Genomic DNA, 72,089 nt, shown 5'->3' with positions numbered 1-72,089 from the left:
ACAATTCCAAGATCTTGGTTCGCATAGTAGGGGGTATGTATAATTTATCGTTGTAATAGAGGAAGCCTTCTGCGTCAGTAGTTAGTTGTGGTGGAGGTGAGTCCAGTCCTATGCTGTGCAAAATCTCTTCCTTCAGGGAGCGAATGACACCGATAATACGTTCAAGTGGTATTATAGGAACTGAGGGAACCTCGGTAGAATCTTTCTCGGCTAGTCGTGAAAGTGCATCCGCTTTTTTATTTTTGTCTGCGGGCGTATAAGTCACTAAAAAATTAAACCTCAGAAAGAATAACGACCACCGAACCTGCCGGTGGGAAAGAGTTCTATTAGTCTGAAGGTATTGAAGGTTTTTGTGATCAGTATATATCAGGATTGGCAATTGAGTGCCCTCAAGTAGATGTCGCCAATTCTCTAATGCCAGTTTTATGGCTAATAACTCCTTCTCTCCTACTGGGTAGTTCACCTCGGGGCTGCTTAATGACTTTGAGAAGAAAGCAACTGGGTGAAGAGGTGAGGTGTTTGTTGGTCGTTGTGAGAGAACTGCTCCTACTGCCATATTTGACGCATCTACCTCCAAGATGTATTGAAGGGATGGGTCTGGATGGCATAGTATGGGGGCAGTAGTGAAGCTTGATTTCAGCAGACAGAATGCTCCATCTGCTTCTTTTGACCAATTAAATGGTTTCTTCGTGCTTGTGAGTTGTGTGAGAGGTTTCACAATCGCAGAGAAGTTCTTAATAAATTTCCTATAGTAGTTAGAGAATCCTAGGAACCTTTGCAATGCTTTGCGAGTGGTTGGCACAGGCCAATCTAGAATGCAGGATATTTTGCTCATGTCCATCTTGATTCCATTTTTTGATATAATATATCCTAGGAATAGTACTTCCTCTTTATGAAACAAACATTTTTTTGATTTAACATATAAGTTATGTGCAAGTAGTCTTGACAACACAAGTCTCACATGTTTTATGTGCTCAGGTAAGGAATGAGAATAGATAAGTATATCGTCCAAATATACTACAACACAAACGTCAAGCAAGTCTCTGAATATCTCATTTATAAACCGTTGGAAGGCTGCGGGAGCATTACATAGCCCAAATGGCATTACAAGGTACTCAAACAGTCCGTATCTGGTTCTGAATGCCGTCTTCCATTCATCCCCTTTACGGATTCGAATTAAATTGTATGCCCCTTTTAGGTCCAATTTTGAAAAGAGAGAAGCTCCACGCACCTGTTCGATAAGTTCAGGAATAAGAGGTAAAGGATAACGATCCTTTATTGTAATGGCATTTAATTGTCTGAAATCAATGATAGGCCTAAGGCTAGAATCCTTATTGCGGACAAAGAAGAGTCCAGCAGCAGTGGAGGAAGTAGAAGGTCGGATGAATCCTTTTGCCAAGTTCTCATCCAGATACTCCTTAAGATGAGAGAGTTCATCCTGTGAGAGAGGATAAACATGTCCGAAGGGCAACTTGCTATTAGGGAGTAGATCGATACAACAATCATAGTCCCTATGGGGAGGTAGCATTTGAGCGTTTTTCTCAAGGAAAACCTCCGATAAGTCCTGATAACACTTGGGTATAATGTCATCCGGCACTACAGACAGGATCCTATCATATGTGGGGAGATTACACGTCGTTTCACAATAGTGAGAAGAGAAAGCTAGCGTTCTTGTTTTCCAATCGATGATTGGTTGATGTATGTGTAACCAGGGAAGTCCCAAAATGATTGGGAAATGTGGTGATGTTAACACATCAAAGGTGGTGGTCTCCACATGAGACTCGTCAGCAGTTACAAGGAGTGCCTGTGTCTGACTGGTGATAGGACCAGAGGATAGGGGGGGTACCGTTAATAAAACTAACGGAGACAGGTTTGGGTTTTGAAACAATAGGTATTTTATTAAGGGAGACAAAACAAATGTCAATGTAGTTTCCACAAGTTCCTGTGTCGATCATAGCCTTGGTGGTGATCCTAGTTTGGTCCCACTGCAATGTTAAATGAACAAAAAGATAAGGATTAGAAAAGGAAGTTGTGAGTCCGCCTAGCAAGACATTTGAATATTCACCCTCTTTTCTGCGGACAAGGGGACAGCCGCTTATCAAATGATTCGGAGATGCGCAGTACATGCAGAGATGTTCGGTCTTCCTTCTGGCACGTTCAGAAAGGGTCAGAAGTGGGCGTATCATTCCTACTTCCATAGGAGTAGGGTCAGCAGGCAACATCCGAGAAGGACTGGAAAATGGTGAGCCCATCTTCTCAGCCTTTCTTTCTTGTAGTCGTCTGTCAATATTGATACTGGTCTGTATCAGTCCCTCCAGAGTGCCAGGTAAATCCGCTCGGGCGAGCTCGTCTTTAACGGCCTCAGATAGGCCGAGTCTAAACTGCGTTCTCAAAGATGTGTCGTTCCACCCTGAATCAGGGGACCATCTTTTAAAATTTGCCACGAAATCTTCAACGGGTCTCCTTCCTTGTTTCAAGGCCCGTAACTGGGTATCAGCGGTACTCTGCTTATTGGGATCTTCATATAAACTAGCGAGTTGTGCTAGGAATAGAGGGTAAGAATTAAGGAGTGGATCATCCTTTTCAAAGAGAGCGTCTGCCCAGGCCCGGGGTTCACCCGTTAAATAGGAGATGATGGTACAAACTTTAATTTGGTCCATGGTGTAGGTTAGAGGTTTTAACAAAAAAAACAAACGACATTCGTTTTTAAATTCACGAAATTTGCTCCGATCACCAGAAAACACTAGAGGAGGGTTTATCTTAGGCTCACGGGGCTGAGCAGCAGAAAGCTGTGTGAGACGGCCAACCTGCTGTCTCAAGGTCTGATTTTCGTTTTGTACCTCTGTAAGCGCAAGGATCAATGCATCTACTTGCTGTTTTAATTGTAGTACATGAGTGGGTAATTCTGCTGAATCCATATTTTTTTTAAGGCTCGTTCAATCTGTAACGTTCATGCGTTTTTGTTAATGGATGGATTTTCAGCTGCAGAATTATCACACTCAGTAGCCTTGTAGAGATACTGTTGAATAAACCTATCCAACTCTCAGGACTTCATCACGGTGTACAGCCTGTTATGCAATATACATATATCAATCAGATGTTTTAGTGGAGGGATAGAACATATGAGAATGTATAGATGAGAGACAGGTTGTATGGTGATTACTAGGAGTAATATTAGGAGAGTTGCAGGTGATGGTAAAGCAGATAGGTTCTGATGTCTAGTATAGTGCAGATGGTAAGAGGACACAGATGGAGTATACTTAGACAGAGTAACCTAGTGCAAGGATAGTTGAAGGTAGTCCCAAGAGCTAACAGTCTATGCAGATGGTATGGAATAGATAGATAGATAGTCCTGGTAATTGCAGTAGATGACAGTAGGAGATTGGTTAGTAAGGAATCCCCTGTGGGGTACTTATCACTTAGATAGGTTAGTAGTAACAATGTCCATAGATAGAGAGGTGATCCCGTAGCGAGATACGGATCAGCGGCGAGGTTCCGGCGTCAGTTCAGCAAAGGAAATGTCAGCAGCTCCGACTTCACAGGAGAAGGTGCGGTGAACATGTGGTTTGAACGAGCGATGAGTGAGAGAAAGCCGGCGATTGAAATAGCCGCTCATAGCGGCGCTCGGCAATGATGTCATCCGGTCTTAAAGGTATATGCGTCTCTTGTTACACAAGATGGGACGCAATTAGCAAAGGAGAAATATGGAACAAGGGTACCAGAGGTACCAGAACATTACACTGGATTTGCCACTTTTTACGTCCTTGGAGAAGTGTGAGGTATTCCCTCCTCCATCTGTCCCAGAAACAATCTGCAAGGAGTTGAGCGTATCTCCATTGACGTTTATATATGTCCTTTTCATCAAAGATGCTCTTTGGCGCTGGGATCTGTCCAATTTTCCGGCTCAATAATGCAGCTGGAGTTAAAACAGTCGGACATTCTGGGTCTGTGGATACAGCGGTCAACGGTCTTGAGTTGATTATTGCAGCGACCTCAGCAAGGAATGTAGTAAGTACTTCATGGGTAAGACGTGAAGAACTCACATCAAGCAACATAGAATCCAGTATGCGCCTCGCCATCCCAATCATACGTTCCCATGCTCCGCCCATGTGTGAAGCGTGTGGTGGGTTGAATTTCCACATGCAGCCTAGATCACTCAAATAATTTCCAACTTGTTGTCGGTCGATCTGTAACTCTTTGCAAGCACCAATAAAGTTAGTTCCACAATCTGATCTCAACATCTTCACGGGACCTCTTAGAGCAAGAAATCTCCTTAGAGCATTGATAAAGCTTGAAGTGTCCATTGACTCGATTACTTCGATATGCACAGCTCTTACAGTTAAGCAAGTGAACATTACAGCCCATCTTTTGCTGTTGACTTGACCACCACGACTTCTTCTAGCCGTTACTGTCCATGGTCCAAACACATCGATTCCGACATATGCAAAGGGTGTATCTTCACTCAGTCTGTCTGCAGGTAGGTCAGCCATCTGTTGAAACTGCTGTCTACCCCGTAACTTCTGACATATAACACAGTTGTGAATGATCGTGGCTATTTGTCTTTTCACTCCAACTATCCAGAACCCTGCAATTCTGACTGCACCTTCTGTGTAGTGTCTTCCTTGATGTTTGACTCTCTCATGGTAATGCTGTATAATCAATGTTCCCAAATGGTGGTTTCTTGGTATTATCAAGGGGTTCTGTTCTTTCCCTAGCAGGTTTGACCTTTTCAGTCGACCACCGACTTGAAGCATGCCCTAGTTGTCGATCACTGGGTTCAGTGTGAATAGTGGGCTACATTTTGGGACTGGTCCATTGCCTCTTAAGCACTTAATCTCTTCCACAAAGACTTCTTCTTGCACACGACGTATGATAAACAGCTCAGCCCTCTCATACTCTAATGCATTGGATGACTCCTTACAGGTGTGCCATCCATGGCAAGACGATGTCTGATTCGATTTGCGGAAAATCTGTGCAATATGACTCAATCTTGCTATAGTCTTCACCAACCTTTTCCAAGAGGAGAAACGTTCAAAACGCCATACCTCCAAGTTTCTTCTTGAGCAGATGTTGGAACTCAATGCTACAACTTCAGGTCGGATTTCCGGATCAGTATCTGGACCCTCCAGGTGGAAATCGATATCTTCTTCTGAGTTTGTAGAAGACTGGTCCATTAAAAACTTGGGTCTGTTGGAATTGTCCTTGAAGAACTCTTCATCCATAATCTTGATTAACTCCTTGTCTTCGACTGAAGGGGCAATCTTGTTGTCATCACAAGTAGTCTGGTACACTGAATCACCAAAGTCCTTGATATGGAACTTCGTTTTTAAAATCAAGTCTTTCCTTCACATAATAGTGCAATGGACATTTCATCAATCGATAGGTAACATTAGTTTTGTAGGAAGCTACATCCAAGAGCTTGTGAGATTGATCTAAACAGACTTCTCCTATTATCACCCATCCAAGATCAAGTTTCTGGGCCTGAGGAGCATCATCTGGCCCGTTACATAACTCTCTTATTTTATGAACTCTAGGAATGTCTCTCCCTAGTAGAATTAAAATCTTAACATCCTTGTTAAGTGGTGGAATGTAGTTAGCAATGTGGCTCAGGGTGATGACGTGCAACCTCTGGTGTTGGGATTTCTTCTCTGTTGTTCGGTAGCTGATCACATTCGATTAGAGTTGGAAGAGGAAACTCTGTGTCCTCATATTCTGATGCAACTATTAAGCCATGGGCTCTTCTTCCAGAAGTATTGATCTTTCCTGCACATGTCTGCAAGGTATAGGACCAGGTCTCTCCTTGAATGTTGAATAGGTCAAAGAATTCTGTACTGGCCAATGAGCGATTGCTCTGATCATCGAGTATGGCATACATTTTTAAGGAATTTTGTGGACATCCTTCAGGAAAAACCCTTACAAGACATATCTTGCTACAAGACTTGCTATGAAGCCCTTCTCCACATACCTCTGTACACCTTGTGGTTACGGGGTTGGCATATTGCTCAGTTCTCTCCCCGCCATCATCTGATGTAGTCTTGGGGTTGCTGCCGGGTGAAGGTTTCCTTTTGAACAGGTCTGAATGAAGAGCGTCCACATGTTTGTGTCAGGTCACCTGTGGCCAGGTGACAACTGCACCCTGTTGGAGGCAGGGGCGCAGCGCAAGGTAGTGAACCCAATAGCAGGCTGCTGCGGATGGACCGAAATGTGAACCCAAGATTCCCCAGGGCGCGGAGTCTAAGACCCAGCAGGTGTTCACCAGGGCCTCTAGTGGTGAGGATGGACTTCGCTGCAGCTGGGCCCAGGTCGCGGCCCCTGGGGTCCCCCAGGTCACGCTCCATAGGGAGAGAAGGGAAGCAGCCACTCAGGACACACAGAATGGTGATGGGTAAGCCGAGGTCAGGGTAACAGGCAGACAAGGGTAGTCAAGGGACAGGCCAAAGGTCAGGGTAACAGGCAAATAGGAATGGTCGGAGACAAGCCAAAGTCGGTACACAGAAGAGTAGTTCAAGCACACGGCACACAGAAAACAGGAAACTAATACTGTTGAACAGCAAGGCAGGCCTGCAGTGCGCTGGTTAATATAGGCTTCCTGTGATGACCTGGGCGGGCCAGGAACAGGAAGTAGAGGTGATAAAAGCAGCCAGAAGGAAGAGTCTGGCCCTTAATGCAGACATGAGGAACAGGTAAGCTACCAGACATTATTGCATATCCATGACAGTACCCTCCCTCTTACGAGGCCTCCCCCTTCCCCGCCCGGACCCGGGTTTAGAGGGAAACTTCAGATGAAATCTTTTTAACAGACGAGATGCAAAGACCTCCGATGCAGGGACCCAAGATCTCTCCTCAGGACCAAAGCCTTTCCAATGAACAAGGTACTGAAGAATGCCTCTACAGAGTTGGGAATCCAGAACTTGACTGACCTCATATTCCTGGTTATCCTTTAGAGACCGGTGCCATGGTAGGGAAAGGACGAGAAAACGTATTGAGTACTAAAGGCTTCAGAAGGGAAACATGGAAGGAGTTAGCAATTCTGAGGCTTTTGGGGATCTGAAGTTTGAAACAAATTATGGTATATGGACCAATGAATCTTGGAGCAAACTTCAGGGAAGGCACTCGAAGCTTGATGTTCCTGGTGGAGAGCCAAACTTTGTCCCCTGGCTGAAGAGAAGGTGGTGTATGCCTGCGGCGGTCAGCAAAGCCTTTGAATTTGTCGGCAGCTGCCCGGAATCATGAACGTCACTCCAGATAGAATTGAAGGACTCCTGAGCTGAAGCCAACGCTGGGATATCCGGAGAACAGGCCATGGGAAGCGGAAGTTGAGGATGTCTTCCATAAACTGCGAAGAAGGGTGTTTTCTGCGAACTGGTATTTACATGATTGTTATGTGAAAATTCCGCCCACGGAAGTAGAGAGGACCAATCGTCATAATGAGTGGAGACCAAAGTGCGAAGAAAAACCTCTAACTCCTGATTAACCCTCTCCGTCTGCCCATTCGATTGAGGATGGTAAGAAGAGGAAAAATCCAAGGCAATATTGAGGGATTTGCAAAAGGCTCTCCAGAAACGAGACGTAAATTGAACGCCCCTGTCAGAAACAATGTGCGAAGGAACCCCATGGAGGCGGAAAATTTCTCGAATAAAAATGGGAACCAAGGCAGGAGCAGAAGGAAGACCAGGAAGGGGAACAAAATGAGCCATCTTGGAAAACCAGGGTGGTAGAATGGGCAATAATACATGAAGTGGGGATGATCGGCTCAGGTTCAGGAGTGGACTCCTCGTCCAAAGTGTCAAAGGACCTAGAAAGTGCATCAGCCCGACCATTACAGGAACCAGGTTTGTACGTAATCGTGAAATTAAAACGGGAAAAGAAAAGACTCCACCTGGCCTGTCTGGGATTCAAACGTTTAGCATTCTGTAGGTACTGTAAATTCTTGTGATCGGTGAAGATCGTTATGGGGTGAGGAGAACCTTCCAAAAGATGACGCCACTCTTCCAGCGCCAATTTGATTGCAAGAAATTCCCGGTCGCCAGTGGCATAATTTCTCTCTGCCTTTTTGGAAAAGAACGCACATGGTTGACGTTTCTTCTCAAAGTGTTGAAGAAGAACAGCTCCCACCCCCACTGAAGAAGCGTCCACTTCAATAAAGAATGCATCCCCAGGATTAGGTCTCCTCAAGAGAGGCCCGGAGACAAAGGCCCGTTTCAGATCATGAAACGCAGCGACAGCTTCGGGGGGCCAGACTTTGGCATTAGCACCCTTCTTGGTCAAGGCGATAATAAGTGCAGCGATGGAAGAGTAATTCCTTATGAACTGCCTATAGTAATTTGTGAAGCCAAGAAAGCGCTGTGTGGCCTTAAGACTAGCAGGAAGGGGCCAGTTGGTAATGGCTACGACCTTCCCAGGATCCATACGAAGGCCCAAACTTGAGACAAAGCATCCTAGAAATAGGACCTCAGAACATTCAAAGGAACATTTCTCCAGCTTGGCATAGAGATTATTCTCACGAAGGCGCTGGAGTACAGTGCGGACATGGTTTCTATGGACATGCAGATTTTCCGAAAAGATCAGAATGTCATCCAGATAGATGACAACAAACTGGTACAGCAGATCCCGGAAGATCTCATTGACAAAGTTTTGAAACACAGCTGGGGCATTACACAGCCCAAAATGCATGACCAGGTATTCATAGTGACCGTCCTGAGTGTTAAACGCCGTCTTCCATTCATCACCTTCACGAATTCGAATGAGGTTGTACGCCCCTCTGAGATCCAACTTGGTGAAAATGGAGGCATCCTTCAACCTATCGAATAGTTCAGATATTAAGGGTAAGGGGTATTGGTTTTTAATAGTAACAGCGTTTAAACCTCGATAATCAATGCAGGGTCTCAAGGTACCATCCTTCTTGGCGACAAAAAAGAACCCTGCTCCTGCAGGCGATGAGGATTTCCGGATGAAACCTTTCTCAAGATTCTCTGCGACATACTCAGACATGGCCTGGGTCTCAGGGATGGACAATGGGTAGGTACAACCCCTGGGCAGAGTTGCCCCGGGAACAAGGTCAATGGCGCAGTCAAAAGACCTGTGGGGAGGAAGCACTTCAGCTGATTTCTTACAGAACACATCCTGGTAATCACTGTATGCAGCGGGAAGGTCAGAAGATACCGATGTGGTAGCAACCGGAAGTCTCTCCTTAGAGGTCAACTTGGAAAGACATGACGAGAAACATGACGGGCCCCAAGCCAGGATCTGCCCAGAGACCCAGTCCAGATGGGGAGAGTGGAGCTGTAGCCAAGGAAGGCCCAATATAATGGGAGTAGAGGCTTTGGGCAGGATGAGAAAGGATATCCACTCCTGGTGGAGAATCCCTACTTACATCCTTATGGGTAGTGTCTGGAAGCGAATAGGGCCCCCTGGAAGAACAGTGCCATCAAAAGCCGAGACTACCAACGGCGTAGAAAGGGGTGAAAGGGTGAGCTTCATAGAAGAAGCAGTTTTGCAGTCCATAAAGTTGCCGGCAGCCCCGGAATCCAGATATGCAAGGGTTGATTGGGGAGAAGTGCTTACATGAAGGGTCACTGGAAGAAGAAGACGGGAAGGTGATGTTTCTGGGTCCAATACTCCACCTTCCAAATGTATTAGACCCGAGCGTTTCCCGGAAGAAGCGAACAGGAGTCACGAAAATGGCCCTTGCCTCCACAATAGAGGCACAAGCCCAAAGTTCTGCACCTAGCACGTTCCTCGGGGGTTAGTCTGGTCCGGCCCAGCTGCATGGGTTCCTCAGGCAGAGGATGCTCCACGGAATGAAGAGAGGGGAGCTCAGACTGGCTAGGTCCCAGGGTGTGTTGGCGTTTTCTTTCTATGGACCTCTCCTGAAAACGAATATCGATCTGATTACATAAGGTGATGACCTCGTCCAGACCGACGGGGATGGTTCTTCCCGCTAATTCGTCCTTCACTCATTCAGATAGACCCTGCAAAAATGTAGCGACCAGGGCCTCATTGTTCCAGCTCAACTCAGCTGAGAGGATACGGAACTGAAGGGCATATTGTCCCACTGAACGGGATTCTTGGCGGAGACGTAAAAGAGCACTAGCCGCTGAAGAAACCCGAGCCGGCTCCTCGAAGATATTACGAAAGAGCTTCAGGAAGTCAGACAGAATGGAAACTACCGGATCATTCCTCTTCCATATGGGGCCAGCCCAGGCTAGAGCCTCACCGGAAAGGAGGGAAATAATATAGGCTACCTTTGCCCGATCAGACCGGAAGTTTTGCGGCTGAAGCTCAAAATGGATGGTGCATTGGCTAAGAAACCCCCTGCAGGCCTTGGAGTCTCCAGAAAAACGGATTGGAGGAGGTAGATTCAGTGAATGTGAATCTGTGACTGGCGCGACAGGCCCAGCCACTGGTTGCTCTTGGTGTTGCGGATTTGAGGTTCCCAACGAGGTCTGAAGCTGTTCAAAGTGGGAAGACAGCTCCTGCAGGAATCGCATCACCTGAGTCTGATTAGCTTCTTGCGTCTTGAGTCTGCAAACTAAGCCCTGTAATGGATCATCTGAAGGGAGCGGCACGTCGGCCGGGTTCATGGCTGTTCAAACTGTCAGGTCACCTGTGGCCAGGTGACAACTGCACCCTGTTGGAGGCAGGGGCGCAGCGCAAGGTAGTGAACCCAATAGCAGACTGCTGCGGATGGACCGAAACGTGAACCCAAGATTCCCAAGGGCGCGGAGTCTAAGACCCAGCAGGTGTTCACCAGGGCCTCTAGTGATGAGGATGGACTTCGCTGCAGCTGGGCCCAGGTCGCGGCCCCTGGGGTCCCCCAGGTCACGCTCCGTAGGGAGAGAAGGGAAGCAGCCACTCAGGACACACAGAATGGTGATGGGTAAGCCGAGGTCAGGGTAACAGGCAGACAAGGGTAGTCAAGGGACAGGCCAAAGGTCAGGGTAACAGGCAAACAGGAATGGTCGGAGACAAGCCAAAGTGGGTACACAGAAGAGTAGTTCAAGCACACGGCACACAGGAAACAGGAAACTAATACTGTTGAACAGCAAGGCAGGCCTGCAGTGCGCTGGTTAATATAGGCTTCCCGTGATGACCTGGGCGGGCCAGGAACAGGAAGTAGAGGTGATAAAAGCAGCCAGAAGGAAGAGTCTGGCCCTTAATGCAGACATGAGGAACAGGTAAGCTACCAGACATTATTGCATATCCATGACACTATTACAGAGAGAACATCTGATGGCGATCTTACAGTCTCTAGCTAAATGATCGGAGGATGCACAACACTTAAAACAGATATTATGCTCTTTGAGAAATGACTTGCGTTCTTCAATAGGCTTGTCCTTAAATGCATGACATTTGGAGAGAGAGTGTGGCGCATTATGAATAGGACACTGTTGACTAAGATTGCTAGCTTTAATGTCTGTAGCTAAGACGTTGGATGCTATCGCGGTCTTCCTCACGGCAATAGGATGCCTTAAATCCTTGAATTTACTGTTGGTGGCAATACCCCCTGAAGTAGTTAAAGGAATGGTGGTTGTATCTGGATAGAAGAAGCTTGGGTCATTCCTGGATCTTGCAACCTTCCGCACGAACTCTGCTAAATAAGAAAAGGGAGGGAAGGAAACATGATGTTCATACTTATACTTTGATCCTACACTAGTCCACTTTCCCTGAAGATAACTAGGCAACTTTGCTACAATAGGATTTACGCCCTGAGCAGTGTATAAATAGCTAAGACCTGGTAAACTAGGATCTAACATAGCAATTTCAAGTTCATGAAGGAGGTCACCTAACTCTCTAAGCTTATGATTGTCCTTAACAGAGATTTTAGGAAAGTCGTTTAGTCTCTGGAATAAGGCAGATTCAATGACTTCGGAGCTCCCATAGTCTTGTTCTAGATGTTCCCAGGCAGCATCAAGGCCTGCTTTAAAGTTATAAATGTAGACAGATTTAAGTCTCTTTACTTGTTCTGAAGATTGACGCCCCAACCACTTTATTAGTAAGTCAAGTTCTGCTTGAGGTTCAATGTCCAAGTTCTTGGTTACCGCCTTAAATGTAGATCTCCAACTCCTGTAGTTCTCTGGGCGGTCATCAAATCTAGACAGTCCAGTTGTAATCAACTCTCGTCGGATCATATACTTGCTGAACTCTGCAATGTCAGTGCTTTCAGTTTTTATAGCCACAGGGGGTACTGATGGTGCGCCGTCTTGGACCATGGTTGGTATATGATTTTGGCTGGTAGGTAGAGAGAAAGGTGTTGCAGATGGGTTTAATCTAGGTAAGGGTCTGTCGTCTGAAGGTCTCTGAGCATTTGAAGTTAAAGAGAGCTGTATCAAAGGGGGTATAGAGTTCATTCTGTAGTCTTCTGCTGTGCCCTTGTAATCTCTATGCACATAGGGTCGTGGTGGCACATGAGCTGCGTAGGTTGATTCACTTGATTTTGTGACATGCGGTAGTTGTGGAGGGTCTCTGTTAGTAGGTGTGTCTAGTTGACCAGCTTGCTTTGGCAACACATTGCCTTCTGATCCACTTGCTGGATGATTATGAGAAGAATCTCCAACTGTAGGTGGGACTGTATTGTCGTGGTTCTGAGTTAAGACAAACTGTAGGGTCCTTTCAACAGGGTCTTGACAAGCAGCCAAGCTGGTACAAGCTGCTCCTTCTTCTTCCAATAGGGCTTGTTCCAAGACAGATAACTCTGCTAAAGCTACTTCCTTTTCTCGATTCTTCTGAAGAATTTCTAGCTGAGCCTCTGTTTCTGCTTGTATTCTTGCTTAAAGGGGTTTAGCTTCTGCTTCCTTGCATTTAGCTTCTGCCTTGAAGGCTGCTTCTTTTTCAGAGCAGGCGGCTTGAACCTGGGCTACTGCAACCTTTTGGCGAGCTTTGAGTATTTGGTCGCTCAGTATTGACCTTATAGAGAAGGACCGTAATGACTTAGAAGAAGATTTATGATATGAGCGGGCAGATCTAGTTGATTTTCCTGAGTGTCTGGAAGAAGCAGATTTGCAGGATGTAGTTTCATGTAGCTGTGCTAATCTACCTTCTATCTGTGCCTTTGCTTCAAGATATGTGCTATGCCTCTGCTGATCAGTAGAATTAAAGTCCTTTAATTCCAATGCAGCTTCCTCTATGTTGGAATGTGACAATAGGGAATAGTACTTCTCAGAAAGTCTTTTATAATTCTCAAATGCCTTCTTAACCCTTGAGAGAGCAGTGTTCAATTGCTCAGAATTGTTGCTAGTTTCATTAGTGGCTGTTATACAACTTAAAGTCTTTTCCCATAATGCAGTCAGGTTACTAGATGTTTCTTCCTTACTTGCTTCATAAACCTCCCTTGCCTTGAAGGATGGATGAGGGGCTCTGACAGGACGAGGAGAATGAAGTAAGGAGTCTGCTTTATCTTGACTAAATGCAGGTAACTCTGTCAGACATAATAAGTACTGTATTTCTGGTGTCTTGTTAGAAATCTGCCAGAGCTCAGCTCTGTAAGTAGTGACTTCTGTTAGTAAGCAACCTGAGCTGATGAGCTGGGTATTTGTTGTTACAATAGCTAGCTAGTGCTGAAACTGGTTCAGACTGGATAGCTCATCTCAGAAGGCTGTAACAGTAATGAAGCATTCAGTAGGTGGCTGGTTTCATATGCAGAGTAATGCTTCTGGTGACACACAGGCAAGTGTTTACTCACGTTTCTGAAGCTGCAGATACCTGTGATGGATGCTTCTGGAAATTTACTTTCTGAAGCTGCAGAGATAACCATGTGATGGATTCTTGGAAATTTACTTTCTGAAGCTGCAGAAATAACCATGTGATGGATTCATGGAAATTTACTGTTCTGTCTCAGCATCGATTGTACCTGTGACCTTCTTGTAGACCCAGTCTGAAAGTGTGTGCAGCAGGTTGAATGATGACTTTAACAGATAGTTTACTCAATGAATAAAGACTCCAGATGTGTTCTCCAATGCTTCTTTATGCTTCAAGTTAGCAAAGGCATAAACATAGATACTTTTCCATAGGTAAATTTCCAATGAAGTTACACGGCTTCCACACTCTGCAGTCTCCTCATAACAACTAAACAAAATGGGAGTTACAGCAGGAAATGGAGGTGGGAGCAACCAACTAGCCGGAAACAGCAGGGGTGCAAGGATGATACCAATAACATAGCATAACATAACATGTAATAACAACTGCTAGACAGTTAAAGCTGTGTGGCAGCACACATGCTTAATCGCTAGAAAGTAGGTAGCATGTGTTGTATGTATATCTGTCAGTCTTGTATTGCTTTCCCATAATTGTAATTGTTTTGTATGTGCAGCATTTGTTTAGTAAAAGCACAATAATACACTGCATAGATTTTAATTGCTTCCTTGCTTTTACTGCGAAGAACCTTAAAAGATGCAAAGCAAAACACACTGATGCTGGAATGGTCGCCACTGTGCCCTCTTTTACTCAGATGTGATGGTCTGCTCCCAGCCTCAGTCTCTCTCAGCAAGTTGTCCCCTCTTTCTCTACTCAGCCTGGAAGTTGAAGTTTAAAGTGTTACTAAACCCAGGACCCTGCATTCACTGTATCTGATCTGATTACAGTAAATGTAAATGCAATAGTTTTAGTAAATATAGACTGCTAAAGACCTTTTTTCATCAGCAGTTAGAGAAGTCTTGTGACTTCTATCAGTGTCTAGTTAAAGCTTGTAGGTGGAGTTTTCATTCTACTCTGGCTGTCCTATAAGGCTGCAGGACCCCTGACCCTCTGTCTGGACATTGCTGATTGGCCCTCTGCTGATCACATGCACTCTCCCAAGCAAAAAAATCTCTCTAGCAATACACACAAAACTGAGCATGTGCAGCTTGTCTCCAAGGCTCTGTTCTATCAGGAGAGGCATTGGGGACAACGGAAGAAGGTGAGGAACAGAGAAGACAGGATCAAACAGCCTTTTTACACAATGCCGAGGATTAGCTCTTTAGGTTCCACCGTGAGCATAACAATCATGCTTTTTTGCATATACACACTGATTTTACCGTGGTGGGTTTAGTAACACTTTAGGAACAAAACTGTAGTATAGGCAAAGTCTCTTCAAGGGCTTCAGCTCCCACACTCCTCCACATTTATACTCTTTAGCAGTACACATCCTCAGTTCACCCCCTAGAGATTGGAGGGTGGGCTTAAAGTGTTACTAAACCCACAACAGTAAAAATCAGTGTGTATATGCAGTAAAGCATGCTTGTTATTCCCACTGTTGAACCTAAGGGGTTAATCCTCTGCACTGTGTAAAAAGACTGTTTGATCCTGTCTCCTCTGATCCTCCCATTCTTCCTTGTCCCCTAATCATTTCCTGTTTGTATGGAGCTCGGGGGCAACCTACAACTGCTCAGTTTGGTGTGTATTGGTAGAAAGTTCTTCTTTTCTTGGGAGAGTGCATGTGATCAGCACAGGGCCAATCAGCACTGTCCAGATAGAAGGTCAGAGGTCCTGCATCCTTACAGGACAATGTAATCCTTACAGGACAAGGAGAGAATGAAAACTCCTCCTACAAGCTTTAACCAGGCACTGATAGAAGTCACAAGACTTCTCTAACTTCAGATGAGAAAAGGTATTTAGCAGTTTATATTTACTAAAATAATTGCAATTCCATGTTCTGTGTACTGCGGGAGAGCAGACATAGTGAATGCAGGGTCCTGGGCTTAGTAACACTTTTAATCTGGCTGCTCTATGTAGCAGTCTCACCAGCGGCTGTGCCTATGTAAAAGTTTCCTTTGAAGTACAGACACAGAGACCTTTCCCTACCAGAAATGTAGACTGGGATACATATTTTGCTGAACTATTTCATTCATATGTTTCTAGTTAAAGTTGCTGTTAATCCTGCAGCATACAATACAACAATAGCTATGACAATTACATGCTTCCAACTGTATGGCAACAGTTTGGGGAGGGCCCTTTTCTGTTCCAGCAAGACTGTGCCTCTCTGCACAAAGCCAGCTCCATAAAGTCTCATTTGACTAGGTTTGTTCAAAGGAACTCAGAGGCCTGCACACAGCCATGACCTTAAAGGGTAACTCCACTTTCATGGGGAAAAAAATCAGCAAATAAAGAAAAAACAATATAGCGTATATATAATTGCGACACAAATCATATTGTAATTGAATGTTATTAAAAATTACTTTTACTTTTCAATCTGCAGCTGTTGTAATTTTCTGAAAATGCAATGCAATATGGCTACCTGGAGGTGTTCTGTACACAGAATGAGTACTGACCACACCCCAGAAACATAATTTCCTGCTTGTGTGATTGGCTCACCAATGTTCCCAGAAGTCTGCACTAAGATACAAGTCAGATTTCTGGCATCCCCTGCAACAAAAATGTCATTTTTGGTGAGATACTCCCAATAGGAACACGTCTAAGAACCAGGAGATTTCCTCTTTAGAGCCCTGCCGCTGCCACAGCTGATAGATAATTACCAAACTTACTTGGTAAACCAAACTTATTTGGTTCAGATGGTGTCAAGCGTGTGTGGTGGCACTCAGGTGAGGAGTACAAAGACAAGTGTGTCTTGCCTACAGTCAAGCATGATGGTAGGAGTGTCATGGTCTGGGGCTGCGTCAGTGCTTCTGGCACTGGGGGAGCTAGGGTTTATTGAGGGAACCATGAATGCTGACATGTACTGTGACATACTGAAGCAGAGCATGATCCCCTCCCTTCGGAGACTGGGCCACAAGGCAATATTCCAACATGTAAAATGACCCCAAACACACCTCCAAGACGACCACTGCCTAGCTAAAGAAGCTGAAGGTAAAGGTGATGGACTGGCCAAACATGTATCCAGACCTAAACCCTACTGAGCATTTGTGGGGCATCCTCAAACAGAAGGTGGAGGAGCGCAAGGTCCCAAACATCCACCAGCTCTGTGATGTCGTCATGAAGGATTGGAAGAGGACTCCAGTGGCAACCTGTAGTGCTCTGGTGAACTCCATGCCCAAGAGGGATTAAGGCAGTGCTGGAAAATAATGGTGGCCAAATACAATATTTGGGCCCAATTTGGAAATTTCCACTTAGAGGTGTACTCACTTTTGTTGCCAGCAGTTTAGACATTAATGGCTGTGTGTTGAGTTATTTTGAGGGGCAGCAATTTTACACTGTTATACAAGCTGTACACTCACTACTGTACATTGTAGCAAAGTGTCATTTCTTCAGTGTTGCCACATGAAAAGATATAATAAAATATTTACAAAAATGTGAGGGGTGTACTCACTTTTGTGAGATACTGTAATACTGTATATATATATATATATATATATATATATATATATATATATATACACACACATACAGAGGGACTTGCTTTAGACTAGAACGCACCCTTTTGGCAAATTAAAAACTCATCTTTAACAAGGTATTTCTGTCCCTGGAGAGTTATAGGTCTATTCTAATGATTTTCCTCTTTAGCTTTTGACAGTTGTGGTTTACATCTACAAATACTTTTTTTTTTTTTTTAAAGGGCTGAAAGGAGTATTAAGGCAATATTTTGCCAACGGATATGAGACATCAGAAACTAGGTCAAGAAAAACAGAAAGATTCTGGAGATATTAAGAAGAGTATTTTTTCGCTGATAGAACATAACAATGAGCTGGCCATGGTTGTGCAGCTGCCAACCCACTATTACCCTGTATTATTATGTATCAGTCTTGTTTAAAGAAAACAACCCAGGTCCACTAAACAGAAGAATTGGATCCTTCGCAATTCTGTTGTGGAGATGATACAAACATTCTTTTCCAATGGGTTAATGAGTTTCTGTTTAACTGATGCAACTGAGCATATTTAAGTGCAGTCTATATCTCAGAATGCTGGAACACCAAACATGAGGTCTTCTTTTGAAAAAAAAAAAATAGCATGTAATTGTGAAAGTGGATTAGATACGTCAGCACAATGGAGGAACAATGTGTTGAACATAATTGCAGCAGTTTGGGACTCCACAGCCAAAATGTTGCACAGGAGGGCTTACAAATGATGATTCTGTTATCTAATGCATGTCTTTGTACTCTATTGTAACACACTCCACAGCAAACATTTTCTAAGGCACTTCCATCCCCTACAGTACTTTTTTCTTTTGGCATTATGTGAGCATCTACATAAACATATAAGTGATAGGTATGAGATTTAGGTTTGGGTGGTGCAGACAGAGCCAACATTGCTTGAAGCCAATAGGAGATACCGTCCCAAAATTGAATGGATGCCCCCCTATGCAAATTCTTCATTTACCATTTCTTTCAACTTCTCCCATAGTTAGTGTGTGCACCTATTAAAGAGAAACGTCTTTCCCACTCCTCATTTCCCCCCCCCCCATCTTACCCACTGTTACCCAGTGATGTCCTCAATTAACCACTTAAGCCCCAGAAGATTTTACCCCCTTCCTGACCAGGGGGTATTTTGCGATCCGGCACTGCGTGACTTTAACGGACAAGTTAAAGGTACAGCGGTCGTGCGACGCTGTACCTAATCGAATTTCACGTCCTTTTTTTCCCACAAACAGAGCTTCTTTTGGTGGTATTTGATCACCTGTGCGATTTTTTGATCATGCGCTATAAACAAAAAAAGAGCGTAATTTTTGCAAAAATAACAATATTTTTCACTTTTTTTTATATGAAATTCCCCCCAAAAAAATGTAAAAATCTAAATTTTTTAACATTTTCGGCCAAATTGTTTTATACTACATATGTTTGGTAAAAAAAAATCGCAAAAAGCGTCATTTCTGGTGTTTTTTTGTAATGGCGGCGATCTGCGATTTTTTTTGCGGTACTGCGACATTGCGGCGGACAGATCGGACCCTTGACTGACATTTTTGACACTTTTGGGGGTACCAGTGACATTACTGCAGTAATCAGTGCTATAAATATGCACTGTTACTGCAAAAATGACACTGGCAGGGAAGCGGTTAACTGTATTGGACAGGGAGGGGTTAAGTGTGTCCTAGGGGCGTGATTCTAACTGTAGTGGGACAATACTATTGGTGTAAAAACAAAGATCAACGGTTCTACATAGTAGAACCGTCTGATCTTCATTTTTACACAGGGGAGAATGATAGGCGGCTTGTTTACATAAGCCGCTCCGCCTTTCTCCCGCTGTACCGACGATCGGCAAGTGACCGGCGGACATCGGGTCCGCCGGTCACACGCCCGCACTCCTCCCTGAATGAGCCGAGGCGGGCGCGCGCCTCAGCGGGCGCGCGCTCACCCGCTATTGGCTCTAATAGCAGTGACAGGCGAGTGACTTAGATCTACGTCACTCTGCCTGGCCGGGGCTGACTGCCGCAGTAAATATACTGTGCGCAGTCGGCAACCGGTTAACAGACCCACTTGCCCAGAGGATCCATTGTTATCTGCCATCCACTGCTACATGCTGTAGCCTGCACTGCCATCTTTGTTCCTGATGTTATCAAGTGCCTTAGACGTCTTGTATTCCTGATATGCACCAGGCCACCCACCTCGCATTGCTAAAGCTTCTTGGGTTACGTGATGTACATATCCCAGGAGGCTTCAGAAAGGTGGAGACACCATTCTCACCTAGGCATGATGGTGACTGGAAGAGGGGGGGGGGGGTACACACATTGTTTTTTTTAAAAAAGGGAAACAAACCAATGAAAGAAAAACGTCTGATTTGCTAAGGTGGGGAAGAGGGGGGTGCAATGATGCACAGTTCATCTAGGGGAAGAAGGCCTGCAATAGGGTGTAACAAAACTAGGGATAGACCGATATGTTTTTTCAGGGCCAATACCAATATTTTGCCCACAAAGTATCGGTTCTGGCCAATATGGACCGATATTTTGTACATTTAAAGTTTTGAAAAATAAAGATAATTTTTGACACAAATCTGGTACTGAACATGTTAATGTTTGTTTATCAACATTTTTAACATTAAAGACTTCACACCTTAACTGCATGAAAACTGATAGGAAAACCGCAAAGCTTTCACTTGCAGGTACATCAGTTTCACATCATGTGAACAAACGAGTCCTAGAAGAGTAGACAACTGTGAAAAATAAAGTGCTGGGAAAATAATAACTAAAGGCTTCCCAAAACAAAATTTACATAAAATGCTGCAGTAGAGCACTCACTGTCTGCAATGATTAAATCTAGTAGCTGCAGTGCAAAAGACAGTGGAATGGACACTAGTACTACTCACTTTCAATACTCCCAGTTAAGTCAAACAATATTATAGTGCAGAAAGCATAACATTTCAGCATGTTCACCAGTTTAACAGCTTCTGTTTTTGTCATATATTGCTGCCACTTCACTAAAAACATGCTCATTTGGTACAGAGGAAGGAGGGGCAGAAAGATATCTTCTAGCATTAGAAGCAGGGCTTTTTTTCAGCGGGAACGTGGGGGAATGCCTCCAGCACTGACTGTATGTAATAGCAAGGGGTGCTGGGGTGCACTACAGGGTCTGTTGATGCTGGCTGCTAGGGGGTTTATTCCAGCTGGAGGGGATCTTTTTTTGCAGGGGGGTCTATTGTTGCTGAGAAGGTCTGTTGTTGCTGTTGGGGGACCTACTGTTGCTGGGGGTGGTTCTTATATTGCTGGGGGAGATCTGCTGTAGAGGGAGGGATCTATTGATGCCGGCTGTGGGAGATCTGTTGTTGCTGCCGGGAGTCTATTGTTGCTAGGGGGGAAATTTTGTTGGGGGTGGTGCATTGTTGTTAGGGGAATCTATTGTTGCTCAAGAGGGGCTATATTTTACTGTTTTTCTTGGTATTACCATATTCCATACAAATTACTTAACAGCACAAAATTATTCTTGGCTCTGTATTCTCTAAAAGGGCAGTACTTGGAGGTAGGTAAGGTGTGGAACCAAGGAATAGGGCTCGGAGGTGGGTAGGGGCAGAGAAAAGGGGTAATTCAGAAAAGGGGAGTTCCTGCTCCTATTCTCTGAGAAAAAAAAGCCCTGATTAGAAGCAAGTCTTTTGTAGCGTGCTTCATTTTCTTTCCATCTCTGATGAGAATCACCACTTCTTCTGTCAATTACTGGTTGCTTCAAATAGGGATGAAGTATATCATCCAGGGACATTATTGCAGATTCAGAAGAATCCTCTGCATGAGGCCCCAAAGAAACAATGAACACGGCATCTATTCGACCACAATGAAGTTTCTCTTCTGTCCGTTGTCTTTTTGGATATTTTTCTCTTATTGCAGCATCCTGCTCTTCCAGATTAGAAACCTGCTCTTCCTGACTTTTCTTTTCGGCAGGAACCTCCTATACCTCCTGTTGAATATCTTCTGTCAGCCATTGTTTTGCCTTGGCCAATACATCATCAGAAGAGAAAGCATGATTCTTGTATCGAGGATCCAAAAGACATGCAATCACAACATTTTTATTCTCTTCATGCTTCTCAAAACGTTTGGCGAGGCTGTCCCTCATGGCCTGCCTACATGTTTTAGTGCCACGTGTGTTGGGTCCTTAATTCTCTTGAAGAAGCCTCTTCAGCACTCTCACACATGGGATGACAGATGACACAGAGGAGTCATAATGACTCACTCTAGTGTCACTTCCTCTATGGGGAGGGGGGTCTCAATGACATTGGCTACAATGTCCCACTGATTAGCTGTAGGATAAGAATATCCTCCATATTCACCTGAATAGATGGTAAGAGCTCGCTTCTGCTCCAGCATTCTTTGCAGCATGTGAAGTTCTGAGTTCCATCGTGTTGGAACAGCGTTAATCAAGTTGTTTCTTGGGTAGGACAAGGTCTTCCTGAATGCAACTCAGTCGCTGCTTGGCAAGGATTAAATGGTGGAAATGGCCTGCGCACCTCTTCAGAATGCCAATTATGTCAAGCAAAGCTCTTTGGTTTGACAGACCATCATTTACCACAAGTTGGAGGGTGTGTGCCATGCAACTGAGGTCTGTCACTTCTGCAAGCCTCATTCCTTTCACCATGTTCGCTCCACTGTCTTAAAGCACAAGCATCACTCAGTCTTTGGTGATTCCCCAGTCTTCAAGCATGCCTAGAAACATTTATCTAATGTATTCCCCAGTGTGGGATCCTTGCATCACTTTTGTATTCAACACCAAATGCCTTCTTGTCCATCCGCTGTCAATGAAGTGGCATGTAAGACTCATTAGTGACTCTGTTTGTCCTGACCAGCAGTCAGTCGTGAATGAGAGTGAGTTGCCAGCATTCTCTGGTTTCAGCATAGACTTTACTTTCTCAACGACCTTTTGGTGAATCTTTCCCAGCATTTTGGTTTGATAATGTTTATCACTCTTCAGTGTGTACCTTGGCTCAACTATGGACATCAATCGCTTAAATCCAGAGACAGACACCATTGTAAATGACCATCATCTCTGTGATTACTCAGTCCAGAAGTTGGGATCTTCCATCAAAATTTAGCCACCTGTTTTTTTTTTTTCTGAAACATATCTGTTATTGTTGCCTAGGATACTGGTATTTCACCTTGTGATTCATTGTGTTTTTTCTGTGCTGAATGATATAATTTAACATGATGAACTCTTAGATGGGCCCAAAGATTTGACGTATTTTTGTTTTTTGCGATTGCTAATCCCATGCTTACATTGTTTGTGCACATGTTGCACACTGCTGCTTTTCCTGGAGACGGAGACGAGAAATAGTCCCAGATCACACTTTTACTTTTTCTATCTGCATCCATTTCCATTGAAATTTGAAAAACACTGCAAAAATATAATATAAGGTTAAAAAAACTGGCTGGCTGGCACCCTGTGGAGATAGGTGACTGTCACTCTGTGGTGGGTGGCTGGCTGTCTGGCACCCTGTGGAGGGTGGCTGGCTTGCTGTCACCCTGTGGTTAGTGGCTGGCTGGCACCCTGTGGTGGGTGGCTGGCTGTCTGGTACCCTGTAGTGGGTGGCTGGTTGGCTGGCACCCTGTGGTGGGTGTCTGTCTGTCTGGCACCCTGTGGTGGGTGGGTGGCTGGTTGGCTGGCACCCTGTGGTGGGTGGCTGGCTGGCTGGCACCCTGGGGTGGGTGGGTAGATGGCTGGAACAAGGGCTGTGGGTGGGTGGCTGGCTGGTACAGGGCCTGTGGGTGGCTGGCTGGCTGGTACAGTGCCTGTGGCTGGCTGGCTGGCACCCTGTGGTGGGTGACTGTCTTGCTGGCTTGCTGTGGTGGGTGGTTGGCTGTCTGGCACCTTGTGGTTGGTGGCTGGCTTGCTGGCACCCTGTGGTGGATGGTTGTCTGGCTGGCACCCTGTGGTGGGTGAGTGGGTGGCTGGCTGTCTGGCACCCTGTGGTGGGTGGCTGTCTGGCACCCTGTGGTGGGCTGGGTGGCTGGCACAGGGGCTGTGGGTGGCTGGCTGGTACAAGGCCTGTGGGTGGGTGGCTGGCACAGGGGCTGTGGGTGGCTGGCTGGCTGGTACAGTGCCTGTGGCTGGCTGTCTGGCACCCTGTGGGGGGTGGCTGGCTTGCTGGCACCCTGTGGTGAGTGGCTGGCTGGTACCCTGTGGTGGGCTGGGTGGCTGGCACAGGGGCTGTGGGTGGCTGGCTGGTACAGGGCCTGTGAGTGGCTGGCTGGCTGGCTGGTACAGGGCCTGTGTGTGGCTAACTTGCTGGTACAGTGCCTGACCTGTGGCTGGCTGGCTGGTACAAGGCCTATGGGTGTGGGTGGCTGGCTGACACCAGGCTGTTGTGGGTGGGTGACTGTATGGCTGTGTTACACTCTCGACTAGTCCTGACGGTTAGGCCCAGTGCGTGGAAGCACGTGGCGCAGCATACGCAATGATGTCACTACAATATCTGTAATATTGGCAAGTTCCAGGGCCGATACCGATATATCGGGAAAAGTGAATATCGGCCCTCTGATAATTGGCTTTGCCCTAATCAAAACCCAAAATCTATTTTTAAGTATGCTTGGCATTATATGATTGACTATATAGATATCCTGCCAGTGACAATACTAGAGTGATAACACCACCTAAAAGTTATCAGCAGCATTGTCACTCTGCCATGCAAACTTACAAAATAAATAAAAAATAGATTTTGGATTTGCATATACTTGAACAATACAATGCCCCCGTTTCATCGCTGTCCAGAGCTAAAATCTTGCTAAGTGTGCAAATCCTCTTTGGTACTCTTGTATTTGTGATATCAGCCGCTGGACCTGGTATTGACACTCTTCAAAAGTGCTGACTATGCCCACCCTTTCTGCCCCCCTCCTCCATTCAAAGAAATTGTGCTCAGAAAAGTGCTCTATGAATATGATGTGATGGGTGTGTGAAATAAAGGTATGCCTCCTCAATTAATAGAGCACTTTTCATTGCTGGAAGCTATAACATAGTTTTTATAAGTGGGGGGGGGGGGGGGATTTCCACTGTGGGGGAATTGGAAGGGAACAGAGGATAGAAGATTTCAACTAAGAGAGCAGCCACCAGCACAAAGTTCACTGCTCATTCTTTGTAAGTACCATCCCTTGTGCTGGTTTAAAAAAAATAGACTTAAAGTGTAAGTCCACCCTAAAACTAAAATCCCTGCATCTATAGACCTCCACGATCTAACACTAACCTATATAGCCCTGTAAAGAAGAAATCAGTTTACATACCTTTTTTGAAGCTGAGTCAATCCTGTCTCCAGCAGCTGAAGCTCTGCAGAGGACACAGCCGACAACAGCTGTGAAATGAATAGGGAGGGACGTCACCCATAGACTTCTTAGGAGGCTTCTGTTGTCCGTTGTGTCCTCTGCACCGCCTTTACAGGTCAGTTTGGGATCGGGTTGGATCGGCTTCAAAAGAGGTATGTATACTAATTTCTTCTTTACAGGGCTAGATAGGTTAGTGTTAGATTGTGGAGGCCTGTAGATGCAGGGATTTTAGTGTTAGGGTAGACTTCTACTTTAAGCTTTAATAACATTTAGTTGTACTCTCAATATAAAACCTGCTGCCTAAGCTTACTGTTTGCCTGTAACTATCTCATCTTTGGTCTGGGCCTTTGACATTAGCTGTTTCTTTTTCAAATTATTCACCCAGCTGATATAACAGTTTGAGACTTGAGGGAGTAATTAAAGAGAAAGTAAACCCTCCTAAAAAAAATCAGAAAAATGAAAACATGTAAAGACAAAGGCATACTAGCTCATTATGAAATACTTACCTTAAAACCAAGTTCCCGCAGTGCTGCCCGCTCAGCAACAGGATGGCTGACATGTTCGGCCTTCCTGCTTCCTGGTTTACATTACATCACTCCCGCACATGTGCACGGTAGCCTCTGTCCACAGCACAGCGCTCTGAAGGAACGGCACGGGGGGGCCATTCCTTCAGGGCGCATGCGCTGATGACGTCATCTGCTACATGCACTGTACATATCTCCTAAACGGTGCATGTTTAGGATATATTTTTAGCTTACCTATAGGTAAAAGTATTTAAAGTGGGTTTACAGCCACTTTAAAGGGCTTATTGAAAAGAAATTTGATGTAAATGGATGATCATTGTAATCCGCATCCATCATCATCCGTTTTTTTTTACTGATAAAAGCTCTATTTTTCTTCCGTTAAAGCGGAGTTCCGGGCACAAAATCTACCTAATCGATTTTGTGCCTGTCCGCTGGCTCTTCTTCACCTGAAAAGGAATTGGATAGTTAGGTATATTTTTTTTTTTACTCACCTTGTAATTGTAGATAGAAATACTCACCTATTCTCCACTTCCTCCCTCTGTGGCCGCGGCCGCGCCGTCACTTCCTCTTTGCAATGATTCCAGGGAGCTGAACGTCATCGCTCCCAGGAATCAATGCGACAGCACTGGCCCTGCTCGTCACTTCCGGGGCGACGCCGTATTCCCTGCTAAACAGCTTCTGGGCATGCCCAGAAGCTGTGGGGGAATGCGGCGCCGCACCAGAAGTGACGAGAGGGACCGGTGCAGGCGCATTCTGGGAGAAGAAGACACGGAAGAGGACGCAGAAGAGGATCGCGCCGGCTTCAGCTGCCCACAACATGGCAACGCTGTAGAAGAAATTTTATAAGTAAGTATTTCTTCTTGCAGGTAAGTGCAAACCGGGACAGATCAGAGGCTAGCCATTGTGGAATGTACTAGCCCTGACTGTCCCGGGGGTATGTTTATTGAAAAACTGTTTTTGTGCCCGGAACTCCGCTTTAATAAAAAACGGATCGGACGAAAAATGGATGCAAACTGACAAATGGTCAGTTTTTCATCCGTTTTTTCATTGGTAGTGGATGTAAAAAAAAAAAAATGATGAAAAACTGATGATCACTGAAAATTTGAGCCACTGATGACCACTGATGAAAAAATTATGAGAAACTGAATACCACTGATGAAAAACTGATGACCACTAATGAAAAAAATGATGAGAAACTGATGACCAATGATAAAAAACTGATAACCACTGATGAAAGGCAGAAGTGTTAAATAATTTCTTCTCTTCAGTCTTCACAAAAGAATCAGGGGGCTACACTAACCCAGCTAGTAAGGCTAAACTAAATAATACACCTCAGGAAGTACAACCATGGCTAACAGAAGATAGACTTAGAACTAGAGTAGAGAAACTTAACATAAATAAATCACCGGGACCGGATGGCTTACACCCGAGGGTTCTTAAAGAGCTCAGCCAGGTGATTGCCAGACCATTATTCCTGATCTTTAAGGATAGTCTACAGACGGGTATGGTGCTAGCTGATTGGAAAAAAGCCAATGTGGTACCAATATTTAAAAAAGGGCCGAGACATATCCCTGGTAACTATAGGCCAGTTAGCCTAACATCAGTAGTCTGCAAGATTTTGGAGGGGATGTTAAGGGACCATATACAATACTTTAGTAATGAAAACTGTATTATTAGTAGTAATCAGCATGGATTCATGAAAATTCGTTCTTGCCAAACCAATCTATTAACCTTCTACGATGAAGTGAGCTGCCACCTAGATAAAGGTAAGCCTGTGGATGTGGTGTATCTGGACTTTGCAAAGGCCTTTGACACTTTGCCATTCCCCAAAAACGCTTAATGTACAAACTAAGGAATGTAGGTATGGACCATAGGGTGAGTACCTGGATAGAGAACTGGCTCCAGGGGAGAGTCCACAGGGTGGTGATAAATGGGGAGTACTCGGATTGGGCAGGTGTGGAAAGTGGGGTCCCCCAAGGTTCTGTCCTGGGACCAATCTTGTTTAATTTATTCATAAATGATCTAGAGGAGGGGATATCTAGCACAATCTCGGTATTTGCGGATGATACTAAACTAAGCATGCCAATATCTATTATGCAGGATGTGGAAATCTTACAAGCGGACCTGAACAAAATAATGTGGTGGGCAACTACATGGCAGATGAGGTTTAATGTTGAAAAATGTAAAGTAATGCACTTGGGCATCAGAAACACGAAAGCAAGCTACTCACTAGGGGGGAAACCTCTGGGTGAATCTAAGATGGAAAAGGACCTGGGGGTCCTAGTGGACAACAGGCTTGGCAGTGGCATGCAATAACAAACCGCTGCAAGCAAAGCCAATAGAATACTGGCATGTATAAAAAAGGGGATTCACTCCAGAAATAAAGAGATTATTCTCCCACTCTCCAAGACTCTGGTCCGGCCACATCTGGAGTATGCTGTCCAGTTCTGGGCACCGGTCTTAAGGAAGGATGTGCTGGAACTGGAGAGAGTCCAGAGAAGGGCAACAAAAATAATTAGGGGAATGGAGGGCATCGGCTATGAGGAAAGACTACAAGCATTGAACTTATTCTCTCTGGAGAAGAGACGCTTGAGGGGGGATATGATATCATTGTACAAATACTGTACTGGTGAGGACCCTAGCATAAGGAACATACTTTTTAGAGAAAGGGAATACAATAAGACACGTGGCCACTCACTAAAACTAGAGGAAAAAGGGTTTAACCTTAAAATACGTAAGGGGTTCTTCACTGTCAGAGCAGTCAGGATGTGGAATTCTCTTCCACAAGCACTCGTATCAGCAGGGAGCATCGATAGTTTCAAAAAACTATTAGATGGGCACCTTAAAGACCACAACATACAGGGGTATACAATGTACTAACACACACACACATCATAGGTTGAACTGGATGGACCTCACAAACTATGTAACTATGAAAAACTGATGACCACTGATGAAGAACTGATGAAAATTTGATGACCACTGATGAGAAACTGATGACCACTGATGAAAAACTGATGAAACACTGATAACTATTGATAAAAAACTGATAAAAAACTGATAAAAAACTGATGAGCACTGATGAAAAACCGATGACCACTGATGAAAAACTGATGAGCACTGATGAAATACGGATGAAAAACTGATGGCCACTGATGAAAAATTGATAAATACTTCATCCACTTTGACGTGACTGAACTGATAAAAATGAACGGTCTGCATGTGTGAAAGGAGCCTAAAAAATAATCAAAAAATAAAAAATAAATTAAGTAATAAAAATAAAAACTATTGACACCAACCACTGCTCTACTGACACCATCAATATATATACACATGTACACACATATGTGTTTGAGCTTTGAGGTGCACACCCTAATGCAATAGGCTCTGCACACCTATGGGCATACATCTGTATCTACTACCCGATTTGACGTTTTCTGTTCACTAGCAGTGAAAGTTGATGGCTGACAGGTGAGAATTGAATATTATGATGGCTGGAGGACTCACAGATAAACCCAATAAGCTTTGGATTTTCAGCTGCTTCCTCTGTTTCAGGATTTTTCTTGGATTTAACATTTTAGGGTAAGAATGTAAGATAAAATGTCATCACTGCCAATGCCATTAAATAATGTATTCTTACTCTGCTCCTAATGACTATTTTCACAGGCTGTAGAGAGCAGTGCTTCTTTCACTATAGCATCGCCTCTCATCTCTTTTCATTGTTATGGAGACTGCATGAATCCTGACCCCTCATTCTCCTACACTTCCTATTGTCATAAAGAGATGTTAGGATGGATTGTAAACCTTAAATTGCTTTGGTGTCACAATGTATCAGCATCTTATTCACTCTCTGATTGCCACTGTCAAGCTCTGGCTACCTGCATTAGGAGATGACAATTTAAGGACAGGAAAAACTTTTGTTAAAAGTGAAGGACATTTGTTGGGATTGTTGCAAGCAGCATGTGTTATAATTGGATTAGTCATACTGATATGTATACTGAGGTTTAAAAAAACCTGGAGAGAAATAAACCTCTGAAATTAACAAATTGCCTATAGGCTTATTGCGACATGCATCCAGAGGGTTGTAAGAGCAGGCGGTTGAGCCACTGTTTTTACCACCCACCTGAACAAGTGGATTCAATTTGCTCAGGGCTGTACACATGGTGTTGCAAAAATGAAATGGCATGACGCATTAAATGACGCATTGAATGTTATATACCAGAATGTGAAAAATAGTTTTTTTTTTTTTTTTCAGAACTGTTGCTTTCTTTTTGTTTATAGTCCAAAAAATAAAAACCCCAGAGGTGATCAAATACCACTAAAAGAAAGCTATATTTGTGGGGGAAAAAAAGGACATCATTTTTATTGCTGTACAGTGTTTCACGACCACACGATTTTCCGATAAAGTAACGCAGTGCCGAATCGCAAAAAATGGCCTGGTCATTAAGGGTGCAAATCCTTCCAGTCCAGAACTGGTTAAATAAAATATATAAAAAAACAAGTACTTAAATGGGGTACATTCCACCCTGCACTGCAATGTAGTGCATAAATATACCACATTACAATACAGTTCCAATCACACAATAAATTACACTCACACGGTATAATGATTCATTTGTGGAGCAAAGTTCCCCTGATCACTTACATAACTTGAATAAAGCTACTTTATTCTGTAAGCAGTGTGTGGACCCTGAGATTTCACAAAAACACCAAGTGGAGCAGATGTGCAGTGCCCTAGAGCAGTGTTTTCTACCTTTTTTTACAGTCAAGGCACCCTTTAAAATTCTGCACAATCTTAAGGCATCCCATTCTAAAATGTTAAAAATTAAACTAAGTTTCACAAAAAGCAGCAACACACGTAGGACACCCAACGGTAGAGTTGATTTATTCTTCCAAAGCAAATATACCTTTGCATACTGGTACTGACTGGCATGCCAATGTTTCTCTTCTCCCTCAGTTTCTTTAACTTACTCAGCTAATGTGACCCCAGAGCTGATGGAGAGGGGGAAAGGAAGGGTCGAACAAGGATGCTGTGCTGGTGTTTAACGTCCTTCTTATCAACTAATGGCATCATTGGTTGTTAGGATACCAACAGTTAGAAAACTGTAATGTTGCACAATGAAAAACTGTGGCTTTGTGTAACAAAAAAGGTAGGTTTGATCTACCCACTGGCTTATATATAATTTTGGGTAATTGCTAGGCATTTTGCCAAGGTACTCCTGAAGAAACCTGAAGGCACCTCAGGTTGCCTGGGCACCCTGGTTGAAAAAGGCTGCCGTAGAGAACTCTTGCCCAGCATGTGCTACATGGCAACCCAACACAAACTATCCACAACATTTTAACAAGCAACAGGTGTGATGGGGGATAGGTAGGAGAGATAAGGAAGGGGAAAGGAGCTCACAAGCTCAAAGCTTTATTGAGGACAAAGACACATAAGAGGGAGACCTCCTTTGAGCCCATAAGTTTAGAGTCTCTGGGCAGACTGTGGACGGTTCTGTGGCAGCCTTCTACCTCTGGTGGATGAGGTGATTTCTGGCACACCACAAAGCATTCCTAAAGCAACAAATCACCCACAAGGTGCCATTAATGTCCTCTTGTGCAAATGCACCACAGAAATAATTTATCAGGCGGTGGCAGCACCACCAGCGAAATTGCACCTGCACACCCTTCTAAGTACACCACTGCTTCAGATGCAGTTGCAAACAAAGAAAACCCTGGGCACTGTAATCTGAGCCGGCAGGGTCACAATCTACCAGTCAGATGGCCATGACTCATAGGTAGATCACAATTGCTGACCCCTATGCTAGAGGGAATTAATATGAAATTATCACTCTGTTACACAATAGCCACAGAAAGAAGATGCTGGATACAGAAGAAGCTAGAAGAAGATGGCAGTAGTGGTGATGTAGCTGGTGCTTTTTTCATCTTTCATAAACCAAAACATGGGTAAATTACTGCTGGGATGTCACATTTTTGCCTAAAGTAATAAGTGCATAAATAATTAATTTGTGATTAAATATGTTACAGATGTAGTGATATTTGAATGCAAAAATTCAAATTTACAAATCAATGTGTGCACATTACAGAATATAATAAATTAAAACTTCACATAATTATTTTCTTACAATCACTGTGTTTAAACATTGATAACACAACCTTGGTGTTGTAAATTCAGAAATTTGAATATAAAACATTGCACACTCTCTCATATTAGTCAGTGTATATAAGTTCTCAAACAATTCACTTCACTTGTGACAAAGTATTAGAACATTTTGGAAAAAAAAGAACAGATTGCAGTGGTCGTGGGCACCACACCCCTTAGAAATGTAAGACAATAGGCAATAGGGAATAAATGGGGTTTTTTAGGGTGCCAACACAAAAAAGAGAAAAATTTCGATATAAAAATTTTCTTTTATTGTACAAAATATAAAAATATTTTGTCCATAATATAGTAATATTAATATAGTCCATTTGATTCTACATGTTTCGTGATAATTTTGCGTTTTCAGAAGTTTAAATATGGACTGCACACAAGAACACTACAAGAAAAAATATTTATCATTAATCACAAATAAATTACATAAGACACCAATTACATTTGGGTCTAAGTTCTCAAACCACACACCTCAAGCAATGCTTACACTAATATGTCCTCTGGAGGGAACATGGATCCTACAAATATACCCAGATAAATGGTGTATAATGGGTTAATCAACAAAGATGCTTGAGACACTAGCGGATTGACTCGAAGTGTATTGAAAAGGATATCAGCATACCATAGGGGAAGATAAGCCAGGAATGGTAACACCTGAGAGAGGATGCAAATTAAGAATTTAAGTTACAAATGACAAGAAGATTTTGTTATTAAATGCATGCATAGGGAATGCCAATACATACCCATAAGTGGGGAACAGGATTTGAATTTTAAACTGAGGTAATGAGATGGTATTTAAAGCTTATAGCAGTCCCAGTAGTAGGCCTGTAATCTCACAGAATGGTGAGGTCATTTAAGTAGTTAGTGACTAGACAAATAAAGGCTAATTAAACCTTCAAGAGTCTGTAAAAAAGGAGTGGAAATCAGCCAGAAATCAAATTTTTAACCAAAGGTAATAAAACAAGTAAGGGTATGTGGCAAATTCAACTATATTTAGATCTTACCTAGTGTCTCAGTTTACAAGGGCATTGTAGGCATCCTCACCCCAGAGCACCGCAACACTGAATAGCGTCGCTGCCTGGCTCTATTTATGTCTCCCCCCCCACCTCCCTGGCATCCAATGGTGCTTGTGGAGGTGTGGATGCCAAATATGTCCATCTGAGCATGGGCAAAATGGCACTGAATCTGACGTCAGCAGTATGCAAGTCCATCTGCGCCATCTTGAAAAATCTTGGAAGGCAGGCAGAGAATAATCAAGATGCATGCAGCCATCCCAGGAACTAAACAGTTGGAAACATCACCACAGCAACACTGCCAAATAACAGAACATTGGCTGGACAGGAAGGCAGACAGCAGTGACAGGACTCCGCTGGCAAACTGCTCGCCGATGTCCCGGGCGTCCATACAGTAGCCCATCAATACATTTTACACCTATAAAATTACAAAGCAATGCCATCTAGTGGCCATTTGAATAAACTTGTGTGTTAAAGTGACACATGGGAATTTCATAATTACCATTTATCCCAACAAAAGACCTTAACAAAAAGGGCAAAACATAAGTGGCAAACACAACAATCAAACAATCAATAATTGTTACATATGAATGGACAAGACAACATTGGTAAACAAAATAACATCTTATACATCAAAAAAGTCAGAATAAACTCTAGAAAATATTTGAAATAGCGTCATTCACTCCATTTGGATTCACGCTGCAGTAGAAGTTTGTCAACATCCCCCCTTCTTTCATGTCAAGGTATATGTTCAAGAGCGAAAAATGTCATCTTAGATGAGTCTAAATTATGGTAAAGACCAATATGTCTCCTAATTTGAGTCTCCATCTTCTTTTTATGGATCAGAGACACATGGTCTCTAATCCTATGATAAAAAGGCCTCTTGGTTTATCCAATATAGAAAACACCACATTCACAGGCCATATAGTATAGAACACCAATAGTTTGGCAATCTGCCCAAAAGTTAGGTCTGTACACATGACCATTAGGTAAGGTTATCTCATAGGTATTCATAAAAAAACTACAATAGTTACATTTTCTGCATGCTTTTGTTATAGTAGATTTAGCAACTAAGGGTCTTCTTTTGTTGGAGTAGTGACTTTTGACTAGCCGATCTTTTAAAGAAGAAGACCCCTGAAAGTAATTTGTGGTAATGCATTGACATATCTAGAGACGGTTTCATCCATCACCAAGAGATGCCAATACTTGTCCAGAATTTGTTGTACTTGTCTATGATGACCATAATATCTGGTAATCAGTCTTACATTCCCTTCTAATTTTCTAGAGTTCGTGGTATGTAACAACTTATCTCTAGTTTGATTGTTAGCTCTCTAAAAAGCTTTTTTAAGGCAAGAATGACTATATCCTCGGTTAAGAAGCCGGCACTGCAAAACCTTTGCCTTCACCTCAAAATCCTGTTGACAGCTGCAATTTCTTTTTAGCCGTAAATATTGACTGTAGGGTATGCTCGTTGTTAAGGGAGCTGGGTGAGAACTAGCAGTGGGAAGGATTGTATTCCCCGCAGAAGGCTTTCTGAATAGGGAAGATCCTATGTTACCAGCAGGATTTATAAAAATCTGAATATCCAAAAAGCTTATAGCTCTTTGATGACAAGAAATAGTGAATTTTAGGTTGAATTCATTGACCTCTAGAATTTTCAAAAAAGCCACCAACTCTTCCTTAGATCCTGTGCAAATAATGTCCAAAAAAATGTCATCTACAAATCTACGCCAGAATAACACTTTACTGGCGTAGACCTGACGATCATCACAAGAAAATAGGTCACGATCCCACCCCCCCAGGTACTGGTTCGCATAGGAGGGGGCGCAACGGGTCCCCATTGCGACCCCCTGCACTTTGAGGTAGTAGGAGCTATCAAACACAAAGATATTGTGGGTAATACAAATTTCATTGACTCCAAGACTAACTCATTATAGGGGCCTGCTGTCAAACCTCTTTCTGAAATGAATCTCTCTTCAACCCGGACCCCAAGATAGTGGGGGATTGAGTTGCAGAGAGCCTCCGCATCAATAGCTACCAACCAGGCCCCCTCCACGACGAAAAACTTGTGACAACTCTTCCAATGTGCCAACCAATATCCTGAAGAAAGTACCCAACAAGTATTCCACCAGTGTGCACCTTATACGCTCACCTCAAAGACTGGACTCATATAATATACAGGCCACCTGGTAGGCTTCAAACATCTAGTCTGGGGCTTCAGTGGGGTTTGCCTCTCTTGGAATATTATTCAGGAAGGGCTGATGTAATTTATGGGACCCTAAATTAGAGATAACCATCTCTCCACATATAGAGTGGTGCTCCAAAAAAAAACAAAATAGACCAGCTTTCAACATAAAGCCAATACAGCTTGCATATGCTTCTTTTATCATCAGCTTCTGCTTTCGCTTCTCACCAGAAGTGATGTCACCCAGCTCTGCCTAACGCATTGCATCCTTAATAACATTGCTTCTTAAGGGATGGAGCTCGGGATTATATACCACTGTTTGCCTCTGCAATATTGATGTACAGTCTTGTGAGTTCATTTACAGATACAAAAATAAACTAACCAGAATATATAAGCCACAATCAGTGATGGGAGGCTTTATCTCTGCTTATAAGTGGAGGACTGACAATGCTTTATGCCTCTCCATAAGTGAGCTGTAATCTGGTGTTTGAGGGAAGTAAGCATTAGTGAAAATAAACTGACTGGAACATACACTGCTCAAAAAAATTAAAGGAACACTTTGAAAACAGAATAGGGAAAAATATCATGCTGGATATCTATACTAATATGGACTGGGTAATGTGTCAGGAAAGAAAGGATGCCACATTGTTTGATGGAAATGAAAATTATCAATCTACAGAGGGCTAAATTCAAAGACACCCCGAAAATCAAAGTGAAAACATGATGCAGCAGGCTAATCCATTTTGCTGAAATTTCATTGCAGAACCTCAAAATGGTACTGGTAATGGTAATGGTACTTGTATGGCCCCCATGTGCTTGTATGCATGTCTGGCAATGTTGGGGCATGTTGCTAATGAGACGATGGATGGTGTCCTGGTATATTTCCTCGCAGAACTGGAACAGGGCATCACTGAGCTTGTGAACAGACTGGTGCAATCAGGCCGCATTGGATGGACCGAAAAATAATGTCCCAGAGGTGTTCTATCGGATTTAGGTCAGGCGAGCATGGGGGCCATTCAATGGTATCAATTCTTTCATCCTCCAGGAACTGGCAGCATACTTTTGCCACATGAGGCCAGGCATTGTTGTGCACCCGGAGGAACCCAGGACCCACTGCACTAAATGTCTGTCTGGTGAGTAGGGAGTGTATCTGACGGTGGTGGAAGATAGCACAGCTCACTTTTGTTGTGTGGAGTCACTGGAGAAAATCTCTGCATCACCTTATCTCACTATTTGAAGCACTTGTTGGCCATGTATTGACATTCCTACTGATTTGAGCATATTGTAATTCGATTTTTCCTATTTTGTAAAGTGAACGCGGTTATTCATTTTGTTCTTTTCACTAGTCTTCAGGCTTGTATGCCTTACAACCAGCTGCTTTATATTTATATTATGTCACATATTTTTTTCATTTTCACCAAGTTTATAAATTTTTTTTTTTTGTACACATTGTGTGATGATTAACACTAATACACTGTTGGGTTTAAACTAGCGTAACCCAAAGTGCGCAGGTAGAGGGTATTTACTCTATTTTTAGTTTGTTTTTTCAATGTAATGTTGTACAGGCCTGAATATGTAAACCCACCTTTGTCTGGATTGGGGGGGGGGGGGTGACGGCATTTAACTGTGACCCTTTGGGGTTGATTTCCTAAAGGCAAATAGACTGTGCTCTTTGCAAGTGTAGTTGCGCTCATTTTCCCCAGAGCTTAGTGAATGCAGTGAAGCTCTGCTGATTTCCATCAGCTAATCACGTGCAAGCAAAGATGCTTTTTTTCCCCCTTTGCATCTGTTGGAGTATTCTTTACGAAGTGAAGCTTTACTAAACTCTAGGGAAAATGAGTGCAAATGCATTTGCAAAGTGCACAGTCTATTTTCCTTTTGTAAATAAACCCCACAGAGTCCAACAGATGAAAATGAAAAGGCCTCACCGGCTGAAACTCTTTATCTTTGAATGAAAAATTATCTCTGAATGGAGGAGGCAGACCTTTCATTCAGCCGCCCTCTAATCCTCCATTCAAAGATTGTGTTTTATTCAAAGAAAGCTATAGTACAGCTTTCATGTGTAGCACAGACCCCAGACCGGGCTGGCTGTATCATACCAGGTTCCATTCCTTGTGAGGCACATGGGAGCAAGGCACACAGCAATTTACAGTCACTCAACTCAGAAAGCAGGTAGTGCATGTATTTTTGTAGTTTATATGCTGGTATACCTTGGGTAGGGTGAGGGCAAGCTTTGGGTTTTTTCAAACCAGCAGAAAGATAATGAAGGATACTTCTAATTGCACTGTCTCTTCAGGGTACAGCCACACTCTTGTATTCAGTGCATAGTTTCCAAATGTCCCTGATTTCAAGGGACTGTTCCTGATTTGAAACAAAGTACCACTGTCCCTCTGTCCTCCTCATTTGTCCCTCATTTTGGTCTAATCTATATAGTTGTATATTGTGATGGACCGCCTGGCACCCATCCTGGGTGCCTCCACCAAGATACAGTTTCTTCCACTCTGGAACCAGGAAACAAGTATTATAGCTGAACATTGCACCCAAGAACTAGACGACACTAGCTTAGGTGCAAACTAAAACTGACTTTATTGTAAACTCATACAGAATATATAACACACAAAATCAGATGAAAGCTTGATCAAATTATCCTAAACAATGCATCTAATGAACAGCCAATATAAACACTTAAACATCCCACAATGGTTCGGTATCAACATAAACTGGACAAAATGCTAGTTACATCTCAAGAGGAATAGCAGACAGACAGAAACAATAGGACATTCAATTAACAATTTTGAATTTACACCTAGGAGGCACACAATGGGGAATTATACCATGAGGGAAATGACACCTTTATAAACAGATTATAGCATCAGGTTGTTTTGAGCTCATTATGTTAACATTTATTCTGAGTCTCTATGTTTAGGAGGGGGGTGAAGCAGTCAATGCTGGTTTGGGTACAAGCACCCCGAATCTGTATCCAGGTCCTAGGTTCCCAGAGTCTGTGTGTTTTGAGGAGACACAGACCCGAAGCAAAACAACTCCAAGGGTCCCACAGGTACACCCCTCCCAAGAATATAGCCCACTCAAAATCCAGGGCCCATAGTCTGTAGGCAAGAGGCTACCCTGCAGTCCCCTCCAAAAGCACAGTTCCTGGTTGGGTCTGTCACATATATAAACTGCACTTTTTCTTTCAAAATGTGCTTCCCAGTGCTAAACCATTCATCCAATTTCTAAATTGCTATGTTTGTGAATTTCAAAAGCCAGTATTAAGGAATAGAAGTGGTTAAAAAAAGCACTTGTGGATTTAACTATTCATTTTTTGTTTAATTCTCCTTTAAAGCAGCATGGCAGGGGGTGTATCCTATGTCTGCACACTTTTACTAATAGGCGTTCCTCATTCTCATGTCAAAAAGTTGGGAGGTGTGTCACTGTCTAGTGACTCCAACCTACAACTCAGGTGACCCTTTTACGAAAGGTAAGGCCTCATTCAGCAAACTGGAGTAAGCGCTTCCAAAAGGTAGCAAGGGCAGTCTTGGAGATCTTTTAGGCTTATATTCTGTGCTTTGTGTACTTCCCTGCCTCTGTACTGAATGCCTCAGGTAAGATCCTCCATTGACTTACTACACTGTTTTTCAGAAATTCAGGATGTGGGTCCCCTAGCTTTTAGCTACAGCTGTGACCCAGATGGCCTCTTCTAAACTGCAACCATCAGCCCAGAGAGCCTCAGTCCTCAGGCTAGGTCTTCTCCCATAGGAATAAGGACCCTGCTGACCCAGGTCCCAGCCTATTTATACCCACCTCACCCCCCCCCCCTTCCCTACTGACCACTCTTTCTGCCAGAGACGGAGGCAGTATGAATATGCAAGTGTGGGTCCATTTCTTCCATCCACTGAATTCTGGAGCCTTCCAGAAATCATGGGAAAGCAGTTGAGCCTGCACCAGCAGAACCCGCAACAACCAACAACAATTGAACAATGCTCCACTGCTATAAAGGAACCAAAAACTATTTTTGGCTCAACTATTAGCAACCTAAGTCAGAGGGGGCTAAACATGAATGAAGGAAGGGGCATAAAGGGTGGGAATCGTTGATGAGTGCAAATGACAGGTCCCTAAGCTCTTTCATCCCCAGCCACATTGGAAGCCTACAGTGGTGGGGGTAGGAGGGAGATCAGAGGAGAAAAGTTTCAACTACACCAGGAGCCATAGGCACAAGAGACACATCGGACTTAGCAAGTAATGTCTCTTGTGCTGATTTATTTTTCTTTGTTGTAAAGCATACACATATTTTTAAGGTAGAAATTATTTCAGTGTGTCTACCGCCCTCGCAACCCCTTTATGCTTACCTGAGCCTGATCTTAATCCAGTGCTGTGCTCATCTGCAGTGGCTCTCTCCTCTTCTTCCCGCTCTCACAAGCTTTGCTGAGAGCAGCGGGAGCCATTGGTTAACCCTGCTGTCAGTCAAATCCTGTGACGGATGAAGCAAGGGACAGGACCTAGCCTCGCTGTCTGTGTCTATAGGCGCAGACACCGTGGCACAGAATCAAGCATGCAGGTGTGCCTCAATAGGAAGTGGCTTCCTGTGGTGGCACACCAAGAAGACAAGGAGCAAAGAGCGCCACAGGGGACTTAAAAAAAAAAACAGGAGGATCGGGCTGCTTTAAGCAATGGAATTAGGTAAGTATAACACGTTTACTTTAAAAAAATATATATATATTTTTAGAAATGGGTTGGGTAGTGTAGCTTCAAATGGAAGGGAGCATTCACAGCATACAATGACATAAACGACATTAAATTTGTTACAATTCATGTATTGTTTATTTGGGATCTTTTCCTCAGTAACCATAGACACTATTTCCTTTGTTTGAGTGTGAACCCTGCAATACCTGCATGTATTAAAACCACATTGACTAGAACCTGGGCCTGATAAGCAAATCTTTTTGAGATCCTTATCTAACTTATAGTAACTGGAAGACAAATGTGACCTCAAAAATCGGCACTCTTCGACTAGAAAAAAGGCAACCCTCCTTTAGCATATTATAAAGTATCACATAGAAACATAGAATGTGTCGGCAGATAAGAACCATTTGGCCCATCTAGTCTGCCCAATATATCTGAATCCTATGAATAGTCCCTGGCCCTATCTTATATGAAGGATAGCCTTATGCCTATCCCATGCATGCTTAAACTCCTTCACTGTATTTGCAGCTACCACTTCTGCAGGAAGGTTATTCCATGCATCCACTACTCTCTCAGTAAAGTAATACTTCCTCATATTACTTTTAAACCTTTGCCCCTCTAATTTAAAACTGTGTCCTCTTGTGGTAGTTTTTCTTCTTTTAAATATGCTCTCCTCCTTTACCGAGTTGATTCCCTTTATGTATTTAAAAGTTTCTATCATATCCCCTCTGTCTCTTCTTTCTTCCAAGCTATACATGTTAAGGTCCTTTAACCTTTCCTGGTAAGTTTTTTCCTGCAATCCATGTACTAGTTTAGTAGCTCTTCTCTGAACTCTCTCTAGAGTATCTATATCCTTCTGGAGATATGGCCTCCAGTACTGCGCACAATACTCCAAGTGAGGTCTCACCAGTGTTCTGTACAGCGGCATAAGCACTTCTCTCTTTCTACTGCTTATACCTCTCCCTATACATCCAAGCATTCTGCTGGCATTTCGTGCTGCTCTATTACATTGTCCTCCCACCTTTAAGTCTTCTGAAATAATTACTCCTAAATCCCTTTCCTCAGATACTGAGGTCAGGACTGTGTCAAATATTCTATATTCTGCCCTTGGGTTTTTACGCCCCAGGTGCATTATCTTGCACTTATCCACATTAAATATTTCAGTTGCCAGAGTTCTGACCATTCTTCTAGTTTTCCTAAATCCTTTTCCATTTGGCATTTCCCTCCAGGAACATCAACCCTGTTACATATCTTTGTGTCATCAGCAAAAAGACAAACCTTACCATCAAGGCCTTTTGCAATATCACTTATGAAGATATTAAACAAAATTGGTCCCAGTACAGATCCCTGAGGTACCCCACTGGTAACATGACCTTGTTCTGAATGTTCTCCATTGACTACAACCCTCTGTTGTCTGTCACTCAGCCACTGCCTAATCCACTCAACAATATGGGAGTCCATGCTCAATGACTGTAGTTTATTGATAAGTCTTCTATGTGGGACAGTGTCAAAAGCCTTACTAAAATCTAGATATGCAATGTCTGCTGCACCTCCACTGTCTATTATTTTAGTCACCCAGTCAAAAAAATCTATAAGATTTGTTTGACATGATCTCCCTGAAGTAAACCCATGTTGTTTTTCATCTTGCAATCCATGGGATTTAAGATGTTCCACAATTCTATCCTTTAATAGGGTTTCCATTATTTTGCCTACTATTGATGTCAGACTCACTGGTCTATAGTTGCTCGATTCCTCCCTACTACCTTTTTTGTGAATGGGCACGACATTTGCCAATTTCAAATCTTCTGGGACGACTCCTGTTACTAATGATTGGTTAAATAAATCTGTTAATGGTTTTGCCAGCTCACCACTAAGCTCTTTTAATAATTTTGGGTGTATCTCATCAGGACCCTGTGACTTATTTGTCTTCACTTTAGACAGCAATCTTAGAATGTCTTCCTCTGTAAAGACACATGCATCAAACGATTCTGGCAAATGTTTGATGATAATATTCTTTATACTTTGAAACTGAGTAGAAAAGATTGTTACAAAAGTAATTCTGTTGCTCGCATTAAAATGTTATACTGTACTTTATTTCCTCTGTTGGAATACTGGTGAGAGGACGCACTGGACATCTTTGCTGCCATTGTACTATATGCGGGTTGTTCAGTGCACCCTTGTGCCTTTAAGGAGTGGGCTCCTTCCAGGCTCACATGCCTTCTACCTATCCATTTTAATGCATTCTATTATGGAGGCTCTCAAAAATGTATAGAGTTAGGACTGGGGATAATATTGGGGTGCCTTGTCGTGGCCTCTGCAGTTTACGCATGTATTTGCAATTGTGTGCTAACAAAACTCCTGTATTTAACACAAACTGTTAGACAGGTTAAGTTGGGAATTTTCTTTAGTTTTGTTTTACATGCTTTGCCCTTCCATGGGCTCTTTGTTGCGAAGGCCAATTATAGGTGGGGTCATTTGTTTGTACTGTTGGAATACTGGTGTGCTCCTGTGCCTTTAAACCCCTGTTTTTTAACGCAAACTTTTAGACAGGGTTATTCGGTTGGTAGCAGGCTGGCTGGCGAGTTGAGCTGGGAATGTGCTGCCCTTCCAAGTGCTCCTTGGTGTGAAGGCCAGTTATAGGTGGGGGCATTTGTTTGTACTGTTGGAATACTTTATTGCCTCACCCTAAAAGTGAAATAGGACCAAAGCATTTTAGGTTATGTTTCTCCTGTGGGTCACAGAAGTGCAACTATTTTGGCTCTCCTGTGACCCAGTATCAGCCGACAATCTCAGCTGACATCACAGAGCTGCTCCAAACTCTGGAAGGATCCAGATCATATTGTCAGGTTCAACCCAGATAACTGATCTTAACTGGAGCCAGCTGCACCTGCCCTTACCCCAGCCCTGTGCTCCAGTGAGCGCTGAAGAGCAGAGCAGAGAACGGTGACTGAAAATCACTGCTCTTTGCTCACAGCTGACCGAGAACTAAGCGATCAGCAGTCACAAGTATAAAAGTTTAAAGGTTTTTTTTTTGGGGGGGGGGGGGGGGATTTCAACCCTAAACCTCTTCTTTAAAGGTCTACTTCTGGGTCTACTGCTGGCAACATTTTTACCACATTGAATAGACCAATCCATATAAATAGACAAAAGTGCATCTAAATAGAAACATTCAATGCCACCCTATTGTACAATGTTTTCAGAAGCTTTGGAAGTGACCTCCATTGTGTACATTGTGTTAAGCTATGTAATTGAATTTCCAATTTCAGTAATTACATTGCATTGATATACTGTAGCTGTATACTGCAGACAAAAAACCCCAGTTATTCTTGACTCTTTCTTATCACTAGGTTTACCTGAGTTATGTGGAACAATCTCTATTGTGAAGCACAGTATTTTGACAATGCTTGAACAAACTTATGAATGGTGAATCCATTTCATTGTCTTTGTTGATAAAAGAAAAATGAGCAGATTTAAAAGGCAAACATTGCTAAAGATGGGCAAAGATTTTATTTTAATAAAAGACTATATAGAAGAGTTTTTGCTAGAAAATAATATTTTAGGTAATAGCATGGATTCAAGAAAGACAAAACAAATCGGATTTCTTTTTATGAGGAGGTAAACAAAAATGTAGGGAAAGGAGTGGCGGTGGACATAGTGTACTTTGATTTTAGATAAAGCGTTTGATACAGTTCCCCACACATGGCTAATGCGAATGTTAAAGTCTATAGGCTTAGAAAATTCAGTTTGTAAATGGAAAGAAAACTGGCTAATAGACTTATTCTGAGTATAGTAATTGAATATTACTCTGAATGGTCTACAGTTAACGCTGGTGTATCCCAAAATTTAGTGTTGGGACCCTTACTTTTTAACACATTTCTAAATGATACAGTGTCTGGGATTAAAAAGACCATTTCAGTCTTTGCAGATGAAACCAAACTATGCAGCGGAATAACATCCTTACAACTTACAAGCCAACTTCAATGCACTATTTAATTGGGCAATTGTGTGGCAAATGAGGTTTAATGTTGATAAATGTAAAGTAATGCACTTGGGGGCTAAAAATGGATGCATCTTACATTTTAGGAGGAGAATAGCTGGGGGGAGTCAATAGCTGAGAAGGATCTGGGTGTTTCTGGTAGATCATAAATCTAATAATAGCATGCAATGCCAAGATGCTGTTTCTAAAACTAGCAAAATTAATTCTTGTATTGCAAAATGTATAGACTCCAGAGAGAGAGAGAAAGATAATTTTGTACAATCATCAGTAAGACCTCATCTGAAATAAGCAGATAAGTTTTGGGCACTAGTTCACAAAAACAATATCGGGGAGATGGAGAAAGTGGAGGGAAGTGCAACCAAACTGATAGGAGACATGAAGAAGCTCAGCTTAGTGGCTTCCCTAGGGTGGTGGAGTGGGAGCTGTCCGGCACTGAGTACTGCAATTCTGAGGGTGCCACAGCCAGCGACTCAACTCAGTATTGTTAGTGCATGTCCTGTGTTGAGCTACAGCTGCCTACACAACATTACACCATTGCAGTGCCAGCTTGGCTGCCTAGTCCATTAGGATCTAAAGCAGCATTGTGCAGCATCTCGCTTAAACATTTTTTGTGTGCAACAGGCAGGAGGAGTGGAGCGACATCATCCCCCTCTTGCATAGGTCATGTTCATGCAGCATCCCATTGCCACCTGCCTTATGTATCAGAGGTGACTGTGAGGCAGCACCCTACATTCACAGGGAAGATCCTGCCTCAAAGCTCTGAATTAAGGGAAGGGGTGTTGTGTGGGGAAGATCCCTGGACTGGGAGAGGGGGGTTGTTTGGAGAAGGCACTGGACCAGAGGGGGAAGGGTGTAGAGGAGGCTTTGAACTAAGGGGGGTGTGGAGAGAAGTATCTAGGTTCAGAGAAGGGGCTGTGCAAAGAAGGCTTTGAACTAGAAGGGAGTGATGTATGCAGGAGTTCCTGCACCAGGAGAGGGGTGTGTGCAGAGGAGATCCTTGACTATAAGAGGCTTGTGTATGGAAGAGATCCTGGACTAGGAGAGGGGGTGTGTGAAGGAAGATCTGTACAAGAAGAGGGGGTTGTGTGGAGGAGGCCTTGAATTAGGAGACGCAGTGTATGGACCAGAGTTCTTAGACTTTTGAGAAATGTGTGTGGAGCAGAGGCCCTAGAGTGTAAGAGGGGGAAAGTGGAGGCCCGGAACTAGAAGAGGAGGAGCCAGGAGGCCTTGAACTAGAAGAGAGGGAGTATGGAGGCTCTGGACTAGGGGAGGGGAAACTTGGAGGCCCTGAACTATGAACGGGAGTGCCTGGAGGCCCTGGACTATGAAATAGTCTTTAAACCTTGGACTATGAAAGGGGAGTCCAGATGCCCTACTAGATTCAATGAAAAAGAGCATGGACTGTGAGGGAAAGCCTGGGCCCTGGATGGTGAGCCTGGAGTTGATGAGTTCAGAACAGACTTGGTATATGATACAGGGCAAAGTAATGCCAAACTGAAGCAGAGCAGTGGCATACTAAGGGAACTAGGGTCCCGCACCTGCTGCTTCAGTGAGCCTCATGCCATGCTCTGCTCATTACTCTCCTTCCCTGCCTTTCACTCTGAAGATCCCATTGAGCGGGAGATGGGGTGTGTCTGTACTTGGGGGAGGGGGGGGGGTTCTATACTGAGGGACCTGTACTGGGGAGGAGGGAAGGATATCTGTACTAACAAGACTGTATCGGGGGGAGGGGTATCTGTACTTAGGGGTCTGTCTTGGAGGGGATTTAGAAATGTTAGGAAGGGTCAGTCTGTATTGAGAGGTCTGCAATGGGGGAGTGTTTCTACGCTATTACAATGTAACCTGTAAGTTATGCTGGGAAAATCGTCCAAAAACAGTAAATTCCGCCGCTGACTTTCGGTCCGTGTGTATAGCTCCCTGTCAGAAAAAAGCTTCTGTCGAACTGGACAGCCGGCATCCGATCCTCATCTGATCAGCTCTAGGAAGCCAATGGCTGCGAGCGCTGATGAGTGTGTTCTGGCATGGGACAGTCTACCGGGTTGAAAGAAAAATGATAGCGTGTGCTAGGCTTTATACTTATTCTTGTAGTGACCTTTGCTGGGAAACTTGGTTTTAAATTTCCACCCTTCACCTGCTGGCTGCAGGCTTCTGGTGCCAGCACTATTGTTTGAACTGTAGTAACTATACACTAAGAAGTCTATGGGGCTGTTACTTTAATTTAAAATGATACAGAAGGACTAGGATAATGCAGGAAGCAGAGAAAGCTGAAACTTAGCAACAGTGTCTGCAGAGAAAGGTCCCCGCAAAGGTTGCTGTATCGATAAATGTACACTTACTTCCCCAAACAGTGGAATTTTTAAGTAAACGTGAATTTCCTTTGCAGGACAGGGCAACGGGTTTACGTATTAAATCCCCCCCCCCCCCCCCCCCCCACAATCAGAGCATATTATCTTTCCTTCTCTCCTCTACTGCTCTGTTTAAGTGCCAAAAGAAGTTGTGTGCCCTGCGTAGGCTACCAGTCAATCAAGGAATAGTGTTGTCACATGGAGTGAGCAACATCTTCTTTCACAGGGTTTTCTCAGAGGATAGGGGCAGATACTCGTCCCCACAAGTCTCCCTTAGCTCTGCTCTCACCCACCTTCAAGCACTGATCTTTGTCTCATTCCTTACATATCTCCCAGTACTGAACCTTTTAGAGAATACAGTATATAACTGCTATGATTTTACAGTGCAATGTAATTGGTAGGGAATGTGTTAAAATAGATCCTCTGCAGCCAACAATAGTAGACCCCCCCCCCCCCGCAAAAATAGACCCCCCCCCCACCAGAAATAATTGATCCCCTTACCACCAACAATATATCTGCCAGCTTCAGTAGAACCCCCATCAGCCAGCACCAATAAAACCTCCAGAATTCAGCAGCAAGAGACCCCTCCAGCAACAGAATATCTACCCCAACAGCAATAGACACCTCCCAGCAACACTACTCACCAATCCCCATGCCCAGCATCAATAAACCCTCTAACAGCCAGCAACAATCAATCACTCGGCAAAAACAGCAGAACCCCCACCCAAATCTGTAAGTCAGTGCGGGTAGAGATAGCGAATAAATGCTAACAATTTCTTACGGCGGCAGGCTACAGAGAAGGACACAAGCAGCTAGGGGGAGTCAGAATTGCACAGCTGCTTCCTTCCTTTCAAGCAGACGGCATATCACTCTTCTGGGGACAGGGCTGCTGTTAGAAATGATCAGGCCCTGTACAGCCTTCCTGACTGGGCCTGACTGGGCCTGACTGCCCCCCCCCCCCAGAGGTGCAGCAGAACAGTGGCACTAACTTTATCTGCCTACACCCTGAAAATTGAAAAAATAAATTCCTCCTCTGCTCCCATCTCCTGGGCCCCTCTGTTAACATAATGGAGCCCAATGTAACATAATTGGCTTAAATGTAATTTAAGCCCTGGTTAGTGTGGCCTAGGAAAATCAATTTATTAATTTAGGCAGAAATTAACAATAAACCTGCCCTGGGACCCCTTGTTTTGTTGATAAGGCCTGGGCCCAGTACAACAGGACCAGTTGTACTGTCTTATCAGTGGCCTTGGCTGGGGACTAACTGATCTGGCCTGGAACTTTAAAATACTATAAAAATTACTATGTGGTCCGTTAAACAGTCCTACTGCCTGGCTTCTTCTAATGCTGACAACAACTTAATGCTAGCTAGGGATGTAATTAAACAATATTAATAGGATATAGGAGTCTCTATGGCAGCTGCTGTTTGGGGGTGCTAGAAGATATTTTGGGGTGCTTGTCTGCATTTTTAATTATCCCTTGCCAATACAAACATTTAGTTCTGGAGGTGCCTGTTATGCATACCACAAAGTACATAGGGGAGCATAAGGATAGGTGAGTATATGCTGCTGGAAAGGAGTCTAGTTGCTTCGCCTTGCATAGACAAATAACAGGTTTGTCTATGTTCTTCTTTTAACTCCACACCCTTTGTATATGGTCACTGTAATAGGGAGATATTGAAAAAGAATATTATTTGCAGTAATATTCTGAGAAGTGATAGCAAAGCCTCTCACAATTGATGCTCCCACAACCTGTCCTTGCTGCACTGCCATGGTAACAGTCACACTGTATAGATTTCCAGAGGACCAGAGTGAATGTGATATTTACAAAATTCTCTAAAGTCTTCATTATTGGAAAAAGTAAAGTGTCACTGTCTGCCTTTCCTATCTTTCTCCTCCACCTAATGACTTACAGGGAATGTATTTCTATGAATTAGGAAAGCAGTATTCTTAAAGGGTAACTCCACTTTCGTGGGGAAAAAAATAGCAAATAATGAAAAAATAATATATATATATATTGTATATGAATTTTATTAAATATTACCTTTCCTTTTCAATCTGCAGCCGCTGTAATTTTCTGAAAATGCAGTGCAATATGGCTACCTGGAACTGTTCTGTACACAGAATGTATACTGACCACACCCCAGAAACATAATTTCCCGCTTGTGTGATTGGCTCACCAATTTTCCCAGAAGTCTGCCTAAGATACAAGTCAGATTTCTGGCATCACCTGCAACAAAAATATCATTATTGGTAAGATACTCCCAATAGGATCACGTCTAAAGGATTGCAGGCCCAGCAGATTTCCTTATTAGTGCTCTGCAGCTGCACAGCTAGTTGATAATTATGAAACCACTCCTATTAGACCCGCTCAGCACAGAAGCGCAGAGAAACAAACAGTGATATCTTCAGAATAACAAAAGGTAGAAATCTGCAACAAGGTTGTTATAATCCTTGTAATGTACATAGATCACCCAGAGGGGAATGTTTTTTTTCTCAACAAAAGTGGAGTTATGCTTTAAGCTTATCCATGTATGTTATAAGAAAAACTAAAAAAAAACTAAACAAAAAAACTTTTTTTTATGCAGGCGCAGACTGGAACTTAAGAACATATCAAAGACAGCTGGGCCTGGGGCCCATCGCGTCGACCAATAAAACTTTTCAACATAACACAACTACAATCTGTATCCAACAACATTGCCTTTCTAATACCACAGCTTAAAAATAATTATATGTTGCATTGAATTTATAATATATTAATGCAAATTTATTCAGACAAATTACTGATTTACATAAATTTGTGCTTAGGGAATGTTCTGCTGCCCCATGCTAAGCACATCACATGTGATCTCTATAACTGATTCAGTTGTGGCAAGATAGCTCCAACTTACAGTCACGGCAGTGTAGGCAGGCAGTGACTCAATCCAAATGACATTGTGCAGATCATAGAAAGCTTTAATCAAAAATGTGTGTAGATCTTCACACATGAACAAATCACACCAGCAATTACATGTTCTCCGAATAATAGCTAAAGAAAAACACAAAGAGGGGTGGGACTAACTGTACAGAACATCTCGATTTTGAATAAGGAAGGGCCAAAATTATTTGAACACAAACAAAAAAATGCATGTGTATTATGAAACGGAACAAGATCCAAGATGTATCTAACAGCAAAGAAACAGGTGACTGGAAAACTACATACTGTATATAACACAGTAGTGGGTCAATCAAGTGTTGCTAAAAATCATGAGGATGATGGCAATGGTAAAGTACTGAAACAATTGAATTTCACATTCTTCACCATGTTGATATTAGATCTGTATACTAAAGCAATCTTTCTAGTGAGAGTGAAGGAGAATGAACACATTTTTTAAGGCTATCAGGCAATTGTTGCTAAGTATGATTAAGGATGACTACTAGTGGTAAAGAGCTAAAAAATATTGGATTACTCAGTCCAATTACTCAGTCAGATGTTGACATTAGTTGTGTAGAGTTTAGCATTGTTTAAATAGTGACTGTACCTGCAATGTTTTAGCCAAAATATCAACCTTTACCCATTTGTAATATCTTTAAGATGTAGTAATTACTGGATTTTGTACCTTTTATGTTACTTTTTGTTCACATCTTATAGTCCAATCCTATAGAGGGGGGGGGGGGCTTTATGATTGGGATGATTGTCTGGTTCTGTATTCAGCTTCAAAGAAGAATTTGTTTGTAGTACAAAAAGAATGAGCACATTTATCAAGGATGTCATCAAAAACTAATGATATATTTAATTGATGTGGCTCTTTGCTTTCATTTGGCTGACTATAGTGTGGAATTCTGTAAATAAGAGATAAGATGTGTCCTAATTGATCTGTTTATCAAAAAAGTGATAATGTGTATATCTATCACAAAAAAAAAAAAAAAAAAAGATTTAAATGTGTACTGTTCAACTGAAATCCTATAGGGTGCATCCAATATATAAAGTGTTCTCTGTGCTATGTATTATAAGTTCATATACACTATATTACCAAAAGTATTGGCACGCCTGCCTTTACACGTACATTAACTTTAATGGCATCCAAGTCTTAGTCTGTAAGGTTCAATATTGGGTTAGTCCACCCTTTGCAGCTATAACAGCTTCAACTCTTCTGGGAAGGCTGTCCACAAGGTTTAGGAGTGTGTCTATGGGGAATGTTTGACCATTCTTCCAAAAGCGCATTAGTGAGGTAAGGCACTGATGTGAATGAGAAGGCCTGGCTCACAGCCCTCATGCTCTGCTTCAGTATGTCACTCTACATGTTGGCATTTATGGTTCCATTAATGAACTGTAGTTCCCCAGTGGCGGCAGCACTCATGCAGCACTAGACCATTACACTCCCACCACCATGCTTGACTGTAGGCTTGTTTTTTTACTCCTCACCTGGTTGCCGCCACACACGCTTGACACCATCTGAACCAAATAAGGCTATCTTGGTCTCATCGGACCACAGGACATGGTTCCAGTAATCAATGTCCTTAATCTGCTTGTCTTCAGCAAACTGTTTGCAGGCTTTCCTGTGCATCATCTTTAGAAGAGGCTTCCTCCTGGGACGACAGCCATGCAGACCAATTTGATGCAGTGTGTGGCGTATGGTCTGAGCACTGACAGGCTGACCCCCCACCCCTTCAACCTCCGCAGCAATGCTGGCAGCACTCATATGTCTATTTCCCAAAGGCAACCTCTGGATATGACGCTGAGCATGCGCACTCAACTTCTTTGGTCGATCAGGGCGAGGCCTGTTCTGAGTGGAACCTGTCCTGTAAACTGCTGTTTGGTCTTGGCCACCATGCTGCAGCTCAGTTTCAGGGTCTTGACAATCTTCTTATAGTCTAGGCCATCTTTATGTAGAGCAACAATTCATTTTTTCAGATCCTCAGAGAGTTTTTTTCAATGAGGTGCATGTTGCACCTCCAGTGACCAGTATGAGAAAGTGAGAGTGATAACACCAAATATAACACGTCTGCTCCCCATTCACAGCTGAGACCTTGTAACAAAAACTAGTCATATGACACCAGGGAGGGAAAATTACTAATTGGGCCCAATTTGGACATTTTCACTTAGTGATGTACTCACTTTTATTGCCAGCGGTTTAGACATTAATGGCTGTGTGTTGAGTTATTTTGAGGGGGACAGCAAATTTACACTGTTATACAAGTTGCTTTACTTTACGTTGTAGCAAAGTGTCATTTCTTCAGTGTTGTCACATGAAAAGATATAATAAAATATTTACAAAAATGTGAGGGGTGTACTCTCATTTGTGAGATACTGTATGTCTATGAGGGGGAAAGAAGAAACCAGGGAAGGCAAAATATATAAGCAGATCTAACTTTAGCTTTAAGTATAATCTGCATTCCAACAAATACAATATTACTGTTTTTGTACAGAAGTTAGTAACATGATTGTTCAGCTAAGAATAATTATGTGTTTGACAATTCCTCAGCATCATCTTTAAAAATCTAAACTATAGAAAGCAGGCCCTCCTTTTGTCTCATTGTACAGTATGTTCTTTTATTGTTTAATTGCGTGCTCCATATATCCTCTTTACAGCGTACAATGTCTCAGTCTACGCGATGAAGGAAAATCATTTCTACAGCCACGCAGAATGATGGATGTGAAAAAAAGCAAGGATCTTTTATATTGCAAACTAAACTCAGAAAAGTACACAGAATTATATGTTCACTAGAATGACATCTAATTTTCCTACTTTTTAAAAAAAATTACATTTAGGTTCTTTGCGTCAGTCAAAACCAAATTTTTTGGGTTGGTTAAAGCAGTGGTTCTCAACCACTTGAGGCTTGGTTCCCATTACTAAGTGTCGGGGAATGTGCACAAATTTGCACACGATCCCAACACAAAGCCAAATGTGCTGTTCTTTGGCAGAGAGCAGAGGAATCATTCTTCTTAATGGTACCCCCAAGAATTGGCAAACACAGTGCATTATAAAAAGGGTTAGGGACTTATTTTCCTCTTGCGGGTAGGGAAGCCTACTGAAATGAACGTGCTGCTCTATACACGGCATGCAGCTTCACAGATGTGAACCAAGGGTGAGGTTGGGGGTGGTAAAACCAGGGCCGGTGCTTCCACTAGGCAAACTAGGCAGCCGCCTAGGGCGCATTGCCACCTAGGGGAGCAGCCACGAGTCAGCATTCTCTCTCCATCATGAATGATCCTTGGGAGCTGAGGGGAGGTACGGCAGTGGGGGATGAAGAAGGGAAGAAGGGACAGAGGAAGATTCCAGGTGTCTGGTGCAATGGCGGAACTACCAGGCCCTGGATTTCCACAATTGTTGGGGGGGGCCCAAGAGGCAGGAGGGGAGCCCACCGGAGTGCTGCCTGCATAATGATCCTCTTCATCTGGAGCTGAGCGCCCTAAACCCTGGGCAGGACGTGACTCTCTACATTGAGCTGGTGGGCAGCTGTTCATTTCCCTGGGTCAGTATTAAGCAGGGAGCGGAGGAGAGCTGAACCTGAGCCTGAGCTCGGCACTGGAGGGCGGCACCTTTACTGGAGCAAAAGCGACGAGGTACCGCAAAGGTCTGAGGAGGTTGGTGATGAAGGATGTGCGGCGCTCTCTGACTGCTGCTTCTCCCCCCACCAAGAGCCGGTTGGAGCAGTGGTGAGCACTGTGGTCCAGGAGAGGAGCGTCCTGGGAGAAGGAATTTAGCAGGATCACAGTGAAGGAGGGCAGAGTGTGGACCACTCTCTTCATACTGCCCAGTGAGTGTCCCCAGAACAGGGGATCAGGGTCCCTGGGTGTGACATGGAGGATCCCTGGTGTGAAAGAGAATTGGGGTCACCAGGTGTGCCATGGGGAATCGGAGTCATAAAGGTATGACATGGGGGATTGAGGTCCCCAGGTGTGACATGGAGGAACATCATGATCCCCAGGTGTGACATGGAGGAACATCAGGGTCCCCAAGTGTGACATGGAAAAACATCAGGGTCTCCGGTTATGACATAGAGGAGCATCAGGTGCCCCTGGTGTGACATAGAGGTACATTGGGGTCACTGGGTATAACAGCATGACATGGAGGAACACAGGGGTCCCTGGGTGTGACATGGAGGAACATCGAGGTCAGTGGGTATGACAGCACAACGTGGAGGAATATTGGGGTCCCAGAATGTGACATGGGGAAACATTAGGGTCCCTGGGTGTGACATGGAGGAATATGGGGATCACTGGGTATGAAAGAATTACATGGATGAAACATCAGATCAGGGTCACTGAATATGACATAGAGGAGTTTTTAAACCCTTCCATTTTTGTTTTAGTTTTTTCTTTTGGGGGGGGGGGGGCGCGAATAGGTGGTCTCGCCTAGGGCGTAAAATAGTCTAGCACCGGCCCTGGGTAAAACCACACACTGGGGTGACATTTTTAGCACTGCCAACTGCTCCTCCTTTAGCTGCAGTGGCAACAGCCAGAAATGGAGGCATGAATTGCTTTTTAGAGAAGTGGCAGCCCTCACTGCTATTATCATAAAGCCTTAAAAAGGCCTACATACACACACACACACACACACACATATATACAAATACACATATATATATGCGTACACGCACAGGGTTGCTGTTAGAAATCATGGAGCCCCATACTGCCAGTGCCTACCTGATAGGGCACCGCTCCCTCCTCCCCGCAACCCAGAAAATATTAAATTATATTATCGCTAAAAGTACACTAAAATCATTATTATATGACATGTTTATCAGCTCACTCTTCCGCCCTCCATCGTAAAACATCTCCTAATCGTTAAACAAATTGTGATCTCAATTCAACCCTTCTCATGATCTTAACCAATCAGTTTCATGATTCATATAACTGTGCAGAGTCATTCTCTGCTCAGAACTGTCAAAGAAAGAAAAAAAAAAAAAAAAACAGCCGAAAAAGTTTATCACAAAATTACTCAGCGCTGAGAGATAGAGAAACATTGTATCATTTTGTTCTTTTATATAAACGAACAGGGGGTGTGATCTGGATCGACCAACTGAGTGTTGTGCCTGTAATGGTTAAGGAACCTCAATCAGGTTCAAAATAGATTTCTTGCTGCTGGATCTGATTAAATAGGTAATTATAGTGCATGCACGGGGATATCATAGACTGACACACATTGCTCAGGTAAATGATACTACTTTTATTTCTAATGGACAGTATATTATATAGTTAGTAGGCGGTGTCATATGTTAGTACGTCACAAGCATAATATTAGCATAATACTGATTATTTGCAGCTTTCTGATTAGTCAGGTCCGTTATAAGGTGGTCCCTTTAGAGTTCATGAATGTTATCTTCTTTTGAAGGCACTGTGCCAAGGCTCCATCTTTCTTTTCACATTCCATCTCGGTGGGTGGGGGCGAGTATCTAGTAACGGCCATTTTGAGTAAGGAAGACAGGAAAAATATATATACATGCAGAGAAGAATACACATAGAAAAGTAGACATTTTGCTTAATTCACAAGTGTTCATCACATTCCTTCACAAGCCCCCCTAAAATGGCTATTTTTCTTCTGTCCCTCATACTAAAGTGTCTACTCACCTGGCCCAAACTCCTCCGGAACTTTTTTAGGGCTGTACATAGAGAAGAGCAGTAACTAGTTCACTACCCCCCTCGATACAGCCTGGAGAGGGCAGTCAGGTGCTATCTATCCCTATAACCCTATAGAACTGTGAAATTATGAACAGGGAGTGACTGTAGAGGGGTGAAGGGTTTGTCCTCTTCCATCATAAGGCGGTCTTCTTCTTCTTGGTGGAGAAATGTAGGTGTGCTATTGTCTACAGCTTTGCTCATTAGCTTCTTTATAAATGTTAGAATACAGCATACAATCAGGGCTAAAAGAACTCAGATTATTAGTACTGTTACTCCTATCTGGGCGAGCACCTTCTGCCACCCACTCATCCAGCTAAAATATTGATCCCAAGGGTCTGTAATACCTGAGTTCTTCTTCAACTCAAATGACAGATCTTCCAATTTCTTGATAGCTAGAGTAACCTTACCTTTTGGACCAGTGTTGTCAGGAAGGTTATTATGGGGAGCAAAGACTCAAAACCAGCTTTTACCTGATCCCTAGCTTGGAATTCATCTGGGACCCCCCTTGGGACCCCTATGACATCTATGTACACATGAGGATATGTTGTAAGGTCCATCTTTTCAAGGGCAGACAGCTCACTTGAATCCAAGGCACGCTTACAACTAGTGTATCAGCCTATTGAGACACACTTCAAGCAAAACGACAGACACTGAAGACATTACTCCTGCCTCCCCTAGTGTCGGGCATCCACCTGCAGCTGGGCTTTCCCCTCAGAGGATCCAAACCTCTGAGTATCCCGTCTCAAACGACGTACGTTGCAAATATCCGTCTTATTCAAGGGCAAAACAGCTCACTTGAATCCAAGGGCAAAACAGCTCACTTGGTGACACACAAATGCAACCTTCCAGCCTGCAGAGACACACTCACTCAGGATGGCAGACACTGAACAAACAATATACAGCCAGCAGAAATCTTACGGTGGGTTAATAAAAACAGCCCCAGGTGAGGATTACCCACCTTTTGAAACGTCTTTTCGAAAAGCACCTGAGATCTGCGATTAAGATAAGACAGAAACAAGTCGTACAGTGGTAAGGTAAAAGTACCTACCGTACTCTCAGGGGTGCGCAAGTCCCTCTTGGTCTGTCTCATCCAGTCGCCAAACCTCCTACGCGGCTTTTCGGCAGACGAACACCTGAAGCTCCACGTTGGGACGCCATTTGTAATGGTTAAGGAACCTCAATCAGGTTCAAAATAGATTTCTTGCTGCTGGATCTGATTAAATAGGTAATTATAGTGCATGCACGGGGATATCATAGACTGACACACATTGTTCAGGTAAATGATACTACTTTTATTTCTAATGGACAGTATATTATATAGTTAGTAGGCGGTGTCATATGTTAGTACGTCACAAGCATAATATTAGCATAATACTGATTATTTGCAGCTTTCTGATTAGTCAGGTCCGTTATAAGGTGGTCCCTTTAGAGTTCATGAATGTTATCTTCTTTTGAAGGCACTGTGCCAAGGCTCCATCTTTCTTTTCACATTCCATCTCGGTGGGTGGGGGCGAGTATCTAGTAACGGCCATTTTGAGTAAGGAAGACAGGAAAAATATATATACATGTAGAGAAGAATACACATAGAAAAGTAGACATTTTGCTTAATTCACAAGTGTTCATCACATTCCTTCACAGTGCCTCCATCCCAAAAAGTATATATAATACAAAAAGAAACAGATTTGCCCAGGGGAATTTGAATGAGGCTACACACTCACACACATTGTACCATGAAATTCAAATGATTTAATTTGACAATGATAGAAATAGTAAATACATACAATAAAAACATGTTGGACTTGTCAGTGGTATCCATTACAACAAATACAAATATATTATAAAATATACAATAGCAGTATGGACCTGCATTCAATGCGTATATAAGCATATGTTGAACATGATAGATTGTAGTAACCTTGTACTGTACTGACGCGTTTCGCGAAAATATGATTCGCTTCTTCAGAGTAGGTTTCTATCATGTATCTACAAAATAAAAAATGTTATCAATAATATAACATGTGTTTGTATGAGGTGTTCAATAGGAACCGGAGCAGTCATAAAGGCTCCATACTCACTGAATGTGCTGATGTGCATTGGCGCCATGTTTTCCCGCGCTTGGGGTGTGGCTTCCGCATATGTTGCGGGCGGTGCACGCCAGTGCGGTGATCTCTCCATCCAGCCATGTGAGCGAGGAGACCGCCGGCTGTTTCACTAACCTGGCGGTCACGCCGAGTGTGGTATCACACTGTGGCTTCCCCCGCATTTTTCATGGTAGTTCACATGGCGTTGGGGGACACTCCGGATGTCGGTCCGGGGATCCTTTGGTACAAGCAGGACATCACCATCCACACTTTCCGGTAATGCATTTCCCAACTCTCTTCACTTTTTTATTTTGCTATGGTTTTGCACTTTGTCATTTTTTTGATATGTATACATATTTTTCACAATTTTTTGCTTTTACCCAATCCCCTTCACCTCCATCAATAACATCTTGGCTGTGGACACCAGTGTTGCCCCAAACCATACCAACCTTTGTGCACTTTTCTAGACCATTAGGATTACCCATGCCCAATCACTATTTTTAATTTTAATATATTTTAATATATTTTAATATTTTTTACACTAATATATATATAAATACATATATATAATTATATATACACTACCCCTATATACACATCACTGATTGACTCCTTGGGTTGATTTCTCTAACCCCAATACAGGTATACGGTTACACATCTTGGCACTCCTCATCCTGCTCTCCCTATGATCCCCGCGCCTACTGGAGTCTCCCCCACAGCTCCCGGGTTAGACGTTCATATGGACCAGCGTATCCTACTCTTTCATGCTGAGACTGATTCAGTGAGTATGGAGCCTTTATGACTGCTCCGGTTCCTATTGAACACCTCATACAGACACATGTTATATTATTGATAACATTTTTTATTTTGTAGATACATGATAGAAACCTACTCTGAAGAAGCGAATCATATTTTCGCGAAACGCGTCAGTACAGTACAAGGTTACTACAATCTATCATGTTCAACATATGCTTATATACGCATTGAATGCAGGTCCATACTGCTATTGTATATTTTATAATATATTTGTATTTGTTGTAATGGATACCACTGACAAGTCCAACATGTTTTTATTGTATGTATTTACTATTTCTATCATTGTCAAATTAAATCATTTGAATTTCATGGTACAATGTGTGTGAGTGTGTAGCCTCATTCAAAGTCCCCTTCGCAAATCTGTTTCTTTTTGTATTATTTTGTTCTTTTAGATCAAGAGGGATGATCTTTAGTCTTTAAATCAGGTCAGTTTAACTACTTAACCACTTTACCACCGGAGGATTTTGCTGTCTTACGTCCAGGCCACTTTTTGCAATTCGGCACTGTGCGAATTTAACTGACAATTGCGCGGTCATGCAATGCCGTACCCAAACGAAATTTACGTCCTTTTTTTCCCACAAATAGAGCTTTCTTTTGGTGGTATTTGATCATCTCTGCACTTTTTATTTTTTGCAATATTAATAAAAAAATGCAAACATTTTGAAAAAATAACAATATTTTTCTACTTTGACAGTTAAAAAATATCCAATATATTCAATTTTTGTCATATATTTAGGCCAAAATTTATTTAGCTACATGTCTTTGACAAAAAAATTCGTATTTTTAACCGCTTTATGACCAGAAGGTTTTACCCCATTCCTGACCAGGCCATATTTTGCGATTCGGCACTGCGTTAGTTTAACGGACAATTGCGCGGTCATGCAACGCTGTACCCAAATTTATGTCCTTTTTTTCCCCACAAATAGAGCTTTCTTTTGGTTGTATTTGATCATCTGTGCGATTTTTACTTTTTGCGCTGTAAACAAAAAAAAGCGACAATTTTGAAAAAATAACAATATTTTTCACATTTTTTTATATGAAATTCCCCCCCCCAAAAAATGTAAAAATCTAAATTTTTTATCATTTTACGCCAATTTGTTTTCTGCTACATATTTTTGGTAAAAAAAATCGCAATAAGCGTATTTTGATTTTTTTTGCGCAAAAGTTATTGCGTTTACTAACTAAGGGTCATTTTTGGTGGGGTTTTTTTTAACGAGTAATGGCGGCGATCTGACATTTTTTACACTTTTGGGGGTACCAGTGACATTACTACAGTAATCAGTGCTATACATATGCACTGTTACTGTAAAAATTACACTGGTAGGGAAGGGGATAATAATTTTTATTGGAGAGGGAGGGGTTAATGTATGCCTGGTGCTTACTAACGTGTGTGGGGGGAAGTGACTGAGTGAAACAGGGACAGATCGCAGGTTCAGCTATGCTGAACCCTGCAATCTGACCCTGCCTGTCACTTAGGAGATCCGCCCGCTTTGTTTACACAAGCGGGCGGATCTCCAGACTCGATTCCCCGACAATCGGGGAAGAGCGGCGTGATCACAGCCGTTCCTCCCCTGGCCCGACTCCCGCTGTAACTGAATACGAGTGGGGAATGTCTGGTGACGTAGGTCTACGTCGCCAGATGATAACGAACCACTTTGCCGCAGTACAGTCAAAGTGACTGGTCGGCAAGTGGTAAAGAGGAAGTAAAGCCTGGGCAAAAAAAAATATTTTTGGTTACCTGCAAAATAAATGTATAACATGTTAGTATGCAATGCATACTAGCACATTATGTGACACCTACCTGCAAATGAAGACTGCGTCGTCCCCGCTGGAGGCCCCATTCATCTTCACCTGTCTTCTCTCTGGGTCTGCGGACTCCGGCTGTGTGACTGCCCAGAGCTGCGCGACGTCACTCCTGCGCGCTACCGGTCACGGCACAGGGCTCTAAGGAAACTGCACGGGCGGCCGTTTCTTCAGAGAGCATGCGCAGATGATGTCATCGGCAGCATGCAATGTAAATATCTCCTAAACGGTGCAAGTTTAGGAGATATTTACAGTACCTATAGGTAAGCCTGGTTATAGGCTTACCTATAGGTACAAACAGTACTCAGGGGTTTACCACCTCTTTAAAGACTAAGCCTTTTTCTGACACTTGTTGCTTAAGTTATTTTTTGCTGGAAAATTACTTAGAATCCCCAAACATTATGTATATTTTTTTAGCAGAGACCCTAGAGAATAAAATGGCAGTCGTTGCAATATTTTATGTCACACTGTATTTGCTCAGCGGTCTTTGTTTGGGGAAAAAACACTTCAAAGAATAAGAAAAAACGAAACAGTAAAGTTAGCACAAATTTAAGGTATAGTGTGAAAGATGATGTTACGCCGAGAATCGTGATCTTTATTTTAAGCCAAAATATTGTGATTCTCATTTTATCTAGAATCGTGTAGCTCTACTGTATACATATAATACTCCCAAACTATGTAAAAAAGACTTCCAAATGATAAAAAGAATGCATCAAGGCGTGGCGACGTCACGGAGCTAATGTACGTGACCTCACCATGCCTTGATGCACCGTTTTTACTATTTGTAAGTCTTTTTTATATAGTTTGGGAGTATTATATGTATCTGTTTTTATGATTCACATGTGAGTAGTTTTACCATTTACTTTTAATAAAGGTTTCTTACAGATTCACACTATGTGGGCTTTTTCATCTTGATTTTATGGCGAAGGCCTGCATCAGCATCATTGTCTCGTATACCTAACATGCTACTGGGGAATTGGAGACATCATAAGGGTCTGATCAAACCATATGGGCCCAGCATTTTGTGACAAGATACTTGTTTCATGCTAAACTGAATCAGTAATAGACCTTGTATCCTGGTGATGGTCCTTATAGTGAATCTGGAATCTCTTTGAAAATAGATATCCCCTATTACACGGTGGCAGGGGCTGACTGGCAACTTTCGGCCCAGGGGGCAAGTACAAACCAGAAGCCCATGGTGCAGCAACTTAGCCCCCCTCCCACTCTCCCTCGCCTCCTCCTGACCCCCATTCCAGGCTGAAGCTCTGCTCCAGGTACTTTCTACTCACCGGCTGAATCTGGGTTCCCGACCTGGCCAGCAGGAAGCATTTGGGGGGAGCTGGGACAGCTCAGTTGGGGCTACCTGGGGGAAGAGAGTGTCCAGTGGGGCATGGAACCAGTCTCTACTCAGACACAGCTTACACCATCCATGCTGGGGGAGAGGCCTGCGCTCTGTCCTTGTCTTCATTCCACACTCAGTAGGTCAGCAGTGGAGACTTTTTAGTTGTTTTCCCCAGGAATAATTTAGGCGTGTCTGTGGCAGAAGTGGTGTAGTCTTTTTACAAGGCATCAGAGGGGCCCAGGGGGCAATTGTCCCCCTGCCCCCTGGCCCAGTCCTCCCCTGCACGGTGGTGTATGCATTACTGGATTAGGACTATCGTTGTCACCACATGCACTGCAGTTGGATTTTCACGTATTTTCTTTCCTTTTTGCACATAAGGAATGAACATTATTGGTGCTGCAAAAATGATGTTTCTATGTTTGATTGTACAGTGTATCTGACTGTATCTTTGCTAGTGGCTTTTTCTACACCTGCCAGCGCGTCTTATTTTATAAATGTGTAAGCTGGCCCTCGTGCTCAACAGATGCTTGGGCCCCCCTTTTGAATTGATGGGGCCTGGGCCCAGTACAGGAGGCCTGGCTTTCCTGCCTTATCAGTGGCCCTGCACACACACACACAGATGCCTTTTTAAAAACTTCAATACTGCACCTGCACTTGTACTGAGTACTGCATTGCTAAACACTGCCCTCTAGGGGGAGGTAGATAGCTCAGGAATTAGGAAGCTGCCCCCCAATTTCCACTGCTTTCACATAACTGTCCTGACCTAGCTCCTGCTATGCTGAAGTACCATTCACAAGAGTAGGGAGAGCTCGGTCTGATCTGAAAGCCTTTCTCAATCAGGATGTCACAGCACCCCTGACAACCTCGGTGGAACCTTGTTGGTTATTATAATATTATTATTATACAGGATTTATATAGCGCCAACAGTTTGTGCAGCATTTTACAATATGAGGGAAGACAATACAGTTATAATACAATTCAATATAGGAGGAATTGGAGGGCCCTGCTCGTTAGAGCTTACAATTTAGAAGAAGGTCAAGTGAAACAAAAGGCAATAACTGTGGGGGATGGGCTGATGGAGAAAATGGAAGTACGGTTGTTAGGTTCGGGTAGGATAGGCTTCTCTGAAGAGGAGGGTTTTCAGATATCGCCTAAAAGCTAATAGAGTAGGAGATAATCGGACAGATTGGGGTAAGGAGTTCCATAGTATTGGAGAGGCCCTGGAAAAGTCCTGGAGGTGGTTGAGAAAGGCGAACTCCTGTCAGGTTTTTCTATTTTATGAAAGATAGAGCACGGAAGGCTTAGAGTCTCTGTCATGTTTTTTATTGCTGTCAGTGACCCTTCTGGGGAGATTTTCCCCCCACTTCCTATCAAGACAGGAAGTGAGTAGAAAGCCCCTAATAGAGACACAGATAAAACAAGAACCTCTGATGATCTTTTTACTGCTTCCTGTGCTTTCCTGTACCGGTGACAACAGCTGCACAACTTTTCTTGGACAGGCATCACAGGGACAGGAAGTTTAAGTAACTGTATAACTAAAAACAAAACTTTTTTATTTTTTTTATTTTAATGGAGTACAGAGGGATTAGAACACTTTTCAGTTTTTATTTCCATCTGTGCCGCCCATTAAGGAGATCCACCCCCTCTATTTATCCTGTTTACCATTATCATTGAAAGTTAAAGTAAAAGAAAATCCCAAATTTAAACAATAGAAAAGTAAATGTTTCAATGATGATACTAGTTCTGGTGACCTAGGGGTCCACAAGGATATCCCTTAATTTTCAGGGATTTCCTTTCCTTTCCTGTTTGGCTATAAGACAGGAAGTGACGGGAAATCTATGCAATGGGACACAGTTGGCGAAAAAAAAAATGTCAGGGGTTATAACCCTACCTTGCTCTATCCGAAATGAAAATAAAAATGTTGCCTATAGTTCTACTTTAAGGAAAAACTCTTCAATGGGGTTAAAGACAGAATTAAAATAGCTGTCGGACCCGAGATGTTGGTTTGTTTACTTAGAACACCAGTAAACTTTCTAGACTTTGGTGTGCTGGCTTTTACTTTTTCTTAAAAATAAAAAGCAGGAATGTCACCTCTTCCCCAATATCCAGCATATTCATAAGCAGTTATTCATAAGCAGGGAATGCAGGAAAGAACAACAGTTTTACATGTTTTTGTATGGGCCTACTTGTATGAATTGCAAAACTGCATTTCTCCCTGTTATAACTTAGCCTTGCACAACCATATGCGTGGATGTTGGAGGGGCAGAGCAGAGAGAGGAGACTGACAGTCACTGCTTTCTGCAAAGGAAAGACTGAGAACTGTGCGATTAGTGGTCATGTGACTGCTCAGTTCTCGGGCTTAGAGCCAGCATGGGACATGGGATCAATGCTGCAGCACGGAGGCGAGTATGTATATTTATTTATTTATTACTTCTCCTGTAAGAATGTTAGCTACCGTCTGTCAACTCCCTGACCTAATACCCTGCACCCTCCAAAGATAACATTGAGTGAGGTCAGACGCAAAGGCGTAACTAGAACCTTCAGGGCCCCGGTGCAAGAAACCATGAAGGCCCCCACAGACCCCTGACCAAGGTCCTTCCCTTCAAGCCTGGGGCTCTTCCCACTGATCCTGGGGCCCTTTACTCTCGTTGCGGGGCCCTTTATTACGGTCCTGCAGCGGGACCCTTTCACAAGTTCTGCAGTGGGCCCCTTCCTGCCATCTTTGGGCCTCCCCACATTGGTGGATTGCCAGGGCCCGGTTACAAGTTGCCCTTTGTGATCCTGGAAGTTCAGCCACTGATGTCAGTAGTATTTATTTTTTGATATTTTAATTGTATTATTTTTTACCATTTTCTTTTCTTTTCTTACAATGTCACTGACTATGACTCCATTCAGAAAAGAAAGGAACTGGTAAATTACATATTTACCGACCCCTTCCTGGTTCTCTATTGTGACACATCCCCTGCAGCTGCTGGCAGGGGAGGGGAAGGAGCACAGTGAGGGGGGGCAGCACAAGGGGGAGGGAGACCAGGGGAGCACACAGGGGGCCACAGGCAGCAGAACACAAGTGAACTGGATAAGAGGAGTGGTAGGGGCAGCGTATAGAGGAACCAATCTCCTCCCTTTTCCTCCTGCCGCTACAGGAGGAAAAAGGAGGACAATGATTCCTCTACATGCTGCCCCCGCCGCCCCTCCTATCCAGGTGTACAGGGGAGCCGCACAGGCCCCCTGGAGCATGGGGCCCAGTTGCAATTGCAACCCCTGTAGTTACAGCCCTGGTCAGACGGTTGACAGGCAGTTGTCAGACTTCAAGTGAACACTGACCCTCTGATTATACAGACAGAATCTGGATCAGCTATGCCTGGCAACCACTCAGATACTATCTGCAGCTTGTACAATAGGGTTCTATTCACATAGGAATGAACAGCTTCTGGAGTGATTTACCTGTCCAGCAGCTGTCCGTTCCTGACTGTGGTAGGGGGCAGTGTGGTGTGCGATTCAGCTAGGGTTGCCACCTGTCCAGGATTCACCCGGACAGCCCAGGTTTTGAATCATGTGTTTGGGTTTCAGTCTGCCTGAAACCTGGACATTTGATTCAGACTCAGCAGTGGCTCCCCAAGTAACCGAGATAGTCACACACAAATCTGTTGCCGTCCGGGAGCTGGGTGGGTGGCTGTCTGTGGGCAGGTTCGGCATCACTGGGATGTCAGCAAGAGTAGTTTGGCCACACCCACTGTTTGTTGCAGCACGCATATTCACTACTCTCCTTGGGGCACTCAAGGTGTCCCAGGTCATTTATAATCCTACAGTATATACTAAAAAAAATTGGCCCTGTGCCACTAAAGTGTTTGTGTTTGGTTTGAAGAAAAGGTGGCAACCCTAGATTCAGCACCTCACACTGCTCCCTATTTTTTTCAACCATATTTGCAGTGTACAAAAGTACACTACATTCACATCACTGTACAGTGACATGCAATCCTGTTCAATGTGCTGCAATAGAATGCAGGATGACTGCATTTTTTCACAGCTCTCTGCAGCGCAGCTCAAGGCTGCATTGCATTGAGTGGGACAAACAGAAAACAACGATTTTCTGTGTGTCCTTTTGGTGACCAGAGTTTTACAATGCAGTAAAACGCTGGCTACTGCACATAGTATTTAATGCAGCCTTAAGATTTTAAAATGAAAGATAGAAGCTGATGGTTTCCATGTATAGCGCCACTCCTGTAGGAGCTGCAGAATACTGTCCAGGTCTTCCCAAAACACATCTTCCCCGCAGCCTGACACACAATGGGCTCATTTACTCTTTCTTCAATGACAAGCCTAGGTGTGTTGTTTTTTATTTTTGGAGAACTTGGATAGGGTTGAGAGAAGTGGTGGGATATTCGAAAGATAAGAACTTGAGGACTTGGTATTCAATTCTGAGCAAGCTATGATGAAGTTTAGGCTTGTAACAAACAGTAGACTTCAGCATGTGTAGTAGTAGTTAGAGCCACATGAGCAAAGTCCCTTTAAGTAGGAGATTATCTGGAAAAAAAGCTCTTCAGGTCACCAGCCAGTGTCCCCTTTAACAGACCCACAGCTGACTATGAGGCACCAGAGGGGTAGCTAAAGCACAAGGTCCCCAAGGCCCCCAAGATCTCTTGTGTCTGTACTCACAAAGCCCAAGGACAGCCTCCTTTCAATCTTCCCAGCAATACCCTTCATTCATACCAGACAGATCTTTGGCAGACAGCTCCCATTAGTCAGCTTCTCTATAGCACCTGGGTCTCAGCATTCCTCCCCTTGGGTCACCCATTTGTGGCCTCACCAACAGCAGCTTCTGCCTCTGAGGGCAGCGTGCCCCCCAGGCTAGACTTTTCCACTCTAGGACAAGACCCAGAGCTCTGTGTGCTCCCAGAATATATGCAGTCTCCCAACATCCTATCAGAGCCTGCCTCTCTGGAAAAGGCCAGGGCTCCATTCATTTTCATGCTGTCATCTGCATAGCTTCACACCTATCATCCAGAAACTTCTAAAGTTACAGAAGGAGCTATCAGGCAGACTGGCAGCAACAGAGCAGACCTAGCTAAACAATCACAGCTAACTGAGTACAGTGAGCCAAACTATGCTTTTACCTCATCCAAAATTACAGCTACACTGACTACAGTGTGGCAACTAAACGTACCTATCAAAAACAGACACTAATACTTACTTAACTATCCTAGCACCTTCCTAGGAGAGTGCTACACATGCATGATTGCTCCAGATTCTGGATGCTCAAATTTTGATAAATTCTCTTCAGCATGTGCCTGTGGCCACTCCTTCACAAGATCACGTTAAAAAATCTGGCCAACGAAAAAAACAGCCCTCCACCATAAGCGGGCCATAGACAATTTGACACCTGGCCGTTTCAGCAGGGAACGGCTGAGATTCAAACCATCTATGGGAATGCTAATTATACCCAAGTTGATCCATCAATCAACCAGCATGTCGGATTTTAAGGATCAGGGTTTTTTTCTCAGAGAATAAATGCAGAAACTCCCCTCTTCCAAGTTACCCCTTATACACACCTCCAACCATTGTTCCTTGTTTCTACCCCATACCCACCTCCCAGTACCAACTCTTTTAGAGAAAACAGAACCAAGTATCATTTTGAAGTGCTATGTAATCAGCATGGAATTTGGAAATTATAATAAGAAGAGCAGTAAAATGGATCCCATGCAACCAGCAACAATAGCCCCCCCCCCCCCTCCCACCACCAAGCAAAAATAAATCCTTCTGCAATAATAGACACCCCCAACAAAAACAAATCCCCCCCAGGAACAATAGACTGCCTTGCAACAACAGACCTACCCCAGGAACAATAGACCCCACCAGCAACAATAGATTCCAGCAGCCAGCATTAACAGACCCTCCAGCAGCCAGCTACAACAGACCCCCTCCTCAACAGTAGATTGCTCCCAGCAACAATTTACCATCAACAACATTAGATCCCCCTCCCAGCAACAATAGATCCCTCCCTCAACAATAGATCCCCTCAACAACAATTGATCCCCAGCAGCCAGCATTATTAGACCCTCCAGCGGCCAGTAACAATAGACCACTCCCTCAAAAGTAGATCCCTCCCAGCAACGAATGACCCACTAGCAATGTAAGACCACACCCCCCCAGCAGCAATAGATCTCCCAGCAGTTGGCATCATTGGACCCTTCAGCGCACCCCACTACCCCTTGCCGTTGCATACATTCAGTGCTGGAGATGCCAGAACTGCCTTCCCCGTGTTCCCACTGAAAAAAAAGCCCTGATTAGAATGCGGTTATTGCCAGTGGCTATAGCCTTGTCCACAGTCTTCCCAGAAGAGTTGAAGCTGTTATAGTTGCAAAGGTTGGGTCAACTCATTACTGAACCCAACGGAATAAGGAATAAGACTGGGGTGCTATTTAAGTTCATGTGCGTGTAAAGGCAGGCTTCCCAATACTGTTGGTAATATAGTGTATATATGTTGCTTGGTATAGGATATTTTGTTTAAAAAGCATTTTTTAAATTAGTATTAGTGTCATTGTCACTATATTTTAGTTAGGAAAAAAAAAAAAGCAGGCCATACACTGAGGCGAATTGTCAGATATTTTGACAGCCGGTACCAGTTAATAGCTGCAGCGGGAGTTTTGTCTGTTTTTTTTCATTCGGTCTGTAGACTATGTGTTTATGGCCAGTCTAATTTGTAGGTCATGTAGTCAATTAGAAAAAGTAATTACAATAAAATAGCATATGTATAAGTAATGAAACGGATGAGCTCAGGATACAGCTGGTAATTTTCTAGGTACTGTCAGATAGCATTAGATAATATCAATAACACTAAAAGTTTTGTTAGAGCATTAGATAGTAACTGGGGTGTTCACTTTGAAAACCCAAGTTCTGTGCTTATTGCATAGCTCAATATGATTGATCCAGGGAATATCCGATTGCCTCTGGGGGGATCAGGAAGGAATTTTTTTCCCCTGCTGTAGCAAATTGGATCATACTTTGTTGGGGTTTTTTCACCTTCCTCTAGATCAACTGCAGGTATAGGATTGTGTATATGGAGATTGTATGGTTGGGTTTTCTTTACTGTTTTTTTTTTTGTTTTGTTATGTTTTTTTAATTGGTTGAGCCAGATGGACTTGTATCTTTTTTCAACCTGACTAACTAAGTAAGGGCTCTTTCACACGGGCGATCCGATCAGATCCACCTGTCAGTTTTTTAGGCGGATCTGATCGGATCCTCCATGCTGCTCTATGGGGCAGCGGATGTCAGCGGAGACACCTCCTCTGACACCCGCTGCCATCCGTATCCGATCCTGTCCGTGAAATCCGGACGGATGGAAACCCTATTTTTCCATCCGTTCAGGGATCGGATCGGATGAGAGCGGACAGGCGGTCTGCTCTCATCCGATCCCCATAGAGAGCAGCGGGGGCTGTGACACCTCCCTCTCGCACTGCAAGCGGAGACGGAGCTGTCATCCGCCGGCTCAGCGGGGATCGGCGGATCGATCCCTGCTGAGCAGCACGGATACGCCTACGGAGGCAGACAGTGTGAAAGAGCCCTAACTGTGCGAAGAAAAAAATAACAAAAAAAGAAACAGTGCTTCATCTTATTTAACACGGTAAGGAAACTTTGACTTTGCCAGGTAAAGGAACTATGACTTTTACTTAAGCAGTTTCTTTTACTTTAATTGATCAAGCCAAATATATAGGAGAGGATAAATATGGATCTATAAATAAATAAAAAAAATGCTGTACAAATGTGAAAAAAACTAAAATCAACATATTTTGTTTAACCACTTGCCGACTGCCTAACGCCGATCTACGTCGGCAGTCAGCCCCTCACAGGCAAAGTGACGTAGGGCTACGTCACTAGCTTGTGAGGGTCTAGGGAGCGAGCGCGCGCCCCCGGAGGCGCGCTCCCGCTCCCGCGTGGTCACGGACCCCCCCGCGCGTGTGACCGGCGGACCCGATGTCCGCCGGTCACTCGGCGATCGGCGGGGGAGAGGGAGAATGTCAGGCAGCCTGTGTAAACAAGCTGCCTGTCATTCTCCTTGCTGTTAGGATACTGATCACTCGGATCTAGTATGTAGATCCGTTGATCAGTGTCCATACAGCTCAAGCCCCAGCCAATCACAGTAGAAAGCACGCCCCTAGGGATACACACAGCCCCTCCCTCCCAAATAAAGTTAACCCCTTCACTACCAGTGTATTTTTACAGTAACAGTGCATATATATAGCACTGATTACTGTAGAAATGTCACTAGTAACCCCAAAAGTGTCAAAAATGTCAGTCAAGGGTCCGATCTGTCCGCCGCAATGTCGCAGTACCGCAAAAAAAATCGCAGATCGCCGCCATTACACGTTAAAAAAAAAAACAACAAAAATGACAGAAATCTTTCCCTTTGTTAGTAAACGCGATAACTTTTGCGCAAACCAATCAAAATACGCTTTTTGCGATTTTTTTTACCAAACATAGGTAGCATAAAACAAATTGGCCGAAAAAGTAAAAAAATTTTGATTTTTTAATTTTTTTTGGGGAATTTCATATAAAAAAATGTGAAAAATATTGCTATTTTTGCAAAATTGACGCTCTTTTTTTGTTTATAGCGCGTGATCAAAAAATCGCACAGGTGATCAAATACCACCAAAAGAAAGCTCTGTTTGTGGGAAAAAAAGGACGCCAAATTCGTTTAGGTACAGTGTCGCACGACCGCGCAATTGTCCGTTAAAGTCACGCAGTGCCGAATCGCAAAATACCCCCTGGTCGGAATGGGGGTAAAATCTCCTGGGGCTTAAGTGGTTAATATAATTATTTCTGATGATAGTAGTCATATTGGCCTTAATGACCTACAGTATTTTTTTAATTATCTCAATCAAGAAATATACTACAATACAGCCACAAGATGGCCTTTATGATCATAAGAAATAATCATATTACAAAAACATGGCAATCATCATTGGGATGGTATGAATGTATGCACATTTGTAAAGCAAAGCTTTTATATATAGACCCCTATGTATTGTCTGTTCTATTGCAATTCAATTAGGATAAAGAACAAATTGGAAGTATTTAGATATTCAGACACTTTTTTTTATTCTTAATTAGTCTTACATTCGTTTAAAACTTGCTTTTCTTGTATTGTGATAGTAATTACTTGCCATTCTTGGCCTTTCCTGTGCATTCCTACAGCATCAATGTATGAATGTACATTTTCTCTATAGGTTAGTCATTCTAGTAGTCACACATTCTTTTCCCTATCGCCACACTTGAGTAGCAATGATGTAGCCTTGCCCATGTACACTCTCATTTCATAATCAGTGAAGCAGATGGCACACCTATCTGAACGTAGCGTCTAGTTGTCTTTTATCCTCATCCTCGCAGGTGCTTGAGAGATGAACAAAACGGAAGCTGCTAAAGAATATGCATTTAGATCTGGCTTCTATAGAGCAGAGTAATTACTGTAATGTAATGGGAAAATGAATCTGCCAGCCTCATCAGTCGTGAGAGACCACACCTGGTGAGACAGAGATGACAGAGCATGAGATCTGTCGCCAGATGTCTGGTACTCCACCATTTTATTTGGAATGTGGGCAGCTGGTTCGGGACACACCAGCATGCAGATCCAGGGCAAGACCCAGACTCAGCAGAGGGCACTGCTTCAACTGCCTCCAGGGTGCTGAGCTTCCAGTGAGTTGGCCCTGTGCCTACAGTCATTCACTCAGGTGTACAAACCAAAGACTCTTCTTACCATTTGCCCATGGAACAGGTCAGGGGAACCCATTAGGCAGCCACTGGGTCTATAAGTCCACCTCCCCATGAGAGAGGTGTTGCCCCTCCTGTTACTGTTCTTATAGAATATTTCTGAGTGGACTGTAGTGTGCTGCCAACTATTGCCCTTTTTGGAAAATCGCACCTAGGCAGCACCTGTTTTTGTGATAGTTGCATTGCCTTTTATTTTTTGTTCTGTGCTTATTGCATAGCACTGCTACTATCCTTGTATGAAATACAATCAGCGATCCATCTAAACTGCAAAACTCTAAACCAGGGGTCTTCCAACTATGGCCCTCCAGTTTTTCAGGAACTACAATTCCCATTAAGCCTAGTCATGTCTGTGAATATCAAAGTTTTACAATGCCTCATGGCATGTGTAGTTCTGCAACAGCTGGAGGGCCGTAGACTGAGGATCCCTGCTCTAAACCATCTAAATCATACGTATATAAAAATATAACTAAATCATGTGTTGGTGCTAATATTATCCTCTGGCCCCGCCCCCCTGGCTATGGGCAGGGGGCGTTCCGTTGCACATTGGCGCCATTCTTGCCTGTCCGGCTCGTGACGTCTCCTGAGGCGGCAATGTGTGGGCAGCTTTGTTTTCCATCCAGGCGTCGATTGAGGAGGGTAGTGTGATGTGGCTTGACTTCTGGCTTATACCAGATGTGGAGTTCCTTCCCGTCTCCTCCCCTCCATTTTTTGCGGCGTCTGCCTGATGCTGGCTGGGATCTGCCCACAGTCTTGGTGATATCAGGTGGTTGCAGGCCAGAAGATTTCTCTTGCTCCATTTCACTTGAAGGATAACGGGGAAATCACTTTCATATGGCTCACACAGGCATCTATTTTTACTTAATTGGGGTATAATCACTCTTCATTCTCACACCTTTTTTTTTGTTGCCATTTTGTTCATTTGTCCAGCACGTGGTTTTCAGCCCAGGCACGTTTGGTTCATTTTCCTCTACTTTTTACTTTTTTTTTTTATTGCTCCTTACATATTGCCTTCACTTATTTCACTATGTCATTCCCTTATTTCACTTATATTCACTGTCCCTTATATCTACTTTTATGAGCTTGGTTCTTCTTGTGCACACATTTTGAGTCTTTTCCTTTGGAATTGTGGGATATATTCCTCAGCCTATATACCATCTCTATTTCACTGTTTATTCATCTTTCACTTTTACACATATCACACATTAAGTATTATTTTTATTTTTTAGATTTATATGGGTTGAAATTTACACACAGTTATTTTACTATGGATTACACTCTGCACCAGACATGCCCCCTCGACTTGGATGGGTTTTTTTTGTCACAGCCCCGGGAGAGGCTTTTGTCTGCCACCCCTTCACCCCTCTGTTTAGATGCTGGTAATTAATTTAATAAAAATATGTAGCACCCTTACAAAATTAATGAATTCATTTTTTTTAATTACCGTATATACTCGAGTATAAGCCGACTTTTTCAGCACATTTTTTATGCTGAAAAAGTCCCCCTCGGCTTATACTCGAGTCACTTACCTGTTCTCCCTGGGGCTGACCAAACGTCAGTGGCGGCCGGCCGACATGTACACTGCATAAGCCCGTACGCATCTGGTCATTCTCGGGCAGCCGGGGCATGCGCAATAACCTGTGGTGACGAGCGGCACCATTTTTAAATCTAAGGCGCTTCGGGGATGGGTAAGTAAGACATGCATATCCTGCACCATGTCCGCAGCCCTGCATCCCCTGCACCATACCCTCAGCCCTGCATCTCCTGAACCAAGCCCGCAGCCCTGCATCCCCTGCACCATGCCCTCAGCCCTGCATCACCTGCACCAAGCCCTCAGCCCTGCATCTTCTGCACCATGCCCTCAGCCCTGCATCTTCTGCACCATGCCCTCAGCCCTGCATCTTCTGCACCATGCCCTCAGCCCTGCATTTTCTGCACCATGCCCACAGCCCCTGCATCTCTTGCACCATACCCGCAGCTTCTTCCTCTCCTGTCCCATGCCTGCAGTAGCTGCTGCATTTCCCACCCTAGGCTTATACTTGAGTCAATACGTTTTCCCAGTTTTTTGTGGTAAAATTAGGTGCCTCGGCTTATATTCGGGTCGGCTTATACACGGGTATACTGTATATGGTATTCATTATTTTATACATGTTTACATTTATTTTCGATTATTAGATCTCTTAGCATTATA

Source organism: Pelophylax lessonae (genome assembly GCF_965119305.1).
Source record: "Pelophylax lessonae genome assembly, chromosome: 6".
NCBI classification, from domain to species: domain Eukaryota; kingdom Metazoa; phylum Chordata; class Amphibia; order Anura; family Ranidae; genus Pelophylax; species Pelophylax lessonae.
This window is presented reverse-complemented; position numbering follows the sequence as displayed.